The sequence below is a fragment of the Arachis hypogaea genome, chromosome 14 (assembly GCF_003086295.3).
Source record: "Arachis hypogaea cultivar Tifrunner chromosome 14, arahy.Tifrunner.gnm2.J5K5, whole genome shotgun sequence".
NCBI classification, from domain to species: domain Eukaryota; kingdom Viridiplantae; phylum Streptophyta; class Magnoliopsida; order Fabales; family Fabaceae; genus Arachis; species Arachis hypogaea.
The window spans coordinates 142,559,758-142,626,791 of NC_092049.1; the positions used below are offsets into that span (position 1 = coordinate 142,559,758).

The following is a 67,034-nucleotide window of genomic DNA, read 5'->3' on the forward strand; positions in this document are numbered from 1 at the left end:
CAATTACAGTTTGCCACTGCTTCACAAAGAAAGGTCTTATTCATCTCAGTAAAACAAAAACAATCTTTGATCTTTTATCTTTGATCTTTTATTTGATCAAAGAGATACTGCTTAAAGTAATTTAATACATTTATTTAAATTTATCTTTGATTATCTTTGCTATCTTGTTCTCTAAAATATTACATGTGTAAGATCAAAATTGTTATTAAACATTCAAATAATAGTAATTTATTTCTTTTACATTGTTCTGACTTATTGATCATAATTGGAATTTGTCCCTCCTTGTTACCTAACAAATCATGCCAACAAATGATGCTCTAACATTGAAAATGACTTCTTTAAAAAAAAGAAAAATTTGTAAAGATTGGAATAGATGAAAATACTTAAAACAAAAGAAACATTGACCTTGTTGTCATTGATCTTATCAATTGGTTAGTTATGAATCACACACAAAACAAGCATCTGTATCTTATATTTATTTGTCTACTAATAATCCATGGAGCCCCAAATGGCTTTTGTACAAAAATACATGTTGATTCCTAGCAATGACTATTAGTGATAGGGAGATAGATATTGCATGATGAACAATGCTGGTGTTTGCAACCTACTACAAGGTCTTGAACAATTTCATCCAACAAACTTTGAAATATGCACCTATCTATCATAACACCAGCCTCAAATGTTTCAATATCAAAATCTATCCATTTCCCCAAAGAGTAGCTCATTTCCCATTCTATTATTTCATCATGTTCCATCCCAGACATGCTCCCCCATTTTTCGATCTCTGTCTTTACCTCCTGAGCCAACACCTTGGACTTCAAGCATTGCTGCAATTTAGTCCACCATAGCTTGAATCCACACTCAAGATAACGGCAGCAATTTGATTCTAGATATTCTATAACACAATCAAAGAGGAACCCCTTGAGTTTGTTTTGATGCCTAGAATCGGTGCAGCCCAGGAAGAGATTAAAATTTCTCCACATAATATCACTTGCCATGGTGTCCAGTTCGTCGAGGAGGAACCGATGAACTACTAGTTCCGGGTCTTCGTCAGTGTCGATTCCGATAACCAATTCAGCATTCAAGATAACATCTTTCATATGAGTGAGCTTGCTTCTTGTCAAACTTGGCCCAAAAGAATATAAGCTTTGTAATGGTCCGGGAATTTGGTTGACAAGATCAATCAGTAGCTCACAAACTACTCTCCCTTTGTTTACAGATGTTGTTGCAGAATCTGTGAGTTCAGCATCATGTTCCAATTGTTCCAGCTGATCATAAGAGTTATTCATGGAGTAAGGGTGATAACCCTGCCCTGAAACTAAACAAAGGATCATAGGCATAAAAAAGAGTACTCAACCCTGTAAATGCAGTGGTTAAACAAATTGACAAGACCTTTTTTGAAAAAATATTCTTGTTACCTGAGCTTTCATCCAAACTACTAGAAGAAAAGGAAGCTTCAAGAACTGATCCAGGACTGTGGTGATTACCATTGCAAGAAGCTCCGAATATCGCTTCTTGTCTTGGCCCATTCTGATAAGAGTAGAAAAAAGAATGATAAAAGTCAAATAGAGATGCACTTTTCAGAAAGAATAGCACCAGGCTCAAATTGACAATAAACTAAGCTCAAATAATTCCAAGTGCATTGGTTAACATAAATTTAATGATGTTATATATGCATTTCATGCTAACAACAATAATCATACAAGGGACATGAAAGTCAGCATATGTGTATGCACTTAGCCGACTGCATTTTCCTACAAATGCAATAAGTTAATATCTAGAATGAGTCTTTGGAACCAAAGTAACTCTATTAAAGTAAGCTAAGAGGGTCATGAAATTTAAAATATGAAATTTTCTTTCCCCGAATGGCCGAATCACAAAATTCTGATATTGCGACCGATGCATGAACATAAGCAAAGAGCAAGCTATGCATATAATAAGAGAAGAAACTTATGGTAATCAAATGATCAGATGTCATGAGAAGCTAAATTAGAGTACAGTGAGAAAAAAAAAAACAAAAAGCAAAGACTTACATGAAACCGGAAGTTTTCATCAAACATATGACCATTGCAGCAAATCAGTCTCTCTGAACTTAGAGCAGATATCAGCTCCTGAAGAATCATTGCAGTTGATTTTTTTGATGGAGTACCTGTAGCCAAATCATAATCTTCTTGAGAAGTTAATTCTTTCAACTTTTGTTCTAGAAAGGCACTTAACCCATCAACTCGCAAGGGCGAAGGTCTTTGGAAGCATGTCTTCCTCTCAATATTGTTGCTTATCTCTTCCTTCTCAGAATCTATCCCTATCTTTTGCTTCAAATGAGAATTAAATGTAAAAGAAACCACCTCATTGGTTTTGTTGTCATTAACCTTCACTGTTTTCTCCTTGCTGCATTGTTTACTTTTGATGTTAGCACAATTCCAGGAGGATGCGACGAATCCCTTTTGTTTCCCGACAAGTGCATCGGATCGAAGATTTCTCTGACTCACTCCAGCTGAACAAGGAGCTGTACTTTTACCTTGCATGACATTTGAGGTTCTTCTTTTTCTCTCTAATGTCCTTACATCAGACAAGGATTTGTTCTGACTAAAACTTGGTTTTTTCTCAAGGTCGAATTTGGAACTATCTACTTTGGTGGGTGACCTGATCCTCACTTGACCACTTAGGCTTCTATTCAGAGCAACAAAGTCTTTAGTCTCATTCACACTGCTTGTAGATGATGACATTCTTTTTACTCCTGTATTACTCATTGTAGAAGCAGATGAACTTCTTTCGTTGCTCAACATTCGTTCTTGTGTTTGCGGTTTGTGCTTTAATGCAGAGGAAGATGCATCACCCTCTCCAGTACTAACTGATTGGCTCGATGGGTTCCAGATATCTGGACCGTCACGGGGCACTGTCATTCTCTTGGTGATGTGTTTGTTACAAAATTGATGCACATTATCCATTCCTTCTTTCTCAGTAGCAAGAGACATGAGCTTTTCCTGACTTCTTAGAAGAACAATTTCTCTTTCTTGTTCATGAGAGGGAGAGGGAGAGGGAGTGAAGAACCTACCATTCTTCTGTGATGATACCACAGAGGTTGTTGCAAACACATCTGACACAACAGGTAAAGGAACATCCAGCTTGCAGTCAACAACATCAACTAAATTACCACAATTTTTGCAAGAAGTCTGCCCCATCAAAGGCTTGGCTGTGCTTGCATCATAGTCAAGTTGATTTTGCACAACGGCCGAACTAGGTCCCTCACAATTTGTCACAATGCTGGTTTTAGGAGGAAATGCCGAACCATGATATGTGAGAAGAGAACCTTTAGCTCTGCTTCTAGCCTGTAATCCAGGTTCCAAAATTCTAGTAGCTGCTCCTATCAACCTAGAGCTTCGAGAGGCACTCTTCGTTGAAGGAATTCTTGGGCTCATCAACTGAGATGCAAGCTTTGGATGGTGATGATGATGATGATGATGATGATACTTTCTTGCTCTGGCCAAAACATGCTTAATTTGCAAGGCCTCGGCTCCAAACCTCGTCACTGCCCGTCTCTCATCCGTCCCGGTCTTCTGAAGCTTCTCAGGTCTTGAATCATGCTTCATAACCACTATTTCCGAATCCATGCCTTGTCTATCTAACTCACAATTACTCTTACACTCCTTCTCATTATCACCAAAATCATCCAAATGCAAACCTTTCTTGGACTTATCACGCTTTGAAGCCGGAATAGATTCTAGGCCCATCAATCTAGCTACCAGACCGGGAGCTCGCATTTCGCTCTTTTGTGGCACTATCACCTCAAAGCCATAATTCCCACCTTTCTTGGCACTTGGGAAACCTCCACTATTCTCATTAGCAATCTACAATTGAAACATAGCCACAACATTATTACCCAACAAAAGAATAAGATCCGAAAGTAAAAGCAACACAAATCACAAACACTAACACAAGCCATCAAGCATGAACTATATATAAAGCCTTACCAAGTGGATCTTGGAATTTGGCATTTTTTCATCTCCCTTAAACCTTTTAGCACGAGCTGATACACTCAACAAAACAATAACAAAGGTCAAAAAAAGAATCATCGGTTTCCACAAAACCAAGTTTGTTGGTGACAGAAGAACTGAAGTCAAAACAAATATATATAATAATATAGATTGAGGACACAAAGAAACTAACCAGGAGGCAGAAGCTTCTTAGAGAAGAGCTTCTTCTTTGCAAGCTTCCTCTTCCATTCAAAGAGCTGAAAGAAAATGCCAGAACAGCCACCTGGCTTCTGTGCCTTCTTCTCCGCAATGGCCAAACATGAAGAAGTAGAATCACTCATTCCACCAAATCAAACCAAAAAACCCAACTTTTATTTAGAACCAAAAAGAAAAGAGCAAACTTTCAGCTCTTATAAACACTCTCTCCACCAAGAGGAACTTCACATTCTCTCACCCCACAAACCCAGAGAAAAAAAAATCATATCTTTTCTCCATAACGATAGCACAAAAGTAACCCCATTTGAGAAAGCAACAAAAGAGTTGAAATAATGTCAGGAACCAGAAAAGACACGGGAACAAACCCCTGCAAAAACCACTGTGCTAGACTGAGCAAGAAAGCAACCATTGATGGGGATAAAACGACGACGGAGCTGGACCCACCACCACCACCACCGTAGTAAGCAACAAAAACAAACACATAAAGATTGAAGTTACCACCGAATCATGCAAGGATCAAGAGGAGACAGGGAAGAAGAACAACTGGTACTGCATAACACTAGTAAGTGAGTGAGTGTAGTTGATGATGGAGATGGTGGGGAGAGAGAGAGAGAGAGAGAGAGAGAGAGAGAGAGAGAGAGGTGCGTAGGATAAGAAGGAAAAGGAGACAAGAGAAGAAACAAAACACACCACGCGCATGCCGAAGCATTGGTCAACTCAAAACAATGGAAGCTGCTAAGTCTAAACAATATAGGGAGTAATAAAGAATAGTATTACGTATTTCGTAGTATTAAGGAGTATGAGACAAGAAACGAAAACACTGGTTTTGGTTCGATAACGTTGTGTCTACGTCTTCCTCTCTTATTGCGCGCGAGATTAAGGATCCTTTTCTTTTCTCTAAATTATTTATGGTGGAAATTCAGGTACCATCGACTTCACATGAAATTGATAGGTAAAAGTCGTTAGATAAAAATTGAGTTAAATCAGTCAAATCATCCAACGACCCTCAACTATCAACTTCACATGAATACGTCTTCATCTGAATTTTCACCATTATTTGTTCATGTTTGGATTACTAGTTTTTTTTTTCCTCTATTTAAATTCTTAATACTTGATTAAAACAAGAAAATGAATCTCTTTCAATACAAGTATACATGCTAAGACTTTACTTTTTTTTTTTTTACCAATGAATTTATTAAATCAATAATTCTTTCTTACTTTTTATTAATACGAAAATATCTGATAAAAAAAATAATTAGTTAAAAACAATCAAAATTTACATAACTCAAACTTATAGTGCTATTAGGCTGTGTTTGTTTACAGGACAAGATACTGACAACAAGATAAGACAAGATATTGATGAATAGAGACACAAAATTTTGTGTTCTTGTATTTTATTTGGTGATAAATTAGAATAAATTATAAAAATTTAATTTATTCTTATTTTTTTTCATTCAAAAAAATTGAGATGAAAAATATAATAATAAAAAATATAATTATAAAAAATTAACAAAAATAATAAAAAAAATAAAAAATAAGTTATGTTCTTTATTAGTCTTCGTGTCCTTCCCGTAAAAATAGACACAAAATAGATTAATTCAGTGTCTTTAGACACATTATCTTTGTCTATGTCTTCTCTACTAAACACGATTTTGTATCTCTGTATTCTTGTCTTAGTGTCCTATCTATATAAACAAACGCAGCCTTACTAAAATGAACAAATACTAAATTCTAGAGTTAATTGAACGAAATTATCAAAATATTTATATGGATTTTCAATTTCCCATGTTCTAGTAAGTAGTGTTTATGTTGAACTTTTTTGGAAGTCACGCGCTGTCGGTGAGGGTGTGAAGTAGCAATATTATTATTAGTAGAGTTTTGTTTTTGAAGTTGAAGGAGCAAAATCACTGGTGGATTCAATGTTAAACTTTGTATGACATAAAGCCCCCAAAAGGATATTAATCATACTACACTTTTCCTTCCTTTCCACCATTTTCCTCATTCCTTCTTTGCTTTCCATCACCAAAAATGTGTTCAACAATGTATCTTACAATCATCATCACATTTTCTCAACCTTTTCTAGGGTTAAAATCTAAAATAATCCGCCTTAGTTTCTCTGAGATAGACAATAATATTGCATTATAATATGTGATTAACAAAATTATATGATAATTTCACAAATTCGACTCCTCTAAAATTATACCGTCATTTAAAAAAAAATGCGTTAATTTATATCATAAATTATCCTTAAATTAAAATAGTAAAACTCATAGATAATAAATATTATAAATTTAAAAATAATTAAAATAGTATTTTACCATTTTATTCACATTATCATTTTAGAAAATCTTTTTTCATAAATATATAATCTCTTATATAACAAATTTTCCATTCATTACTCATGGAAATTTTTTTAGGTATTAGTCCCTCAATATTCATAACATAATACTTCTCTTACTCATTACACATTGTTAAGCAATATCTAATACTATTAAAAACATAACAAATGTTGCAAAATTTTTTGGTACACACATACTAATAGTAACACGTTAGCAAGAAGTTTATCAAAACATCAATTTAAAGCTTTTTTTATATAAAAGTAAAAGTGGTGATATACTTTAATATTGTAATTTTTTATGTTTTTTAAAAGTGTGGAAGATACATAAATTAGAGGGTCCGATTTCTATATTTCAAATTTTATAATTTTTTTTAACAAAAATCTTTCGGTCCGATTTCTGTTCTCTCACAAATCTATTAGTTCGATTACACAAATCTCTCTGTCCGATTTTTATATCCTCACAAATCGAACGGTTCGATTTCTGTACTTCTCACAAATCGACAATCCGATTTTTGTTTATCTAATTAAACAATTTTATATTTGAAAATAATACCCATCAACCGATATTTTAAAAAAACACCATGCTATTCCAATATCAAAAACAAAATCTGTCAATTTAACATATGCTAATATTTTTTAGCAGTAAAATTAAAACATTAAATTTTTCAGTACTTTCAGCTCAAATCATTAGCAATATAAAAAATATAAATATGAAATACACGTGAATTTCGGTGGACCCCTCTCTAGGGGAATTGGCAAAAAACAGTAACAAAGGTAAGATAATGTGAATATCAATGTAAAGAGAAAGAGAACTATTGTCACATGATGAGAGTGGTTCGTATAAAGTGACCTTTCACCAATTATAGTTCTTTAACTTCAATAACACCAAACGATTACTACCTTTTGCATGGTACTAGTAGTTAATTTACGAAATAAAGTGAAAGGATTTAATTAATTACTATCTACTTTTTCGATATTCCTAAGAGTAGGAGACTAGATTATATTAGATAAACTGGATTGTGTGTCTTTAACCATGAGAAAAATCTACAGGAAATAGACGTTGGATTTTGTTATTTTGGTCTTTAGAAAATGATATATCAGCTTTCATTGTCACAAAAAAAAAAAAAAAAAAAGTTATAGGGAATCGGCAAGCATCAACAGGAACCGCAGGATGACGTGGAAACTTTTATCAAAATTCAGGCTTAAAGACAAAAGTGAAAAAAAGATAGCTGCCGGTTGGGCTTGAATTTATATAAGATTATATTAATATATTATAAAATATGTAAATTAAACCAACTTAAATTAGTTGAGTAATCAGTTTATTTGTCTGTTTAAACAAATATTGGGTATTCGAATTATGTTTTGTGTATGTAGCAACTCATTGATTAGCGCTAAAGAGTTCAATTTGTGATAGATTAGTCATTGACTTGTCGAATTGAAGATATCGTGGAAAAAAAATGTAAATTGTGTTTATTAGTATCTATTATGAAATAATCATGCTAAATATACACTAAAATTAATTATATTAATATAAAATATATATTAAAATACAAAATATTGATTTTAATATAAAAATAATATTTTTTTTATAAAAATACGTGGCGATTAAACACCAAAACCATACAAATAGAGAATCATGAGAATGCAAGGGGGAAATTTTATATCAGGTAAGTGCAATGAGTATGCAAGTATTGGATTATTTCTCCAAAAATATGATTACATTACATCTTATTACGTTGGTCCTCTTTTAAAAACTTCTCATGTTTAGTACTTAGTAGGTTGTAATTACTAATTAGTATTAAACTATTAATAAAGTGTTTTTTTTTTTTTTTTGTCAAGAGTAAGTAATATAAATTGGGTGGTGGCAAAACTTCCTTCTTCAAGTTTTTTGGATTAGAAACTTTCCATCTTTCTTTTAAACTAAAAGAATACTTGTGTAGCTTTTTGGCCCAAAATTGATCATTGATGGAAACAGTGTTTTTGAGAAATGGGCTTCATGAATTAGAGTTTATTAGCCTTCATTATCCGGTGAAAGTTTTACTTAGTTTAATCCTGGCCCAATATTATCAATCAACAACTTTAGTGTAGTTAGTATTTAATTTACTTAGCCTTAAAAAGAAATTTTCGCAACTACAATTAATAAATACTAAATAAAATAAATTTTGACTATTTTGTTTATCTTCATAGCATTACAGTTATTCTTATTTTTTTTCCTTTCAGTTTATATTATAAATTATTTCTTTTAAAATAATTAAGAGTTTTACCAAAAAACTTAAGAAAATAATAAATAGGTCATTGACATTTTGATATGCAGACATTTAAGTTTTCAATAATTTGAAAATACATTTAAGTCTCTGGTATTTTCAAAATTTAGAAATATATCGATCCCTCATATTTACTTGGGTCTGTCAGACCCAACAAAAAATTAAACATGATTTCCGTTGTACTGACTTAGTTAATACAGATGCACAGCGTAAGAGAGTTTTTAAAATAGAACAAATTAGATCTAAAGTTCGATGTGTCCAAATTTTAAAGATATTAAAAATTTAAATGTCTACAGACCAAAAAATTAGGGATGAATTTGTCTTTTTCTCAGAATTAATTATGAGACTATTCCCGTATTAAAAGCAGGCAATAAAACCTTGTCAAACATAACATCAAGGGTCTCGAATAATGGAAAAAACAATTGTTAAAAAAATTAGAATCTTTTGGGTCGCGATTTTATTTTTATTTTTTATTTTTAAAATTTTATTAAAAAAATAAAAAGTAAATTCATCTTTTAAATTTAAATAGTTGTATGATATAATATTAAAATTTTAATTAAAATAAAATTCTTATTGTAAAAAAAAAAAAAGTTAACTTTTCAAATTCAAAGAAATTATTGCCTAATGCCTACAAATATTCCGAGCAAAACCGTATATATTAATAACAAAGAATATATTTGGATACGAGAGAGAATATTATGATGATATATATATATATATGTCTACTTTTACAACTCATCACCTGCATTTGTCATATGTGCGCACATGGCATATTGTACTACCAAAATAAAAACACTATATATGTTTTCTTTGTGAGAACGATATGCTTCCATAGATTAACCTTGCTTATATATATGATGCTTATTTTGTATCATCTTGAACTTTGGAAAACAAATTGGAAATTTTATGTTATGTATATTTTTTATTTTAACTTTAAAATTGTGTAAATTGACTATCTTGATAAAATTTAACATTCAATTTTTTTTTCTACTAACATTATATTGGAATACATTAAAAAGAAGAAAAAAAGAAGGATATGCATAATTTGTACACAATGTACTTGGGAAGATGAATAAAGAGCACATGGTGTTGGTCTTGAAGATGGGTAACAAAAACCTGTGGCCATATAGTGTTTGCGTCAAGGAATTGGATTTTTGATGGTCATCCATGCCCTACACCTTTATTTATGTTGCTTTCTACAAAATTAAATAATTTTTATAATTCAAATATTATTATTAGTGTGGTACCCTTCACTTGCGTTCTAAAAAGGGTTCTCCACTTCCACCACTAGAGTGTTAATTAGGACCAATATATGATGTATAGTTAGTACCCTTGAGAATTGAGATCATATGGTTGTAATTCTCAACTTAATTAATTATCTAACAAAAGTTTTACAAATATAATTTAAGTACAAAATCACATTTAAATTAATTAATACAGCTTAAGTTAGTCGACTAATTAGTTCGATAGTCTGTCTAATAAATGTAAAAAATTTGAATATTATTTTGTATATATATGCTGTAGTTCATTGATTAGCGATAAATTAAGGTAGAAATTTTCCGGTACAAAATTATATTCAAATTAACCAATATAGCTTAAGGTAGTCGAGTAATTAGTTCGATAGTCTGTTTAATAAATGTCGAAAATTTGAATATTGTTTTGTATATATATGCAGTAGTTTATTGATCAGCGATAAATTAAGGTAGAAATTCTCAATAGTTATCTTTATATGAAGTTGATATTTGAAACTTATTAGATGATTTGACAAGTTTAACTAAATTATTATTTAGTGATTTTTAACTATGAACTTCATATAAAAATAGGGGGATGCTCCCATAAAGACGCGTAAAACATCTTTTTGTAAAGACGTTTACGTGTCGCATTATTATTGGACGTATTAATGAACCGGTTATTTTTAAATTTCTTAACAAATTAGAATAAAACCGATTTTTTTTTTATAACAATAACAATAAATCCAAATTTTTTGAGGGATCTAATTATATTTTTAAATTTTTAGGGATTTAAATGTCCGTAAAACAAAAAGTCAGGGATATATTTGTCTTTTTATCAAAGAATTTAAAAATATTCGGTTTAGATTGTGTAATTCGATCGAATCAAAACAGATCTAATAATTATAATGTAAACAATTGAGTTTATTATTATTGCTATAATAAACCGATTTTGTTCTAATTTATTAAAAAATAAATTATTAACTGATTTAATAAAAATGTCCAATAATAACACAACATATATAAACGTCTTTAAAAAAAACTCTCCATAAAAATAATTATACGTGAATATTCACCTAAGGATAAATTGTGATGCAAGATGAAATTTCTATATTTGAATTAAAAACCTTAACAACTTTTTAGTTAGTTCTTTATTGGATTCACTTGAATTTAACACTATTGGATGCTAATAAGAGGTGGCTACTATGCTGAATGTAACTGCCATGCTTGACTACTTCAGTGTGTGTATGGGTTTGAATTTCAACAACTATTGCATCATATCATTAATGATCAGCTTTAGTGGTTGGAAACATGGCAAGAAAGTTTGTGCCATGCATGCATTTTGACATTTTTGGTCATACACAACTTTTTATCCTACAAAATGTGCATTCCATGCAATCATGTTCAGTTCTTCTTTACCGTCTCCGTGCGTAATTAAAATATCTCTTGACTTGGAAACTTTCCTCCTCATGCATCCAAAGGGTTTGATCAGAATCCAAGTTTGAAAAACAGGGAAAGGGTTATTATTACTTCTCTTTGAAACGGTTAACCATCCTTCACTACTACTTTATAAAGTCATCAATATTTATGAAAATGATGATACTATATATATATTATTAACATGAGATTAATAAAAAGAGAAGTCTTTAATCATTTGGAAAACTTTGAATTACATTATTATCCTCTCCATCGTAATATTTAGGAAAAGTAACAAGGTGTTCTGATGGAGTATATTAGAACCTATAAGGTAGTATCTATTAAAGAGTAAACTGAAAATTATATTTTTAAAGATTTCGACTTCGAATTAATTAATTTTTTTTTTAATATTAATTAAATCTTTTATGATAGTAAATGGTGAAAATGTATGTTCTTTTATCAATAGATAGTGCGAAACGAAATAAAATTACTCGTATATTTTGTTATTTACAGTGGTGTGTATCCCATTAATATTGCTGCTACATGAGCATGGAAACGATATAATTTTAGACAATAAAACATTATTATCTTTTGAGTTTTCAACTGCTATTTATTTACTATAAATATTATCAAAACAGATGAAATTTCACTCAAAAAATTGTTATTTACATGACAATTATTTATAAATAGATAAATACATCACAAGTTAACGATATATATAAACACCATCTTTAAATTTTATATAACGAATTAATAGAAGAACATAACGTGTCTATTACTTATTATCTTAAAAGATTAAATTAATATTTTTTTTTCAAAAACTACCTCATCTAAGATCGAAATCTTCAGAGACCTAATTATCACTTTACTCGTTGGATGGCTCATCAGCAAAGTGAATTAGAGAGTGACATTACACTATCTAACACCTTGAGACTAATAATTAATGAGTATGGGTGAAACTTAGCTTGACTCAACCACAAAGTTAATTAAAGAAACTTGTTATGTCTTCATAATGTGTTTTCATAACTATATACCCTAATGTCTTTTTTTTTATTAAAGATAAGAGACTCAAATCTGCAACCTATTAATTGAGTATGGAGAGACTATGTCAGTTGAGCTATTACTCATTGGTTATACCCTAATGCCCTTAGCATGATTGTCATGAACCATTTGTACTGTTTGATAATAATAATAATATAATTAATGTGACATTACATATATAATATCGTTTATGCAAGATTTCCTTGACGAGACATGAGATATATCAATAATAATTTCAAAATGAATCATTTTCATTTTATTTTTCACTTAATATAAAATTAATTGTGATAGATTTATACTAACGGAAGAGTTTCAGGTATACCGGAAATACCGGTGTTTCAGTTATTTTAACCATTAATCTTAATCATAAAAATTATATATAATATATTAATTAAAATCAACGGTTAAAATAATTAGAACACGGTATTTTCGATATACCTGGTAACTTTCCTATACTACATATATAAAACTAATGAATCTGCCGTTTCCTGAGACAGTTGGCAATGGTTGTTTATAGCTTCTAACTGAAGCTGAAGCTGACACAACGTGCATGCAACTACAAACGTAGGAACAAAAGTTAGCTATTTACGACGTTGTCTCCATTGAATTTCACCCAGAAATCTTTCTATGTATGCACTATATATAGCCATTTTATTTATTTATTTATTTATTTTTGGCCAAGGGGATGTTTGTATATTAGGACCTGCAGCATAATGCTTACTACCCACTAGGATTCTTCTTAGAAGATATATTCTTGTTAAAAAAAAAAAATTGTACCGTGACGAATACTCTTTTTTTTATTGGTGGAAACTCAAGTACAGTGAAGTTGATAGCTGAGAGCCGTTAGATGAAAATTTAGTCAAATCAGTCAAATCATCTAATGATTTTTAGCTATTAACTTCACGTGAAGTCGACTACACCTGAGTTTTCACCTTTTTTATTTTTATCTTCTATTTAAATTAATATTAGTCAATTTTTCAATTTTTTTATACTAAAAAATATTGACTACTAGCCTTCCCCTTCTATAAAATGATCATGGTAATATTTAGGTAAGAAGAATTAATGTTGAGAAAAACCCAAAACAATCCTTGACAATTACTTCGAAAGATAACGAGATCCTTGACAAAAAAAAAAATAATTCAACTCGGCCCCTGACAATTATCTTGAAAGGACAACAAGACCCCTGTGACAAAAAAAGTCAATGTTATATTTTTTTTTGCATAGGAGCTAATCAGTCCAAAAAAAAAGATCAAGAACTGGATTTGGTGTTTTTTTTTTTCTTAGATGCCTCGTTGTCTTTTCGGAGTAATTGTCATGGGTTATGGGTCGGATGGAGTATTCACTCATTAATGTTTCACCATATCTAAATTAATTTTTAATTAATATATGCGAGTGTTGTTAATTAGAAAGTTCAACTTTCAATAATGTTGTACATGTTAAAAATTAATTTCCACGTCTAAAGTAAAAGCTTGTATAAATTTTCTCTAACCGCTTTACCTAACACATTATTATTTCGGAGAATAACTTGTTACAGAGCTATTTTATCTAAATTAGGCATTTTTTTTTAGCCATCAAGAAATTAATCACATAATCTTAGAGTAACCGTTAAGAAAATGTCTCATGTAGTGATAATCTGGTAATCCATCACCAACAAGAAAACAAGCAGAATTAACATTAGAAAAAAAAATGTAATCAAAATCAATATATTTACAGAATCTCTAGAAGAACAAAAGCAGGGGAGCAAAACACAGACAAAGGACAAGAAGCCATGAAAACTACAATGATCTGTCATTTTTTGCCACAAAGCATCATACATTACTTAAAAAATGTTATTCGTATACTAAAATCAGCCACTAAAATTGCCACCAATATATTTGTGTATAAATACATGTATAGTTTAATTTAGTTTTAATATGTATTTATATTCTAACACGTATTTTATACTGATAACTGACTTTAGTAGCTGATTTTAGTGTACACATAACATAGTCGTACATTACTATCATCCTTCTAAATCACCTTCATCATCTTGTTTTCTTGATGCAAACCATTCACCTTTCAAAATATCTAACCTACTTATTCCTTTTTTTTTTCCAAATCACACACATGTTAGATAATACAAGAAAGTACATAGTAAAAGAGAGGAATTAATTTTTGCTTCACACTTCATTAGCTAATAAAATTGCAAATAAAAAATAAGAAAAGTCTAGGGGACCAGCAACTTTATCAAATTCTGGCCAGTATGTAACCAACAAAGAAGAGTGAGCCATTGGATGAAATCTCATACTATTCTCACACCATTAAAAGCCTCATTGATGGCTATTTGATGACTATAAATCCCAAAAGTTGCTGGCCCCTAGCATTCCTCTAAAAAATATATATATAAAACAGACAATCTGGTGTATAAGCATTTCGCGTTAACGTAGAATCCAGAAAGAGTCACACCAGGGTGTAATGTAATGTAGGCTACCTAACCTGATAATTATATTAGGTTGGAGTACACAGAGTTATTCTAATGCAAATTAACAATCACTTCTTCTTGCTCTTATCTCTATTGTTGGAGAAGATTGAGGCCAAACCAAATAGGTTAGCAGAATGAACATTAAGAGCAGGACTAACAACTCTAACACTGTTGTTACCATAAGATCCATGATGATGATGATGATGAGTCTTATTATTCAGTGGAGGCTTTTGATGATAAATGTTTGTTGGAGCAACAATAGATTGAGAAGAAGAAGAAGAATGTTTGTGTGAATTTTGCTTATTAGTACCTGCTTCCTTTGACAATGGATTCCTCTTGGTGGTGTTGGATGATGATCCAGTTGAATTGCTTCTTGATAGAAGTGGCAAAGCACACAAACTTCTTCTGTATCCATTCCCACAACTGCTACTTCTCTTGAAGTTCCAAAAGGACTTTGAATCATTGTTATTATTATTGTTCATGTATTTTCCTTCTTTTGATGAACCTTCTTTCTTCAAGTTCCTACTACTAGTAGAGCTAGAACAATGGTGATTATGATCATGATTATGATTATGATTATGATTAACAGTAACACATGATTGTGGAGGCAATGGAGGAGGGTGTTGTGGTGCTAATTGGTGATGACCCTTTTGATGAATGATGTTGTTGTTCTTCTTTGGTCCCTTGATTTCAGTGGGAATGATCCTTCCACCTGAGAAAAACTCATCCGCTGGAAAAGACTCAACAAGCTCAAAACTTTCAGTGACACAGAAATCAAAATCATTGCTTGATTCCAAATCAGAAGTTGTTGATCCAAAGGGGTGCTGCTCAACAGGTATCACATCAGATTGTGAGAAGTCATGTGAGAATGAGATTCTTGGACTCATTGATGAGTTTGAAGAAACCCCACAATTCTCTGAGCAAAGTTCAATTGCCATGTATGTTTAATCCAATTTTTTTTTTGTGGGAAACAAACTCTTGTATGGGAATTGAAGCCTATAATGGCAAAATCTAAGACAAGAAAATGAGGAACTTTCAGCAGTAAAAAAAAAAAAAAAGAAGAAGGATTTAAATGGGGCCAAAAAAAAGTTACATATTAGAGGACTAGTCAATTTTGGTTTGTAGAAATAAACCTAAGCAAGTAATGAAAGCATATGAAAGAAGGATACTACATATTATGAAAGGTCTCAAAAAAGAGAGAATACCATAAAGGAGATGTGAATTATTATGAAAGGTAACAAATCAAGTATGCAGCTGCAACTTTATTTATTCTCAGTGGTCCAAAGTGGACAAAATTGGATCAGAGAGAAGGTGTGAGAAATTATATGCCTTCATTCTACCGTCTTGTTTCAAGGGATAGCTAACCAAACGGTAAAGACTTTTTATTTGTTAATTTGAATCTGCATCGTTGTAAATTATGTGGAAGAATAATAACAAAAAAGAGGTTAATTAGTTGTGGAATAAGGGACGTGTGGAGAGTGTTGTTGTTTGTTGAGAGTTTGATAAATGATAAGGATTAAGCACCTAATTAAATGTATCTAAATGCCGGCTTAGGTGTAGGGTTGGTAACTAGTTTTAAACAAATCGAAATTAAGCACCATTAGATACTATTAAGATTAATTAATTAATAGATTTATGCACCTTTAATAGATTCGTGGCAGTAGCAACCGTACTATCATTTGGTATTCAAAGACACAAAAAGATTATTGTTATTTTAGGATATTTTTTAATTTAGTAGTTATTATTATTGTTATTATTATTAACGAAGAAAGAGAGAGAAAGAGAAAGAGAGAGAGAGAGAGCATTTGTGTTACTAATGGCGTGTGCGTACTGTTATATATCAGTGTCATGTAAACATCTAGGACCATATATATAATCAGGCACGGACCTAAGTGTTAGAGTAGGGGGGCACTTGCCCCCACTCCCATTTCAATTTAAAATATATATATATATATATATATATATATATATATATATATATATATATATATATATATAATATTTTTATTTTAAATTTTAAATGATTTCATTATAAATAAATTAAACCTAATTATTTAAAATTTCAAATCCATTTTATCTTTTTATCATTTTGACTATTAGTTAATCTAATTAAATTTAGTATTTTTTTATTCTCAAATTTCAGCCGTCACTACTCTTTTATTCTCTTAAACCGTCTTCTTAATTTGATATTTTTAACCTTCTTTTTTTATTTCTTTTTTAGTGGTCATCTTCTCTTTATCAAAAGATAAATTTTAAATATTTTTTATATAATTCTCTATGACTCTATGTATCTTTTAATTTTATTATTTTTCTTTTTGATATTTTCAATTATAAATTTTAATTCAAACAATTATAGTTTAGGTATTAATCTAATTTTTTTTCTTTTTATAAATTTATATATTTTATTTTATTCTCAATTTAGTGATCCTTATTATTTATTTGTTTATCTTTCGTTCTGTTTTATTATATGTAATTATGTTGCATATAAATTTCTAAAGTCAATTGATCAATTTACTCATTTAGAATATATATTCTTTTATTTTTAGAAATAGCAATGAAAAAATATTTTTCGTCTTATTTTATTATATGTAATTTTATTTTTTTGTATTCGAATAATTAATGTGCACTTTAATTTTATGTTTTTAAATTTAGATTAATATATCTTTTGATAGTAATATATATTATTTTGCCCCCTTAACATAAATTTTCTGGGTCCGTCAATGTATATAATGTGTTTAATTTTTTATTTTTAATATATTTAGTAGTTTCAATAGATCAAATCAAATAAAAAAAAAAGGTAAAATATTTTTTTTATGAAATTTGTTAAAAATTTTAAAAAATCTCTAAATTTTATTTTTGTTTCAATAATTTTTTATTTATATCATGACAGCTAAATTTTAAAAAAGTTTAAGACTAATCCAGTAATAATGTATGACAATTATCTCTGATGGAAAAGTATAAGGTACCAATATATTATCTGTCAACTTATTACCAATAATAATTAATTATTATATTTTAAATACATGTATAAAAAGACACATCCAAAAAATATATCTATAAAGATACTTAGCTTCTATTAGACACAGTCATAAAAAAAAATATTTTTATTAGACACATCCACAAAGACACTTCCATTAAACATAGTTATAAACAAGAGTTAGAAGAAGTTGATAGAAATATTGTTGGTAACGTAGCGAAATTGATCTCTGATTTATTTGTATTAATAGTTATTCTTATAAAATAGTTATTAAATTTGTCCTAAGTTTCTTAAAAAATTAGTCGTCAAGAGTATATTTGATACAAATCGAAAATTTTTAAGATAAAATTAAAATAAAATAAAATTTAAAAATATTTAAAATTTTTTTAACAAAATTTAAAAATGAAAAATATACTTTACTCAAAAAAAAAAAATGTCATGATATACTTCATTTTGTGCCTAAGTGGTGGAAGTAAAGAGATTTTTGTATAGGAAGAATAATACTAACATTTTAATTAAAATTAAAATTTATTTGTGTTATATTCCTCTACACAAAAGTATCACTAACATTTTATGTGTGTTTAAAGTTTAAACGTGAAAGATTGGAATAATTCTATATATGGAAGCTAAGGGTGATTAATTTACCTAATTGGTTGATGCATGATAAGGGTGTGTCCACATAAAAGATCCTTGTTATCTTTACTGTGTTGGTGAATGGGTCCATTGTGTCCAGAGCCTGCAGTGTCTGTTTCTTGGTGTCTACTACGTTGTATGTGTCCAATCTAAGTGGTTTTTTTTTTTTCACTCATAATGGTACCTTCTCCACCACCACTCACTCATACACTCACAATCATATCCATCAAAATCAAACCTATTACTACTTGTGATCCCAATAGGCATTATATATAGGTAGTTCAACATTAGGGTGTCGTTTTTTAAATGTATTCTAGTCTTAATTTTAAATAGATTAAAAAAAATCACATTTAATGAAATTTTGATTTATCTAAAGTAAATCATTGATACTTATTTCAAACACTGCAGTTCTTTAAAATCTTAAATTCAATGCTCTATAAAAGTACGGGCATTTTGCGGATTTATCGTATTTATGTGTTGGACAGATTTTAAATATAATATTTATTGATATTTGTCGGATATCTATTTTTATTGTGTCTTAATAAAAAATTTTTATCAGGCACAATTAAACATACTTAATTAAATATCATTATATATCAGCGTGTTTAATTTTATTCTTAATATATATTTTTAAAATAAATTTAAAAATAATATATATTATTTTGGGTGTCTAAATAATATATATTATTTATTAAAATAATAAATATTTTAAATATTTTATATAATTAAAAAATATTAAAAATAATTAAAAATTAATTTATATTTTAAAATTATATATATGTGTGTATCTCTAAATTTTATAAAATTTTAAAATTATTATATCTACATATTTTATATCTTATTGTATCTGATGTTCGTATCAATATTCGTGCATTATAGATAGCACTGCTACTCATGACTTAGATTAGTTCCCTCCTAGTTTTCTTACTGTGGCATTTTCCCATTGTCTCTTTCTATATATATTGTCATATATATCCACTAATCCAAGTTTTGAAAGAGGAATCTAAAAGAAATTTCCGTATCGACAGGATTTTAATGTTTTATATTTACTGAAAAAAATAGATAAATGTTAAGGGTGTCCTTTGTATGTTTGTATGTTCAGATATAATAAAAGCTATTCTCTTCACATTCTCACTAAAAAAATTTTAGTAGTTTTTGGATAAGTGATTACAAAATACTGAATAAGAGATTTGATAATAAAAAAAATTTAAAATTTTATTCTTATTATCCTAAAAAATAACTATACATGAATAAGAGATTTGATAATAATACAAAAATTAAAATTTATTCTTATTATCCTAAAAAATAACTATACATAATTATATTTTAAATCCGAAAAAACTCTTATAAAAATAGGTCAAAGAGATAATTATTTATATACCATCTTTTAAAATATAATCATACTAAGTACATAAAAATTAGCTATTAGAATAGAATACACAATAAAATATAAAATATACATTAAAAATAAATTAAATTATATATATATTTATATATAAATATATGGTGACTGATTTTAATAGTCGATTTGTATAAAATAGTTTCATGATTGCACCCCCATAAACTTTATACAAATTTTTATAATAATATTTTGTTATATTTATTTCCAAAGTATATATGTATTAATGTATATGATAGCTTGTTGTTACATAGGGTGTAAGTTACCGAATCGAACCAAAAATTACCGCAAAATCAAACTGAAAATTACAACGACCGACTTAAAAACCGAAAAAATCGATTTTTTTTAATTTTTTCTGACAAAACCGATCGATTTGGTTCGGTTTTCGGTTGGTTTGATAAAAACCAAACCGAACCGAATATATGCATACATTTCAATGTTTTAACCATTTTAATCTTTAACTTAACAACAAAAATCCTTAACCCCTAACCATTTCAATGTTTTACTCTTATTATTTCAATTTATTGACTATTTTAAACCTCTAATTATTGTGATTCATATTCTTTTCATTAGGAATTAAAAATCGAAAAAACTAACCAAACCAAACCGTTATTGGTTCGGTTCGATTCGGTTCGATTGTTATAAAAACAACAAACCAAACAATTGTGTGTCTGTAAAAACCGAACATATCGATTCGGTTAATTTTTGATCCAAAACTGAACCAAACCGAACCGATAACACCGCTATTGTTACATATATATTATATAAAATAGAAGTGCATGGGGGTAACTAAACTAAAAATGTTGTAACATAATAACCTGAATTATATTATTGTCTATGAGCATGCATGTTTGAAACTGGAGACAAGTTCTATATTACAGGGATCTATTGTTGGCGTTTTCTTTTCAATTGGTTGTGTCATGTGTGCACACTGTACAGCACAGCATTGCAAATTTGCAATTAGTAAATAAAATAATTAAATATAGACTACAAGCCTACTATAAATCTATAATAAAAGAATTAATAATTATTAGTACATATATCAATCATAATATGTACATTATTGATGTTATGTGCCAAAATAGAAACTAAGATGCCATTATTAGAATCTTCCAAATCAATGGATACAAATGCGTACCTATTGGTTGTGATGATGATTATTATTAATGTAATAATGTTATATAGTTCTGTATGTTACTCAAACAATGATTCTCGGGTTAATATCATCATTTATTTGTTAATAATTGCTTAACAATCTATCATTCACTTGAATCCATTTTGACGCGTTTTGCAGTAAGTTATTATTATTATTATTATTTTTTATCAAACTTTGTTTAATTATGTAATTTTACTCTAAGAACATATATAGTTGAAATTGTTAAAGAATATTTCTTCTATTAGTTTAAATTTTTTTAAAAAATAATATTATGATATATGTTCAAAAATTTAGAGTTTGATTATTGATAAATTCTAAAAAAATAGTGTAAAACAAATAAAAAAAATTATAAATTTTTTTTAGAAAAAACTCTTATTTAAAAAGACGTGTTAGAGAATATAACATTTTATGTATCTTTTTCTATCAACTTAAATTTTTTAGAAAAATGATATTATAACAAAAATGTCATGTGTATTATTTCTATATTATTTCATATGATCAATATCTTCTAAAATAATTAATAAAATAATAAAATAAAAAATTAATCACTCTTAAATAATTAAAATAGTAGGACATATATATTATTTTTAAAAGTTATAATTTTAATAGTGATTAATCTTTTATTTAATCATTTTATTAGCTTTTTCATCTTACAAAATCTAAATTTCTAAAATATTTAATTGAGCGGGCATATGATTTATACACAAGACATGACATTGCTAATCACATCTTATGTTAAAATCAAGTAATTAATTAATTAATTATTGTTGCTTCCTCTCTTACACTTCAATGTCAATGACTCAAAAGAAGGGACCATCATACATAAATGGCACCTTCTTTAATTTGCCCCACCTTTTGAAATTTAAATAATTTTCATTTTCATCTCTGGCCACTTGGCATGTGTGATTAAAAAAAAAAGTCCCTTGGAATAGTCTAAGCTCAGTAAAGAAAAAAAAAAAAAAAAAAACTCACACAATATTTGAAATTTTATTACCATCAATATATTATATAAATTCAATAATAGTAGTGCCAATAATTTAGATGGACCAATATTAGTAAAAAATCATTACAGAATATCAATCAATTATATATTATTGTACTATATATTCTCACTAATAATAATAACCCATTTGCTAATGAATTATAACTGAAATGACATAGTCTCCACATACTCAATTAAGAGGTTGCGAATTCGAGTCTCTTATATTTAGTTAAAAAAAAAAACGTGTTACTCCAAAGTGAAATCTAAAGTATATGCAAAACAACCACCAATTCCATGATAATAAACCTCATTAAATGGTAGATGTTAATCATTCCGAATGCAAATAAAGTGCAAAACAAAATGTTTATTATTTATTTATTAATATCTTTTGTGATTGTGAGACAAAATTGAGAACATTACATCTTTCATCTAATCAAGTTGTCACAATCTGAAAGCTTTGATTGTCTTGGCATAGCTCATAGGAGGAAGAGCACAATTGGATTCATATAAATTTGGGGTCCCTAAATTGGCAATAAGCTCCAATCTTATTGAATTAAAAATTTTTGGAAAATAGTTAATGTCCTTCAAGCATGCACCAAATGGGGCATATAACAACAATTGGTGTCTGCTAGAATGTTTCAGTTACGTAAGCCCTAATATAATTCCCTATGATATGAGAGGCAATCCAATCAAGTAATAAACAAACAAGCTTTATTTGCTATAATTCATATAAAGGTCTTTAATTTTTATGACATTTACATGCACATAATTAAGGAAAATAACAAGCTTTACATACTTGTTAGCCTGTTTGGACACCTGATGAAATTAGAATTCAATTCCATTAAAAAATAAATTTTTAAAGAAATGGAATTCAATTCGATAGTTTGGAATAACTAACTCATTTAATGAGATAGAATTGAATTTCATTATTTAAAATAACTTGTTGATGAATTACATTATTTTTCTAAGACATTTTTACCCCTCAATAAATATTAAGAAAGTGAAGGGATTATGAAATATTATAATTTGGACAGGAGTATTTTTGATATTACACAGTTTAAGTGAGATTTAGGTGAGAATTGATTTTGAAATCAGACCAAAGTAGGTCTGATTTGTAAATGGGAGTAAAATGAGAATTGGAATTCTCACCGGAATTCAACTTCATGTTTTTTTTCTATTCCAAAATAAGGAATAGAATTCAATTCATCTATGATTTCAAATCAAATGCATTCCAAACAGACTATAAAAATTCAAGTAAATGAAATAATACATACATTCCAATAAAAAATATTACTTATACACCAAATCAACTACTAAATTAATTATTATATTATGTATAAATATGTGTATAGTTTAACTCATTTTTAACATACATTTCATATTGATAATTGATTTGGTGTATATTAATACAATTGTATTCCAATATAATAAAACTGTTGGTTTAGAATTTGATTCTTGCCATATATATATAGTGCATAGCTATTTTAATGATCTTAAATTCCTGAAAGGAAATTAACCATTGTTCTTGATGCTAAGCAACCAAATAAAGAAATCAAACTTGTTACCATAGACGATTAAAAGTTAAAAACAAAAATAATCTTTGAAATTTAAACAAAAGTAATCATAATTTTTTTTTTTTTTGGGTCTGTAGAGTAATCATAAATTCATTACGTCTTTTTCTCTTTTTGTTTTTTGGATGTTTAAGAAAAGAATTTTTTTTAATATGGATATATGGGCCTATAGCCCAAGAAGCAAAAACTAATACTTTTTAGAAATGGGCCCAACAATAAAGCCCAATTATCGGTTTGGTCTATTGTTCGGCATTGAGGAATGAAGAACAAGCACAAGAAGCGAAAAGAATCAATGATACCTCAAATTCAATTCCTCAGAGACAGAGAGAATGAAGTACGAGGTAATGAAGCTGTGATGTCTTCGTAGAATACTAGAAATTATGTTGTGTGTTCTTAGGAACAGAAATGGAGGTGCTTGTTTTTCCATTACATGTCACCTTTTCAATAATCTCTCTGCAACTGTTTCAGTTCATTCTTCTCCTCCACAATCCATTCTATCTACTAATTCCATTGTTCCCACACGCAAAACACCACCAACCACATCTTCTTCTTCTTCTTCTCTTGCTGTTTCCATTTGTTCTTTGCTCTGCCACCGTGTCTCTTCCAACAGTGATAACATTGATAATGTTTTGGGTCCCTACAAGGGAGTTTTGAATTCCAAGATTGTCCTTAGGGTGTTGATGAGTTACAAGCAACTGGGTAGGGCCAAGACCTTGAATTTCTTCTCTTGGGCTGGGACCCACATGGGGTTTCAGCTTGATCACTTTGTTGTCGAGTACATGCTTGATTTTTTGTGTAGGAGAAAGCTCTTTGATGACATGAAGTGTTTGTTGATGACTGTCTCACTGCATAATCAAGGTAGTGTTTCTTGCAAGGCTTTGTCTATTTGCATCAGGTTTTTAGGTAGGAATGGAAGGATTAGGGAAGCATTGTCACTGTTTGATGAAATGGGAACTGTTTTTAGGTGTAAGCCTGATAATCTTGTCTACAATAACATGCTTTATGTGCTGTGCAAGAGGCAATCATCTGAGGAGATGGTTGACCTTGCGCTTTCGATTTTTCGCAGGATTGAATCTCCTGACACCTATTCCTGTAGTAACATGCTTGTTGGTTTGTGTAAAGTTGGTAGATTAGAGGCTGCTCTTGAAATTTTCGGCCGAATGGACGAGATTGGTGTGATTCCATCTCGATCTGCAGTGAACATACTCATTGGTGAATTGTGCTCAATGAGTGCTAAAGAAGGTTCTGTTGAGAAGCTTAGGGTGAAAAATACTCGTAGACCTTATACTATATTGGTTCCTAATGTTGGATGTAGTAGTAATACTAATAGTGGTTCAATTCAGCCTGCAATTGCTGTATTTAGGGCAGTTCATAGATCTGGCTTGTGGCCTAGTTCTTTTGTTGTAGTTAAGTTTATCTCCGAGCTTTGTCGCTTAGGTAAGACAGAAGAAGCTGTTGAAATTTTGATGATTGCTGAGGAAAAGAAGTTAACTTGCGTGGGAGAGGGATACTCGATTGTCATAAGGGCGTTGTGCGAACAACGCCGAGTGGAGGAAGCTAGTAAATTGTTTGGGAGAATGCTGCAACATGGTTTAAAGCCGAAATTGGTTGTTTACAATTCTATCATATCCATGCTGTGTAAGTTGGGTAATTTGAATGATGCTACAAGGGTCTATGAAATCATGAACAAGAAAAGATGCCTTCCTGATAATTCGACCTATGCAGCTTTAATCCATGCTAATGGTGAGAGGAAGAACTGGAAAGTTGCTTATGACTTGTTAACCGAAATGCTGGGATTTGGATGGATTCCACATTTTCACACTTACAATTTAGTAGACAGTCTTTTGAGAGAACATGATCAGTTGGATCTGTGTTGTAAATTGGAAAGAAAATTAGAGAACAAAAAGCTGCAGAAGCTGTGTAAGATTGGTCAACTTGATGCAGCTTATGAGAAAGCAAAATCAATGCTTGAACAGGGTATTTGTTTATCACCATCTGCCAGAGATACATTTAAGGATGTGTTTCAGAAGTGTGGAAAGTTAAATGTAGTGCGGCAATTACTGGAGACAATAGAGCCTGATTAGTTTTTGATTGAACAAAATGTACAGTCCTTTGTTGTTGGAACAATTTTTGAAACCTATATTTCTCTTCAAAATTTCACTTACCCTGTGATGTTCACTGAACTGCTAATAAATGCTTAGTTGTTGGAACTTGGATCAGTTTTGATGATTCAGATATGAAGTTGATGTTTCAAAAATGATTGGTAGACAATAAAAACCAATTCAAATTAACCCAAAGTTGTATTATCTTACTTTCCTTAATTACGTCTGAAATAAATGCATAATATTAAATGTAATAAGTATGTAATTTTAGATGTTATATACATAAAATTATATATATTAAGTTAAATAAAATAATTTTATATTATTATCTCTATAGCATTACTGTTTTCTTAATATTTTTGACAAACTTTTTAAGTAGTCTAACTTCTCCAAAGTCTAACTTCTCCAATGCTACATTCTCTGGCCATTACACCACCTATTAACTTCAAATGCCAAATTTTGTTGTATTTGGTTCTTTATCATGGCTAAATTAAAACTTTGAAAAATAATAAAATATTTTTATTACCTTTTTGGCTCATTTTTTTTTTTGTTATAGAAACTTCATTTGTGTTGTGCATGATTATTGGGTTTTTGGTGGGGACAGCTTTTGCTCAGTTTTTAGTGTGAAGAGTTCGGACCATGCGAGTTCTTTGTATAGAAAAGGTGATGATCAAATGAGAGGGTCCGATTTGTATTTTTAATTTTTTTTTTTAGTTTTGAAAATAAAAATCGAAGGGTCCGATTTCAACATTAAAAAATTTTTTATTTTTTAAACCACAAATCGGATTGTGATTGTTTGTTTAAAAAAACAAAATAATACAAAGAAATCGGAGACATTGATTTGTATAACCCATAGCAACGTAAAACACTTCTCTTCTCACACCATCCTGTGATACAGGTCTTTCTCGAAAAAGAATTTGAGTAAAATTTTAGTGGGAGGAGTGATAAATTATTTATAAAAAAAGTTCAAATATATTTATGCAAAATATTAATTACTAAATTAGTTAATTAAATTAAAAAATATAAAATATACATAATAAATATATGTAATTTACGGCTAATTTTTTTTGTTATGGAAGTAAAAGTGGTGATATACTTTAACATGGTAATTTTTGGTGTTTTTCAAAACTGTGGAAGTACACAAATTCCTGGGACCGATTTGTGTACCTCTCAAAAATCCCTGGAATTGATTTGTGTACTTCTCACAAATCGGTCAGTCCGATTTCTGCTTCTCTAGTTAAATGATCCCACATTTAAGTATAACACCCCAACAATCCACATTTAAGAAAAATACTACTACCATTCCAATATTAAAAATAAAAAATTCGTATTTTACACGCATTTAGCAATTCTTTTAAGAAAAGGAAAATATATAAATTAAGGGCTTAAGGCAATAATAAAACAAATTAGAAGTTAGAAGTGGCAAACGAGAGAGAAATAGAGAAAGATCCAGCTACACCATTTTGGCGGTTGTTCACTCATTCACTTCTGATTCTCTGAACTCTTCCAGAGTTCTACTTCAGTTTTAGGGTAGATTAGGTTCCACTTCTTCTTCTTCTTCTTCTTCAATCTCTAATCTCCAATTTTGAAGAATATGGAGAAAATGAGAGCGAGAAACTTGAACTCAGTTTTCTACGCTGATTCCTATCATCCCATTCAAGCTGGCAGCATCGACGGCACCGACGTTCTTCCTCACGACAATGCCATTTATCGCGCTCACCTCTGTTCCTCTATCGGCCTCTGTTTGTATCTCCATTCTTTTCTTTTTCTCCTTTTTGTTTTTTTTCCCCCGCGATGAAATTAGAATAAAAATTTGATTTTGTTCATTTTTATGTTGAAAAATTGGATTTTGCAGATGACCCTTTCGGTGATCCTAAGATTATTGGAGACCCTTATTGCACTCTTTTCGTGGGTCGTCTCTCTCGTCTCACCTCTGAAGATACTCTCCGCAAGGTTCACCTTTCTCACCTCTTTTCTAAATTGTTATTTTTTTATTGGGTACAAAATGATGTTTTCATCTTCCATGTTAGATTTTGTTAGTAGTTAGCAAGGCCTACGAAATAGGCGTAGATGTTACTTTGATCTTGTGGAAACTGGAAACTACACATAAGAATATTTTAGAATTGTCTTAACTATGTTTTAAATTTTAACTTAGGTAATGTTGATTTGGTTTTTGCCTTGAGAATAGAGAAGTAGGAAGTAAGATATTGGATTAGAAGGACGTATTCAATTCTGATTTTTGATTGTGCTTCTGAGCAAAGAATCCATTGGTGAAAGTATGAAAGTAACTCATTTTTACTACTTGTTGTTTGAAGATATAAATTTCTTCATAGATTAGATTGATGCAATTCAGTTTTAAAGACTAAAGTTTGTTCGATTTAAGAACTCAGAATTGATGGACAAATGAAAGAGAGAGGGAAAAGACTATAATCCTAATGCACATTTAGATCATATTGCCACTTCTTTTGCTGCCTCATTTTGTAGAACTTTTGTCTGATGTATTATGTGGTTTTGGTCTTTCAGGTTATGAGTAAGTATGGTCGGGTGAAGAACTTACGCTTGGTCAGGGACATTGGTATAGTTCTTTAGTCTATCCTAATATTCAATCCCTCTACCATTGTGATTTCATCATGCATCTTTTAACAGCCAAGTTTTTATGGTTCATGACTGAATGCCATATATTGATAATTACTCTTTTAACCATATATCTGTCAAGCTGTGGGGTTCAAGTTTATAATTTGGATTTACTTTGATTTTGGTTGCAGTAACAGGAGCTTCTCGTGGTTATGCTTTTGTTGAATTCGAAACTGAAAGAGAGATGCGACGTGCATATATGGTGCTGTAACGTGTTAAAAAATTGCTCATGTTTTTTAATTGTTTGAAATGTTAATTGTGCTGATATATGTTTTTCTCATTTGCAGGATGCTCATCATTCCTATATCGATGATTGTGAAATCATAGTTGATTATAACAGGCAACAATTGATGCCAGGATGGATTCCTAGAAGATTAGGTCAGTTAAAGTGTCTCATTCCTTAAATTGTATTTGTAGTATCTGCTCACTGAGCCAGAGCCATCTCATATCTCTGTTTTCTCTCACAGGTGGTGGCCTTAGCAGCAAGAAGGAATCAGGACAACTTCGTTTTGGAGGAAGAGAGAAACCATTTCGTGCACCCTTGTATATATTCAGTCCTCTCAATTATATCTGCTATTTTCTTTGGAAATATCTTAGAAACTAGTTCTCAAACCATGATCTGCTTTTAACCAGGAAGCCGATCCCATACGAGGAATTGAAGAAGCTTGGCATCCCACCACCACCTGAGGGTAGATACATGTCACGCTTTCAGGTGTTGTTATTAACTTTACAGCATATATTCCCTTGAGATGGTTTCTTATATTCTCATTTTGTAAGAATATATCTGTACTTACTTTCATTTGCTAATGTGTATATACAGGTCCCATCCCCTCCTAGAAGAGAAAGGGACCTTTCGGACAGGGAAGAAGGCTCTCATAGAAGGAGTTCCAAGGACAAGAACAGGACTGAAGATGCTCTCAAAAGTTCGGCAGACACTGAGGAAGAGCATTATAGAAGGAGTTCGAGTCACCGAGAAGATGAGGAAAGGCATTCTAGAAGGAGTTCGAGTTATCGAGAAGATGAGGAAGGACATTATAGGAGGAGTTCGAGTCACCAAGAAGATCACTCACGCAGAAGGGGCTCTTCAGAGAGAAAAGAAGAGAAGGGTAGCCATTACCATCATAGGAGGTCGTCTGAGAAAGAACATCGGTACAGGAGTTCTGAATCCGAGAAGCATTCTCGTAAACGGAAAGAAAGAGCTGAACACTCTCATAGGAGGGAAAAATATAGCCGGCGTTCACCGAATGAAGACTAAGGCGTACGACGATCCGTCGATGTCAATCAAGCCCTTTCGGATTTGTATGTATATACTGTGTACATGGTAACATGGAAGATATAGGAACTCTCAGTGGTTAGCACTCTGTAGTTACTGATTTCTTATTAAGAAGGGTCATGTCCCAATCCTTACTGATAGAGCCAACTCATTTTTCACCAATGTATGTTAATTCAAGTCATACAACATTTTTAAGGTACCAGCCTCAAAAAGTGATTATGATAAAGTCAATAGTTTGAGTAGAATCAGTGCTGAAGCTGAAGGAAGTTTGGATCAAGTCACTTTATTAAGATAGTGTCACACAGACAAAGATATCGAAAGGTGACTAGGTCTTTACATAATTACACAGGATATTTGTTCGAGAAAAATTAAACGAAAAGTTCAAAGGATCAAAAGTACTGTTTGGTAAACAAAATACAAATTTATTTAAAAAGTAAGATAATACTAGTAATACCCTTCAAAATCAAAAGAAAATAAAAACCAAAACAACTGCAAAAGTAATAAATTACTGCTTAGTAAGTAATCTTGAAAAGATCAAACAAGTCATTGTAAATACCAAAATCATACAATGACAAACGAACGATAATAGTTGGAAGAGACCACCTCAGAATTGTCATTGAAAAAAAGGGTTTGTTTCATTAACGTGGTTGACTTTTCACGAGTTGGGGCAGGCAACGCAAACCTTCCCGTTGTAGCAGTCGTTTAGGCCAATGAATCCTTTAGTTTTCTTTTTAATTATCATTACTTTTTCAAAAACAATTCCGATTTGATTGCTACTTTTTTTCTTCCTTCCTTTCTGTACTTTGCCTCAACTTTCGCACCCACCAAACGCTGTTCCTTCTTCTTCAATCAGACACAACAAAGTTGGATCCTTTCCTTCATTTGAACTGAGAAAGAGCATCCACAATGCCCAACTGGGAACTCAAGAACTGTTGTGACAAAGATCAGAAGATCTTCATTGCTTGTGTTGCTGCCTTCACCGTTGTTATCTTCGTGGTTCGTACCTTCTCTCTCTCTCTTGAACCACTTATCTTTCTTCTTTGCAGAAAGGGATAACACACCCCACTTTAGCAATTTGCGCGATCACTTGCTTTTCAGCTCAAAGTCAGAGACTTTAGTTTAAATTATCAGTACTTTATGATTAAAAATCACTCCTTTTTTATTTGCCATGTCAAAATTTTCAAGCTTTTAGTTGAGAGAATCATGCATCCCAAGAGGAAGAGTATTGGGAATCGTTTATCATTTTCAAATTTCTTGTTTCTCAAATCTGTTTAGACTGGGTCAAATTTGGGTAGCTCTACTATGAGTTGATTTGACATTTGAAAATGGAACATTTATAAAAGAGGTCCTTAGTTTGGTTAGTCTCATATAGTATACACTTGAATGTTATATTATGTTTATTTTTTCTTTTCCATATATGTGGAACTAATAACCATAGTTATTGCCATATCTATTGCAATATTTTTGTTTGTAGCTGTATAATTGATCTTCTTATGCTAATACTTTGATGTGGTGGTTTTAGCTATGGAGGACCTTTCTACTTACACCTTTCAAGCTCATCACTGTGTTTTTGCACGAAGCAAGTCATGCAATTGCTTGCATTCTCACTTGTGGCAAGGTATAACTAACAATACCGAAGCTTACTGCATTTTGTTGTACAAGTTGCCAACTCTGGTCTCTGTCTCAACATAGGAAGGAACACACACACACACACACACACACAATGATGTTATGGCTTTTATTTTATAATGCAAGAAATCAAGGAATGTCTTGAATCAATGATGGTTCCAGTTAATTTGAGTGGAGATATTTAACTTTAGAAGTTCATGTAATGATGTATTTAATTTTGTTGCATTTTAAACAGAGAATACCCTTTTTTAAAGATATTAGTAGGGCATGATCTGGTTTAAGTAAATTTTAGTTCTCTAGGGACAGAAACACAGAAGGGCGTGCTTCTAATTTTCTTAAAGAAACATCATAATGAACCTTATGTGTATGAACTATGAAGGGGAAAAGGGTAATAAAATGAAAATAACTGTACTATGTGGCAAAAGTTAATGCTGCTAAGATTGTTTTACTTTCTCTTCTGCACACTAACCTATCATTAGTTTGATGCCAACAGGTTGAGGGAATCCAGGTTCATGCAAATGAGGGTGGAGTAACACAGACTAGAGGTGGCGCATACTGGATCATCTTGCCTGCTGGATGTAATGCACTTTTCTCCCTCCTTTTTCAGTTAATACATTAATCTTTAACTTTGTTCCACATGAATACATGATATATGCAACAGGGTAAATCTTTTGAAATTAACTAGACCATAGTCTTGTGTATTGTGTCTGATGAAAGTGGCAGCACCACATGCCCTATGACTTTGATCCAAAATTGCATACGTGAAAAGTGAGAGCAAATAATGTGATTATGTGATGTACAAATATGTAGATAATCTCTAAGCTGAATATTTATTAGTGTAATTAGGCAATTTTGGGATGCATTAATTATTTTTCTGATTGGTTTTGTATTTAGATCTTGGTTCATCATTTTGGGGGATGGCTCTGATACTTGCTTCCACAAATCTTCTCACTGCGAGAATTGCTGCTGGTTGCTTTATTGCTGCTCTTGTTATTGTGCTCTTTGTTGCTAAAAATGTAAGATGTGTTATAAATGCCATGTCATGGGGGTTCGGCTATATTTTTATGTTGGTTGCCGAAGACCTAACACAACCCTCCTCCTTTATCCGGGCTTGGGACCGGCTATGTACCGCAAGTGTAACATAGGCGGAGTTAAGATGTGTTATAAATGCAAAAAAGCAAAAATGCAAATGTTTTTACATAATTGATTTGAATAATTTAGGTCCTGACTTTTATCCTTTTTTCTTTGCCTGCCTACACCCTTTGTCAAAAAAGTGGACACTACGAGGACTCTGCATTGGTGAGTGCCTTCATGATATTCTCCAAATAAAAGAATTCGAAAAATCTTGACACAATTTCTGACATTGTTCTTCTTGATCAATGAACATCAGGATTCATTATCTTTATTGCTGTAATTTGGGTACTGCAAGAGAAAACTACTGTTCATATCCTTCGTTATGTCATTCTCTTTATCGGTATGCTCTTGTCCTCTTTACTGGATCATTTCCTGTAAAAAAAGAAAAGAATTTGTTTCTGGTAGTTAGTTGTGCCATTTCCTGTGAAATATATCATCAATTAATTATGATTTTGTTTTCAGGTGTGATGAACAGTTTGTTTTCAGTTTACGGTACACTTTCTAGCACCTTCTATATGGTCTATTCTTGTATTTTTGCTTCATATGATAACAAATATCTTGAAATGGCTGCTATAATGTGACTGTGCGCAATTCTTGTCTAGATATTTATGACGATTTAATATCTCGAAGAGTTCATTCGAGTGATGCTGAGAAGTTTGCAGAAGTTTGCCCATGCCCCTGTAATGGATTTGGATGGGGAGTTATTTGGTGAGTCTTGTTATATAAATAATAAATAAAATCCGGACTTAGTATCTGATTTTATGGGATTCAAGTATCATGAGTTTGAATTCATAAAACTTTTCATTTTGATTATTCATCAATATTCCTTTATGTAATGCATTCCACTTTCAGGGGGATGATATCATTTGCATTTCTATGTGCATCTTTGTACCTTGGACTTGTCATATTATCATGAGGTAAATATTTATTTATTCATATGCTATTGCATAAGGAGCATTTATGGAATTAATGTTATAACTATTATGTTTTGCGTATATTTCAAGTAATCAATTTAATAATTTAGTAATTTGAATATGTTGCATTTGTACATGAAAAAAAAAATTAAAGCATAAAAAACTGTTAATCCTACTGATGGGGAAATTTTGTTTTTGCAGGTTGAGAAATATGTAACCAAGCTTGGTATACTGAATTTATCTGTGGATATTTCCCCATGCATGTGGATTCATTCTTTGCAGCCTGAATATTTCAGGTTGCTTCTTTAACCATAGCTTTGTATATCTTTTTCATTAATCTATTATTAATTGACTCTCATTTGTACTTACTTGTTGGAAATACAGTTGAAGTATTTCAAGCTGTCTGTTGTCTTCATTGGTACTTTAGAAGCTCTTGGTATTATTATTCTACTTTTTTTTTATCGTATAATTTGGCTCTTCAACTAAACATAACTGAAAGAGATAGAGGATTTTCCAACACTACTTTATAATTGAAAGGATATAATCATTCCCATAAAAGGTGTAGAAAATTGGAAATATTTAGTAAGTAAAACAAATATATAATATAACCACTAATGAACCATTTTTCTAAAAAAGCTTAGCCTTCGATTGCATGCCTTTTGCCGTAATTTGCGAAGCAAGATAAAGTTTCTAACCTTTCTCCAGATCTGATGTGCAAACTCGCAACGAACCATTCTTGTTGCAAAAGGCATTGTAGCAACCAATTGCAATTCGAAATTCAGGATAGTCTTCTTCTTGGTGACATAAATTTCTTTGAATTCTTTTTCTTATGATATGATTCAGCAAATCATGACCTTCAATTGTTGACGCAACTTGATTAATTTGAGTGTGTCTTATGCTTTATGTAGCTTGTGAATAATGTAAGGAAGCCATGGTAGCATAGCACAAGCTCTGATACCATATTAGTTCTTGAATTTAGGGTTTTGATTTATTTGTGGTGAGAAATAATGTGTGAATGAATGATTTGCATCATTACTTAATAGGGTTCCTCAACCCTCACTCAAAGCACAACACTAATCCAAAAAAGATCATCACTTTAACAAAGTGAATGTCTTTGAAATTGATCTTATTATAACAAGAAGTTAATCTTCAAGTCTCCTTCAAAGGCCTCCAGCATTCAAGTAGTTATAAAAGAATACTACCGAATACTGGAAGCCTTTGAGGGAACATGAAGAGTTCTTTCACATTGTCAATCTCTCTATAATGTGAGAAGATTGCTTAGCTTGTGAATTATAATTAGCTATAGGTTCTTATTTATAGGCATGGTATGGTAGGCCTTGCTCTTTAAAAGGGAAAAAAAAGTGAGATAATAATCGAATCTTGGCCTTATGCTATTGATTTTCTTCATTATTCGTTTTTCCATGAATTTGCTTTTAATTATGGTGAAAACTCGGGTACAGTTAACTTCGTATAAAGTTGATAGCCAAGAACTCTTAGATGACAATTTAGTCAAACATGTCAAATCATTTAACGACTCTCAACTATCAATTTCACATGAAGTTAACTGCATATGAGTTTATTGTCCATATCACGAGGAATTTGGTTGCTGAAAAACTAAAGGACAAGTTAAGGTTACCTCTATACTCCACAATATAACACTTGTATGTAGGGGTGTCCATCGATCGGATCGTATCCGCAGATCTGCGGTAAATATCCGCATCCGATCCGAAAATTGCGGATACGATCCGATCCACAAATTGATCGGATCGCAGATATCTGCCCTACATCCCCGTATCCGATCCGCAGATCTGCACTATAATAATTAAAAAATAAATAAATATATATATGTTTGGTATTATATTTACTTGTTTGTATATTTTAGTTAGTAATTATTATTCATATATTGTATTATTTTATTTTTGTTATTTAGAGAGAGTTTGATTAAAAATATTTTAGGAATAAATAAGTTTAAAAGTATGAAAGAAATATTTTTATCGAATTCTTTTACATAGAAATATGATTAAAAAGAGAAGGTTTAATTATACAGATATATCCGATATTCGATCCGATCCAATCCGCAAATGTGCGGATCGGATCGGATCGGATTCGACACTAAAAAGTGCGGATATCATATCCGATCCGATCCGATGGAAATTGTGCGGATCGGATCGAATTTTCGGCTATATCCGATCCGATCCGGGACACCCCTACTTGTATGAAGTGATACTGCTAATTATTCTTTTACTATCTAAAACACATGATGAATGTTTTTGATAGAAAGATTCCATAGAAATGAATACATGGGATAGAAGAAAATGACACGTTCATAGAATCTGATTTATTGGTAGAGGTGCTAACCATGGATAACTTATTCCGTGTATACAGAGAATGTTGCAGTTTCAAAGCGATGTTTGAATTATATATATGATACTGTTTATTGGATACCAATTACACTGTATATTAGAATGTCAATGCAACTTTGTGGCATTCTCTTTAATTTGTTGAAGAAATATAATCCATGGTAAAATGGAAGAGACATTCTTGCACATGATGAATAGCCTACTCATATATACATATACTTCATGCAGCGTATGATATATTTATCATGAAACACCGGAACATTCAAGTTCATGAAGAATAAATTCTACGTGACCTTATTATGCTACAACATATATTCAAAAATTAGGTTATTAAATCAATTATTCGTGTATATATATATATATTATAAAAGGAGATATTGTCCAACAGTTTAAACGGCCTCAAGAGAATAATATAGGCATACACAAGCTCAAATAACAAAGCATGATATTCTCAGCCATTTTGACAACTCATGATATATGAACCAACTTGGGATGGTCGAGTGGTCAGCTCACTCGTCCGCTTAAGCAAGTGTTGGGAGTTCGAACCTCGCTTTGTGCATGCAGCAACTCATTGGCCAGTGGTAGACCATTAAATGGAGCCCAGATCCGCGACAGATTAGTCCTTAACCTATCGGACAGACACCGACACGGGACACGCTGACACGCGAATTTTAAAATTTTATAAGACACGGGGACACGCATACATATAAAATATGAAGTATTTTTTTAAATAAATCATAATGGTATTTTGATATTTTATTGATACTAAAATATTCATTAATTTTTTAATTATTTTTAATCTCTTATTTTAATTATATCAAATATTTAAAATATTTTTTATTTTAATAAATAATAATATATACTATATCTAAATTTATTTCAAAAATATATGTTAAGAATAAGATTGGAAACGCTGACACGTGATGGTATTTAGGTGTGTCCAAGCGTGTCCGGCGAAGAATTTTTTTATTTTTTATTAAGACACGGTTTGGACACAGCAGACACGCGTGTCGGACGAGTGTCGTGTCCAAAATGTGCCCGACATGCGGACACCGCAACTCAGCGAAGTGTCCGTGCTTCATAGTGATATATGAATTTCTATGTTCATAAAGCTATATATTAAAAAATCTTCCCCCGAACAAAGTAACCAACTTATATAATTAGATTCCTTGATGCCATTAATGAATGGCTTCTAAGGTTGTTCATCACTTGCACCAGCATATGGTTGGTCCAAAAACACTTCCCACCGGCAACGGCAACGTCACCGCTATCTGACTCGGTGGACAGTCACTCACCGGAATACTGCCCTCCAATCTCAAACTCCTCTACTTCCTCAGCCTCCGCAACAACTTCAACCTTGCACCATGGACCTTCCCCACCATTCTCACTAACATGTACTCCACCTTACCAGATATATTCACTTCCTTCCCCAGATTGCGAGAAATCCCCAACTCTTTAGCACAAACTGGAATGGAGATTTTAGCCCTTGGCAACCAGAAATCAGGCTTCTCAGGCTCCATAACAATTTCACAGGTCACCTTCCTCATCCTCACCTAACTAATTTCCAGTATTTGACTGAATTGAGGCTTGAGAACGATTTCTTAACTGGTACGGTTCCATCTTCTTTCGCGGCTCTACCCAGATTGAACCAACTTTCTTTGGAGAACAACTTGCTGTTTGGAAAGAATGTGAACTTCACTTTCCAACCAACCAACAGGTTGTGTCCACGATCTGATGGTGGAGATGGTGTTGCTAGACATTACACAAGCATTTGGGAGTCCAATTCAGTTGGCCAGTTCATGGAGATGGAACAACACTGATTGCCAACAAGGGAACGTTGTTGTTGCTGTGAATTTGTCAAGGCAAAGTTTAACGGGGTTGATCCCTCTTTCATTTTCTAATTTAAGAGATTTGAAGAACTTGAATTTAAGTGGAAATAATTTGAGGGATTCAATACCTAAGAGCTTGAAAACATTGCTTCGTCTTGAGTCTTTGGATTTGTCTTATAACAACCTATCTGGAGAGGTTTCTATATTTCCACCAAAACTGAAGCTGAATATCACCATTTCCTTGGAGGATAGCAGGTATTTTCATAAGAATTTCATTGCACTAGCCCTAATTTCACCATGTTTATGTATAATTTTTCTACATATGTGCAGGTGCATTAGCAATGGCGACATGTATTAGATTTGTAATAATTATTGTGATTATTTATAATCGAAAAAGGTTTCTTAATTTAATAAGAAAAGTTTACTCCAAGAAAGTAAGAACCTTTTTCAATCACAATGGCCAGGAGGATTTCATGAAAAAATTTAGTTTTTTTGGCACTAAAGCACTTCAGCTATTCAAAAATTAAAAAAATTGACTAAGTCATTCCAACATAAATTAGGGCAAGGAGGATTTGGAACCGTGTACAAAGGAACCTTATATGATGGTCGTCTTGTTGAATCAAAGGGTACTGAAGAAGAATTCATGAATCAAGTTGTTATTAGCATCAGTAGAACATCACATGTAACAATATACTTTTACTTTTGGAATTTTGTTACCAAAAAAAATAAAAGGCACTTGTGTTTGAATTTATGTCAGCTGGTTCACTAGATAAGTTTATTAATAGAAATGGATTTCCAAATACCAATTATTGTTTGAATATCTATTGCTCAAGGATTAGAATTCTTGCATTGAGGATGTAGTATAAAAATTTTTCATCTCGATATCAAATCTCAAAATATTCCTTTGGACGAAGAGTTCTATTAAAAAATGTCTGATTTTAGGCTAGCTAGATTACGTCAAAAAAGAGAGTATAATATCTTTATTGGGTGTCAGACGAACTATTGGATACATTGCTCTAAAAATTTTAAGTAAAAAATACGGTGGAATTTCTCACAAATAAGATATTTATAATTATAGTATGTTGATTCTCGAAATAATTGGAGAAAAAAATTATGAGAGTAGAAAATCACGTACTAGCAAAATCTTTCTTGAAATGATTTATGAAAATTTTGTGCAAGATAACATTCATTCAAGTTATTCTTCAATCATGGAAGAAGAAGGTGAGATATTAAAGAAGATAATCATGGTGAGTCTGGTGCGTTCAAACAATCCCAACAAATAGGCCATGTATTATAAGTAAAGTAATAGAAATGTTAGAAGGACCACTATTGCAGTGCCGTTTCCTCCAAAGCCTACCTCCTATTCTCCTAACATTCTTGTACCCTTACAATTTTCAGAAACATCTTCCAGTAACGGTATATATATATATATGTAACACATTCAAGAAAGTTAATTCCGATGCATCTTATCCCTTATGTTTGTGTGACTTTCAAGTACATCAAAAAGAAAATGAGCATTTGGCTCTACTAATAGTTGATAACAATTTCTTAAAGGGTGCGGTTCATCAGAGTTTGAGAACTATATAAGTCTCCTCTCTTCAGTGTTCAACCAATCAATAGGTTTTGCTTCACATACATTTCACACGATTTTGGGATCCAATTTAGTTGATCAATTAATGGAAATGGAGCAACCCTAATTGTCAAGGAGTAGAAGAATTTATAAAAGAAATTGTTAATATTAGTAGATCATCACATGCTAATATAGAGTTGTATGTTAATATTAATTGGTAGAACATCACATGTCAATATAGTTGCATGTATGTTTGGAATTTTATTACAAAGAGAATATAAAGACACCTAATAATTTTGTGACTACAGCATTAATTTGTTGTTTAAGCGAATCATTTCCTTAATTAATTCAATTAAATGGAAGAAAAATGGTACAATTAACAACACAAAAAAAAAAAAAAAAAACAACGCAAGTTGGTATAGATGGATGAGGGTCTATGTCCCTAACCATTTCTCCCGGATTCCAGAGCAGTGCTGCAAACTCTGCAGAAGAAGGAAAAAATCCAAAATCATCCGGAGGCTCTGGTCAAAAGCATTGGTCAGATCGTGAAAAGAGATTGCCAGTTGAATATAAAACATGTCTATAGAGAAGCCAATAGAAGTGCAGATTGGCTTGCTAAGAACAACCTAGAAGCTTTTCCAAAATTTCACTTCATTGACTTTCCCCCACCTGAGTTAAGGCACATTATTGATGATGATAGTAGAGGGGTTTTATTACCCCGTATAGTCTCTAGTTTAAAGTTTTAGTTTTTGTTTTCTTGGGCTCTAAACCCCCTTGTAAACAAATAAAAAAAATCATTTCTCTCGAATTCGATACTCACTGAAAAATGAAAATAAAGCTTACTTGCAGATAAAATATTTACAAAATAAATTAAAACACATACATAAACCTTATGAAGCTTCGCTGCATGCTTGGCATAGTCACCAACAATATAGGTAAAGTATTGAATAACATCCAAGAACAAAGAATAAAGTCTTGTGTACCCCTCTTGGCCCAGTCCGCTACTCCATATTTCTTCATATCGATTATTTGATTTGAAACAAGGTGTAGCGGAAGCCTTCGAGGGGTGCAGAAGCCAATTTCTTGTTGAATCTTCGAAGCCTCTAGTGCAACCATTTATATATAGTAATTTTCTTAATTATCATGCTATGCCCTAGTGAAACCTATGGTTCTTCAATGACCTTATATAGAGGAAGGGGGATAATACAGACAAAAGAATAGTGGGTATGTTCCCTGCACTCTAAAACGGATCCAATTCCACATCAAGCACCACAAAAGTTTTTCATATGTCAAAGATACGGTTCTCCATTAATCCAAGAGAGTTAAGGGGGAAACATGAAGAAACAAGAATGAATATTATTAACTATACAAAAATGTTTGATAGCAAAACAAAAAATGAGCTAAAACCCACTAAAATTTGTCTTATTTAACGTTTATTAATTATTGCTATAATTAATAAATACTAAATAAAGTAGATTTAATTTTTTTTTTGTTTTTCTAGTATTATCATTGAGCACAATATTGTATGTATAAACCTACCCGATTATATTGATAGTGTGTGAGTCACGAGCCATTTGTGAACAACAAAAATGGTAAGTTGAGAAGAATAATCAGCATCCTTGACCTTTGCCTTAGCTTAATTTTTTAATGGAAAAGAGTTTAAAGTTCTGGAGAACGTAGTATTTGTAAGGTCCCACATCGGTTGGGGAGGGGAACAAAGCATGCTTTATAAGAATGTGGATATCTCTTCCTAGCATGACGCATTTTGACGAGTGAGTGTGGGGGATTTCGGCTATCATCCCTATCGTCAAAAGCAAAACCGTGAGGCCTGGTGTGCCAAAGCGGACAATATCGTGCTAGCGGGTGGCCCCCCACACTCACTCGTCAAAACGCGTCATGCTAGGCATCAGTCCTACACATAAATTTTGTACGTAAAAATCATGACAATTTATCTCGTTTCTTAAACTATGTGAATAATAAACATATTATATATAGAATGATTAGTGATAGTAAATATATAATTAGCAAACCTCCTAAATACAGTTGTTTTCCTACAAAATTAATATTTAAAATTGTTAGATAACAGTTTAATTAAATATGTTAAATTATTTGATAATTTTTAATTATTAATTTCACATAAAAATAATAATGTTTGAGTGTCTACCAAAATAAAAACTAAAAACACATATATCAACTTTCAAATATGGAGAGACTATATACCAAGAGTGCCTTCAACTGTATAAGGATGCATGGTAGGTGGAGCATTTAAAAATTTAATTTGTTGGTCCCAGCAAGCAAATGGCAATAAAATTTGATAGAGTATTTTTTTTGTAAGATTAATACGATGTTTCAAGAAAAAATTGATCTTCACATACACAATATTCCTAGATGATGCAATGAACTTCTTGTTACTCTTTAGTTTTAAGACTTTGATCTATTATTTGTGATATTTTGATGGTTAAAATAGTAGTATTGGAAATTTGGCTATGGTAAAAATGTTTAGGTAGTGAGGTTAACTAGGATGCAATTTAGATAAATTTTCAATTTTTGTTTTCTTGAATATTGTTTTATTCATATAAATTTATTTTAGACGTTTACATACTTTTTTTTTTAATTTATGTCTAGATGTAATATTAAAAGATCTTATACTAGAAGATAATTTTTTATTTATTTTAGCATAGAAAGATGTATTCTTATTTTTACAAGTGAATGAGAGGAAATTTAAACGGCAATTTTGAGCACATGATTAAAAAAATAAGCTGAAATATTATTTTAAAGTATGTTATTTTAGAGTTTTACAAAAGAAATTTTCGTAGCATCTTTTATTTTGTGACATTGTACTATAAATTTAAAAAAGGATTTTTATTCAATTTTTTATGTTAAATAATTGCTGAAAAGTAATTTAAAAAATATATTACTTTTAATACATAATTCCTTTTTGAAAACACTATATACATATTTAAATGCATAAAAAGTGACTTTGTTTCAAATTAAACAAATACAAAAATAATGTCACGAGATAAATAGGAGTGATTCAAACAAACTTGAAGAATAAATTTTTATTAGTGGATACATAGTTTGAAAAAATGAGAACAAATTAAATGAGTGGCTTCTTGATTTCGCAACGGTTTTAGTGAAACCGCCACTAGATAACAAAATGTTTTATATGTTCTTCTTGGACTAACCTGTAAATTAGCGGCGGTTACAGCAACTAAATATTATTGATTTGGTAGCTGATATGCAACCCTAGGTTAACTGTCGCTAATAAGTATTTTTGCGACGACTTGAGTCAAACTGCCACTAAATATAGTTGTTTTGAGCAATTGTCTTATTCATTGTATCAACCGTCACTTAAATCTCATTTAGCAGCAATTTTTTTAAAATCGCCGCTATTTTACGCTTTTGATGTAGTGAATCAACAAGGGTGATTTTTTTTTTTCTAAATAAATTCATGAACATTTATCTTTAATGGACCCTCAAGTACTTCCACTCCCCCATATAATGATCATATCTTTTAATATTAGACAATAATCAATTGCAACATGGAGTAGTGGAAGCCTTTGAGGGTCACTAAAAACATGCTCCGATCCATATATTATTACATTATTCAAGATGGCATGCATAATTCCAACCTATGCACACCCCTTAATTGTTATTCCTAGTCTACATCGTATGTTGTCTATATATAGAGAAGAGTGATTAGGAACATGCTCATAAGATGTCCACCACAACTTGTCCTACGAAATTCTCTTATTTTGCCTGCTTAGATTATTCGCCAAATTATTATTTTCTTTTTAGTTAAAAGAAAAAATTTAAATGCACTAGTTATTTTCACGTAAAGTTGATAGTTGAGTAGAGTCGTTCAGTGATTTAACAGATTTGACTAGGGGTGTTCAAATTTAAACCGATCCAAATTAAACCGCTCATCCAATCCAATCTAAACCGAAAATCGATTAAAACCGCACTAATTCGAATTTGATTGGATTATATTTTTTACAAACCGCTGGATCGGATCGGATTTCAGATCTATTTTTCATAACCGATCCAATCCAATCCAAACCGCACAATGTACTATAATATTATTATTTTTACAATTATACTTATAACATGTTCAATTTGTTATACATTTTTATATTATTCAGTATTATTATTTAATAAATATTTTATGTTCAAAATGTTATTTATTTATTTATTTTAACTAACCTATAATTTTATTTCTATTATTATGTTATCGTTGGCTTTTAAAAATATTGTTGAGACTTGTTATGTTATTGTTGATTATTTAAAATTTGATGTTAAGATTTGTTATATGTATTTAATTTTTTTAATTTACCGCAAATCCAATTCAATCCAAACCGCTTGAAATTGGATCGGATCGGATCAAATTTTTTTTTTAAAGTCATCCAATCCAAACCGCACCGCAAGCAAAATTAGTATTCGGATCAAATGAGTTTTTGACTCAAAACCGATCCAAACTGCACCGCAAATACCCCTAAATTTGACAAATTTGACAAAATTATTATCTAAAAACTCTTAACTATCAATTTTATATAAAAATAATTGCATGTAAATTTTTTCTCCTTAGTTAAAATGACAATTGGTGGTGATGGTGCTTTTTTTTTTAAAAAAATTATATACTCTTTTGCTCTTCAAAATAAATAAAAATACATTCAACTACTCTATGTACATTTTTTCTTAAAAAAAAATACTTCTTTACTTAACAATTAATACTTTAAACCATGTTAATTTTATTATATTTTGTTTGCAGTATGCAGTTGAGATCATCATCATCTTTAAATTGAATAAATTCTTGCTTGTTTTAACATAGCATGCATCTTAGTTTTTCACTTGACAGTGTGTTACCAAAAATGGAAATTTGGCAGTTGACATTAATTAATTAATTAATTAATTAATGGATGCATGGATGGATGGATGCATATATAGATGGTGGGAATATTTATAGAAGTGGATGCAATCAAAAATTAATAATTTGCGCTTTAATTTGTTGATTCGATTAGGTTCTCTAGATAGAGTCTGCTAATAAGACTAGCTAGCTATGTTGCTTATCCAGGTGTCTGAATAAAATTAGTGACAAATAGATTTAAACGTGACATTTAAAGATAAGATAAAAGGAATATGAAATAGTATAAATTAAACTGATGAAATTCAATAAGGATTATTTTGATGAACGTAACTACTACAAGATATATGATACTATCAATATGATACCAACTTTATAATTTTGTCCACTATATTATATATTGGTAGATATTCTAACGATAATTTTATAATTATTTTCATATAAAAATTATTTTTTTTAATTTTTAAATGATAAATTATAAGATTAAATTTTAATATATTATAAAAATATTATTTTTATTTAAAATATAACCAAATAAATAAATTATATTTTTATACAAAATATCTTTATAAACAAATATTTTTGACATTTTTATTTAAGTTTGGTGTATCCATGCATGATTAATGAATCATTTGTATATCAATGCATTTACAGGCCACGTGCCGATATTGAAGAATAAAATCCGATGAATGAACATAAATTTAATGCGCACATTGATACAAAAATTTTAATTTAAAAAAAAAAAACTATAACCCTAATCAGATATTAATAATTCCACCATTTACAAAATGGCTTAAATATAATAATAATATTAAGAGGAAAAAAAAACCTTATCTTAATTATTAATTAGGAAATGTTATAATAATGTCAAGTAGCTAGCAGAGATGTTGGATCAATTAAGTTAAAAATTATAATTATTAATTAAGTGAAAAGTAACCCTTATTATTTAAATTATTTAGACATTATTAAGTGCTATAATAATTCAATTTAAGTTTGATTCGATTCTATGATGAAGACAAAGTGCTGACGAAGCAAAGGGGCAACATCAAAAGCAGGAGTAGATAGAGTTCTTGTCGACAAATAACTTTTTTATACATTAACTCGAATAATAATTAATTAATTTGACACCTAAAAAAGGGTGCCAAAAATAAATCCAACAAAAAGAAAAAATACGAATCAAACTCAAATGAATGAGCAAGAGGTGGCTGAGAAAGGTTCATAATAAGGGGTATCGAATTTGACTTATTTTAGGTAAGAATCTTTGAGATGTTGTATGTGCGTTCCTTTAATTCCAATCAATCCCACAATTATTCACAACACCTTCCAATGAAGCCAAAGGCCAAGATACTGTGCATGTAACCCATGCGTTTTCAATCCCAACACATCTTCCTTTCTTTCTTGCATAGTCCACGTTTCAATTCTCACATAAACGAGGAATCCATTATAACTTTCACCCTAGCTAGCTAATACTTTATAATTAAAGTAAATTCTACGTGTCCTCTCTATCTAAAATAAGGAGTAAATTATTTTCTATAATATGTACAGTAATTATTGATAAGTTATCTTTTAACCAAAATTTTAAGGTTTGAATGAGACCGTCAAATTTGATCGATATCTCTAATATGATCGAAAAAAATTCTTAAAAAGAAAGAGCTGAAAAACTTATAAGAATTTGTGATATATTAGTTAAAAATAATGGTAATTCGTGCGTGAAAGAGCACACCAAGATATTTTATTTTTTTAACGTTAATTGCTCTTAAATTATCTTTCCATCATTATTCAGATAATAAAAATCCTAAGATGATAATTATTGACTCATTATTTTTATGACTAACTAATATTTTACTTTGTTTTCATTATATAGTTATACAAGACTATGAGATTGGTTATTTAAAGAGGAATACCATTGTTGATCCGGCTGAAATTTAAGAAAAATATTAAAAAGAAAATTTTAGGAAGGAGAGAGCTACAAAATTGATAGATGTGCTCGTTAAAATTGGAGATTGGAAGTGTAAGAACAAATTCAAAATCCTAACTTAATTGATTGAAAATGGTGATTGAATTTGAGAGCAATTACAGTTTTAAAATTAGAGAAGAAGAAGTATCTTTAGTAGGGACGATAAAAATGACATTGTTATCAAGTTTTAAGTTTCAATTAAAAAAAAAAAAATAACGTGAATTTTAGAATTCTGATAAAAAGATAATTTATCAATAATAACTGTATATGTTATAATGAGTAATTTATCTTTTATTTTAAAAAAGATAAAGTAAAATTATTCACCTTATATTTATATTATTGTTAAGAAATTTTATTTTCTCAGTCTATTTTGTGATTAATATATATATATATATATATTAATTAGTTATTTTAATAAGGTACAAATTATTTTTTCTCCACGGATAGAGAAACAAAACCACAACTTTCTTGAGGGTTGTCGGCTTGCCACTGCCGCCTTAGCTTGGCCGTGTGGCCCTCTCCCCTCCCCCTCCTCCCACCTCTATCCTCTCCCTTTTAATCTTCTTCTCTTTAACCTTCTCTTTTTCTTTTTTTTTTTTTCTTTACCATCTATTATCTTTTTTGTGTTGTATTGTTCTCTTTATAAGTGTTTTGGATATATTTTTATAGATTTGAAATGAAGATATAACAAAAAAAAAATTTTGTCCATGCAGATATTTTAAATTCGAAAAACTTTTAAATTCATTCAAAGAGAAAGAAAGTATTTTTCTATGTTGCAGAGCATTTTCTATATAAATTTAAAAATAAAAAAAATTGTAATTTGTCTCTGTTTATGTTTTATAAGATTCTCTGTAATTGAATATTGTGCCTTCTTTTAGACAATATCACAATAGTTCAACAAAAAAATTATCTATTTTCTTTCTTAGTTTCTGATCTAATATTTTTTCTGTAATTTGTAAGTGTCATTAGTTTATTTTCTTGAATGAAAATTTTTTTTCTATAAAAAAAAATGATTATGTTACCGTGACTACAATAACTATAATATTTTAAAAAAGTATTGATAAAATTAAAATAATATTTTTTATTATTAAATAACGATTTTTAAAAAGTATTACTTAAAAAAGTGTTATAAAAAAATATAACTTTAATTTTAACAATATTTATATAATTACTGTAACTACTATAACATAGTCATTTTAAAATTCTTCATTTATATTTTGATTTATATAAGATAATTTTATTATTAATTTAAATAATAAAAAGAATAAATTAAAAATATTTACTAATTTAAATTTTAACTAAAATAAAATAAATATAATTTTATTTTACTTAAGTCTTCGGTATTTAATAGAAATTAATGAACAAGTATAAATAGAATTCTAAAATTATAACACTAATATATCAAAATTATCTTATAACTTTTATCTATCACAAAATTAATATTCGATTATTCGGTCTCAAATATTAAATTAAAAATAATAAATTAAGATGATAAAAAAAATTAAAATTTTTCAATCATACTCATAAATGAATTCGATCGGATATGATTTTACTCTCACTAATTATTTTTTTAATAATGTAATATGGTGTTAAGATTAAGGACTCTAATAATTTCAATAATTATATGTAACAAATACTCCATATATATGTAAAGAATTTTGTTTTATAACATAATAGACTATCTCATTGACTAATTCGAGCTAATAAATTATTTATATTCAAGTGTTATATATACAGAATAATACTATATGTTCAATAAAATCAGTTATTAAAGTCAGTTATCAGTATAAAATATATATTAAAATATAAATATATATTAAAAATAAATTAAATTACACATGTATTTATACATAAATATATTGGTGGCTAATTTTAGTGACTAATTTTAGGTTTAATTTGGTAAAACTTTTACTTTTTAAAAGTAACTTATAAAAACTAATTTTTAAAAGATGACTTTTTAAAAGTTGTAGTTTTTATGTTTGGTGAATCAAATTAAAAATAGCTTTCAATAAACACAAGCAACAATAATTATGTTTGGTAAAATAGTTTTTAAAATTTAAAAATATGATAATAGACATAAATACAAACATTAAATTTAAAAATTAGTTAATATATGAGATTATATTAAATTTTTAAATTTTAAAAAGTTAAACTAATTTTTGAAAGATTTATTTTAAGTACTTTTAAAAGTATTCTGATCTTTTAAAAACTGTAAGTACAAATATATGGTTTTTTTTATTTACCAAATACAAAATAAAAAATTTAAACTTTTAAAAAATATAAATACTTTTTCAAAAAATTTCACTAAACTAAACTTTAATATATAAATAACATTTTTGATATATACACGAGTACAGAAACTGAAGCGAAATTTATTTTGATATACAAAAAATTTTGGTACCAATTCCAATCATAAGGATGGCACTAAATATTAATTGAAGCAGCATAATAACACTTACTAGAGAGATATTAGTTACGTGTATAAGTAACTATAATATACGTGTTTCTGTATTTTGATATAAATTTGTCACGCTCTTTTTATTTTGTTTTTCTATGTGAAAAATGCATGTGAGATTGAAGAAAAATATATCATCAGAGAAGAAAAGAAAAAATTAGGCAATAAAACTTGTATTAATAAAAAGTCTCAAAAAATACAAGTTTTATAATTATTTATTTATAGCTATATTACAACTATATAAAATTGCTGTCACGTCAACTAACTTTATACACCTTAATTCACTAACGATCTACAACTATCTGATATTAAATAACAACAACTATCTGATATTAAATAACAACAGTGGTAATAATAATATTAAGCAACACCCTCTCGTAAGTTTATATTATTAAAAAAAAAATAATTCAACAATCCAAGCTTAGAATATACAGCATGAACTATGTGAATCAGTTTTTTTTGTAACTTATCATGAATTATGTGACAATCAGCTTCAATATACTTGGTCCGCCAGTAAAATATAGAATTAGTAGTAATATAAATTGTTGAATTGCTATCGTAGTATATGTTGATTGGTTTTTGGATTGGAACACCAAGATCATGAAGAACATAGCTTAACCACTAATTTCTCAGATTACCAATGCCAATATTTGATATTTTGCTTCAGAAGAGAATGTTGCAACGGTGAATTGTTTCTTGCTTTTCCAAGTTACCAAGGAGAGTCCTAGATAAAAATAATATGCATAAGTGAAAAATAAGTAAGGTGCAAATCTGACTCTGTTAAGAAAAAGAGACTTACAGTTAGAGATCCCTTCATATAGCACAGTACTCGATGGACTGTCTTTAGATGTTCATTGATAGCACAATCCAAAAACTGACTTAGCTTACCAATTTTTTAGCTAATGTCAGGTTTAGTATTAAATAAATACAAAAATTTACCAATAATTCTTTTACAATGAGTAGAATCATAAAGAATATACTTTTTTTTTAAGATTTTTAATTATAAAATAATTATTTGAAAATATAATTTCAGCAATGACTTATATTATTACAATGTAGTCACTATTTATATATCTTAAACTTGTATAATAAATAATTTATAATATAATATCAGAATTTTTATATAAATCATCCAAAAACATATTATTAAGTCACTCACTTACAAATGTATTTATTTTAGTCATCATAAAAATTTAACTCTCAACTAATTATTTCTCTCAAAATTTTTATTTTTGAACTATTTAGGATAGGGAGAGATGAATATATGTAATTTTATACTTTAACATAAAGTCACTATTAATTCTTAATTATAAAATTAACCTCTATGAACAGTTAAATTGAATATATTATTGCACCATCATGCATGCACTTATTTTAACTATTGGAAGACAAAGAGCAAAGCCTTCAACGACCCAAAAAGGCTCCCATTCTTTATGTTCATTTTTTCTTTTCAAATTGAATAATGGAATTGAACATACAAAGAATGGAAGCCTTTGAGGGTTGCAGAAGATAATTTCTCCATTCAATAATATGGTGCTTATTATTAACACCCGCTATATATGTTATGTTAATGAAATCTAAAGAGCTTAGTAACCCTATATATATAGAGCAGGCTTCAACGATATCATAAAAGAATATAAGTGCTAGCTTTTCATGAAAGATAGTGGCTATTATTAATGCACACAACGGATCCAATTCGGTGTCAAGTGTCTACTATCCACTATCAATTGTTAAGAAAAATGAAGATCCCCAATTAAATTAGGTTAATCTAGTGATTAATTCACTAGTATGTTTAAGTAAGTGTTAAAAATTTAAATTTCACTTTGTATATGTAGCAAATTTATTAACCAGCAATAAACTCTTAAATAAAACTCCTATTCACAATAGATTAACTTTTGACGATCTGCCAAATTAAAAAATATCGTCAAAAAAATGAAGTTCTACTGTTCCATCATCAGATACTTCTACTTTAGTCCCAAACATCCAAAACACATGAATATAAAAAATATAGATTAATAGTATCATTTGGATACAAAGTTGATGATGTAATATTTTTTTCATATGAAAAAAATTGAATTAAATATCTTCCTTAATTAATACTTGAGAAAGAATTACATAACAGATTAAAATTGTATTGCAGTCAGTACTAATAAGTACAGTCAAAATTATATTTATATGTTACATTATTATTATTAGTTTGTTTTGAATGAGGCTTTTTTTTTTTTTTTGCGCATTTGGTTAAAGAGTTAGAAAAAATACATTTCAAAAGTAGAATCACAAGCCAAAGCAAAAGGTTTTTTTTTTTTTTTTTTTTTGTGATTATGTATGTTTGGATATAGTAGTATAAGTTCTTTATTTATTTGTTTGTTTGGGGTAAAGTTTTAAATTTGGAAGTAATAAAGTAAAGATAATTTCTTTTAACATGAAATTATTCAATATATGGAGAATGATATAATTTTTTCAAATGTAGCTACTGATTTCCAAATTCTTCTTCTCTTCAAAAATTTTTCAAGTTCTTTTATATTTGTTGTCTTATTATATATAATTCCATAAAATTATAATATATGTGCCTCTCATATAAACCTTAATTTACAATAATGTCTATACTCTATACGTACAACATGCATGAGTTGAGTTAAAAATCTCAATTTGTCTCTTGAAATTTAGTTCAATACTTAGAATAATTCCCACAATTTCGTTGGCCCCAATTAGAACCCCAAATTTATAATTGTGGCTCTAACTTGCCCCTGCGATCATCGTCGTCCGCAGAATGCTGATCTGAAGTAATTACATGACATGATGGACACTACTTAAACGACGGCGCATTGGTTTCGCGCCCAAACCCTTTGGAAACCACGTTGTTTTAGTTTTTTGTAGGTTAAAACTCTCTTTCTTTCCACTAGGACGATCATAAGTTGCAAACACGTGGTTTCCAAAGGATTTGGGCGCGAAACCAATGCGCCGTTGTTTAAGTAGTGTCCACCATGTCATACAATTGCGTAGATCAGCATTCCGATGACGGAGATGATCACAGAGGTAAGTTGGAGCCACAATTACAAATTTGAGGATTCTAACTGGGGCCAACAAAATTCTGAGAATCATTTTGAGTATCAGACTAAATTTTAGGGGCCAAATTAAAATTTAACTCGGATGAGCTCAAATAAAATTTTCCTTATGTGTTGTGTCCATCTATCACCTTTTTTGTTTCTGTTTCACAACCCTTTTCACTCTCTACCCACCACCACCACTACTCTCCCACCAATCACACCTCCATTGCTCCTTTCAGTCGTCCTTTTTTTCTCCTCCTTAATTTATTCAGTTTCTCTAGTTTCAGTTCTTTTTTTTTTTTTTAAGAAATTTAAATCTAAAATCTAAATCTAAAAAAAAAATTAATCTTTTTGTGGTTTTTTTTTTTGTGATGTTTTACTCCTCTTTATTGGTGTTTTGCATATATTTTTACAGGTTTAGAATAAAGATACAATAAGAAATTTTTTTTTTGTCCATGCAGATATATTTTTAAATTCAGAAAGCTTTCGGATCTATTTGAAAAAGAAGAGAGAGTATTTTTCTATATTGCACAACATTTTTTTGTGTAAATTTAAAAAATAAAAGAGATAGATTGTTATTTGTTTTTATTTCTGTTTTATAAAATTCTCTACAATGAAATATTATATCTCTTTTCAAACAATAGTCCAACATAGAGATTGTCTATTTTCTTTTTTAGTTTCAGATTTAATATTTTTTATGTAATTTATAAGTGTCGTCAGGTTATTTTCTTAAATGAAAGTTTTTTTCAATAAAAAAATGATTATGTTACCATGACTACTGTAACTATAGTATTTTAAAAAATATTATTAAAATTAAAATAATATTTTTTTATTGTTAAATAATACTTTACAAAAAGTGTTACTTAAAAAAATTACTAAAAAAAGTATAGCTTTAATTTTAACACATTTGTATAATCATCGTAATTACTCTAACATAATCATTTTAAAATTCTCTTTTTATATTTTGATTTATATATGATAATTTTATTATTAATTTAAATAATAAAAAGAATAATAAATTAAAAATATCTACTAATTTAAATTTTAATCAAAATAAAATTAAATAATATTTTATTTTACTTAAGTCTTTGGTGTTTAATAAAAATTAATAGTCAGATATAAATAAAATTTTAAAATTATAGCACCAATATATCAAAATCGTCTTACAATTTTTATTTATTACAAAATTAATATTTAGTCTCAAATATTAAATTAGGAATAACAAATTAAGATGATAATAAAAAAAATTAAAATTTTTCATCATATTCATAAATGAATTCGATCAGATATGTTTTTATTCTCACTAATTAATTTTTAATAATTTAATATGGTGTCAAGATTAAAGAATCTAATAATTTCAATAATTATTATATGTAAAGAATTTTGTTTTATAACATAATGGATTATCTCATTGACTAATTCGAGCTAATAAATTATTTAAATTCAAGTGTTATATATGACTATATTAGTGCGAAACTGAAGCGAAATTTATTTTGATAGATATACAACAGATTTTGGTACGAATCCCAATCATAAGGATGGCACTAAATATATTAATTGAAGCAGCATAATAATAACACTTACTAGAGAGATATTAGTTACGTGTATAAGTAACTATTATATACGTGTTTCTCTATAGTTATCCACTTATCTCTTTTACATTTGTCACACTCTCTTTTTATTTTTTTAAATTAAGATTTTTAATTATAAAATAATCATGTGAAAAATATACTTTCAGCATGCAATGACTTGTATTGTTACAATGTAGTCACTATTTATATATCTTCTTTAGGGATGGCAAAATTCCCCGAGACGCGGGGATCCTTGCGGGAACTGCTCCGAATGGAATTTGATTGTGGAAATTTTTTCTGCGAAGATGGGAATGAGAGACAAAATTCTCTCGAAGCAGGCGCAGGGACCCGAACGGGAATCCCCGCCCCGTCCCCACTATTCCCTAAAATTTATGAATTCCTTGAATTATTCTTAATAGTGTATTTCTCATATATGTTTTTTTAGTCATTTCTCACACACATATATAGAGAAACCCAAAACTCCTAATCTTTATTTGCATAATGCTTCTTCAATTCAGAGATTCCTAAGGCTATCCATATTTCATCCAACCTCTCTGCAGTCACCCCCTTGTCACCCTTCTCACCGCATCGTCACACCTCACCGTGTCATCACCCTTACCGCGTCGTAATTTCTATTTGCGGCGTTCCTTTTCGTAACTCTGCCGTCGTGTCCATTCTCCTCTCTGTTGTCGCGTCTCCCACCTCGTCCACTGCTTTGTCCTTTGGCTCGTCGTTACGTCCCCCCATTGCGTTATTTCGAAAGAAGTCACCATCGTGTCATTTAGACTTTTTGTATAAAATCTTGCAGTTTTTGTATAAGATAGATACTTGTAGCTCTATTCATGTGGAAATTAATAATTAGTTAGAACTATTATGTAGATGGGAATGGGGTCCCCGCAGAAAATGGGGCCCCGTGAAAAATGGGAATGGGGAGCAATATTCCCTCACGGCGGGGAATGGGGGCGGGGATGGGGAGCAAATCTGAGAGTGGGGATGGGGAGCAGGGAGGCATCCCCCGCCCCCGCCCTGCCCCATTGACATCCCTAATCTTCTTCTATATCTTAAACTTGTATAATAAGTAATTTATAACATGATATCAGAATTTTTATATAAATCTAAAATTTCATTTTTAATAATTCAAAAATATATTATTAAGTCACTCATCTACAAATATATTTATTTGAAAAATTCTATCATACATTTTCTGAAATAACATGTAAATTATTTTCTGTGATGTATCACTTTATGATTAAATATTATCTTAACTATAGTTAGGCTATTTTGTAATTAACAAATTATTTAAAAGGGATAAATGTATAATTTGATAAAATATTAAAAATTGAATTCTAATTTTTTTTTTAAAATCAATTCGCCAGAAAACGTTCCCTAACTCTTTCTAATAGCTATCATTTCTCCCCATTCCTTATTCGTCATCATTCACCCCAATTCTCCACCAAAAAGGAAGCCCAAAACCACTGCTTTCCACAAGTACATTAGTTAGTTTAATTTTAGAATTGAAATTCTCAATTATCTTAATTCCAAATGATAAATTCATTAGTTTTTTGCACCATTTTTGCCATTTCCTGCACTGCGTCGGCACAATGTTGGTGCAAGAACTGGAACGAGATGTCCTTGTCCAAGATGCTCTAAAGTAGAGGGATGCTGTTCATGCCTCCTTTCAAAGAAGGTAGCATGGCGTTAAGGCATGTAAGTGTCTCTTCTGCAAGGTTTGTTTATTAAGGGGGTGGGCAATGAGAATATCTTGCAAATGACGTTGCGGAACCCAATCCTCTCAAGCCAGAGTCACATCTCCATTTTAACAAATCATTTAATTACAAAATGGTCATATTTTAGTTAAGATGTTAACTCTCATTAGATTAAATTAACTCAAGTTAAAAATAAACATTCAATTAAAATTTGTCACGTCCATAGAAGATAATTTACATATTATTTAAAAAGAGGTTGTGTAGAATTCACCTATTTATTTTAGTCATCATAAAAATTTAACTCTCAACTAATTATTTCTCTCAAAATTTTTATTTTTGAACTATTTAAGATAGGGACATATGAATATATATAATTTTATAATTTAACATACAATCACTATTAATTCTTGGTTATAACCTATATGAACAGTTAAATTAATTAAATATATTATTAAACCATCATGCATGCACTTGTTTTTACTATTGAAATTCAAAGAGCAAAGCCTTCAACGACCCAAAAAGGCTCCCCTTTTTTATGTTCATTTTTTCTGTCCAAATTGAATAATGGAATTGAACATACAAAGAATGGAAGCCTTTGAGGATTGCAGAAGATAATTTCTCCATTCAATAATATGGTGCTTATTATTAACACATGCTATATATATATGTTGTGTTAATGAAATCTAAAGAGCTTAGTAACCCTATATATAGAGCAGGTCATAAAAGAATATAAGTGCTTTTCATGAAAGATAGTGGCTATTATTAATGCACACAAACGTATCCAATTCGGTGTCAAGTGTCTACTATCCACTATTAAGAAAAAAATAATGAAGTTTCACTGTTTCATCATCATATTATTCATATATATACTTCTACCTTAGTCCCAAACATCCAAAACAAATGGATATAAAAAAATATATATTAAGAAAAAGTTTTTTTTTTTTTGTGGTTATGTATGTTTGGAATTTTGGATATAGTAATATAAGTTCTTTATTTATTTATTTGTTTCGGGTAAAGTTTTAAATTTGGATGCAATAAAGTAAAAATAATTTCTTTTAACGTGAAAATTATTCAATATATGGAGAATGATATAATTTTTTCAAATGTAGCTATAAGCTACTGATCTCCAAATTCTTCTTCTCTTTAAAAAATTTTCAAGTTCTTTTATATTTGTTGTCTTGATTATATATAATTCCATAAAATTATAATATATATATATATGCGCGCGCGCCTCATATATATATATATATAAATCTTAAGGCTGCGTTTGTTTGTGTGTGCGCGCGCGCCCCCCTCTCATATAAATCTTAAGGCTGCGTTTGTTTGTGTGCGCGCGTGCGTGCGTGCGTGTACATCTGCGCGCGCGCCTCTCATATAAATCTTAAGGCTGCGTTTGTTTTTGAGAGCAGGTCAGGACAAGATACTGAGAACAGGATAGGATAAGACACTAATGGATAGAGATACAAAATTTTGTGTTCTTGTATACTGTTTGGTGATAAACTAGAACAAATTATGAAAATCCAATTTATTCTCATTTTTTATTCAAAAAATTTGAGTTAAAAAATATAATAATAAAAAATATAATTATGAAGAATTAACAAAAATAATGAAAGAAAAAATGAGAAATAAGTTGTGTCCTTTATTAGTGTCTCCGTGTCCTTTCTGTTAGGATTGACATAAAATACACTAATTCAGTGTCTTTGGACACATTATCTCTGTCCATGTCTTCTCTGTCAAACACGATTTTGTGTCTCGGTGTCCCAACCCTAGTGTCCTGTCTATACTCTATAAGTACAACATGCATGAATTCAAATAAAATTTCCCTTATATGTCTCCATCTTAAATTTCCTTAATTTGTTTCTCTGTGCATTGTTTTGATTCCAAAATTAAGATTTGATTGCTTTTTCCTTTTTCTTTTTATCAAAATTAATGGATCTGTATGCTTGAAGAACCTTTTAATAATTCAGAATCACATCATAACCAATGTGAAGATAATGTTCTGGTTACTTCTAAGAGAATGCTTTACAAAACATTAGAAATAATATGGCATCTTTTAATTTGCATGAATCTGCAGTTGACAACGAATGGCTGAGAGAATATATATTTGACTGTGATAATCACTATTAATTTTGCACTTGGTGAAGTGAAGGCTAATTATCCACTATTTTATGAAGAATAAATAAAAATAAAAAGTGACTTTAAAGAGAAAAAGAAAAAGAAGAATATTATAAGAAATTGTAACCCCACAAAAATAAAGTCAAAACTGATTAAAGATAATCACAATATGCCACTAACTTAGCAGTTCCATTTTGTGTAGGACTTTTAGACTTATCACCAATTTGCAAAAGATATCATATCCCTTTTGCCATGATCATGATTCTAGTTTAATGGAGTATTCCATATATATCTATTCTCTTTTATATATTTACAACTTTCACCATGATGGTTTATCTTTCAATTCTTACCAACTTTGCTAGAGTTCTGAGTTCATAAGTACTGTTGCTTCTGATATGTTCCTGCTTTTTAACAATAAAACTATGTTTGTATTTCACCTATTTTTTTATTCAGAAAAGCCCAAATTAAAGTGTTTTGTTTTAAATTCCAACTATTAATTCCAACTATTAATTTGTCTTTGTTAAATGCTAATATGTATGGCAAACAAGATATGATATCAACATTTAAAACTAGGGTCAAAATTAAGCATTTTCAATTTTTCTAGACAACTAAAACAAAAAAAACACAAGTTTTATAAGAATCCTTAACCCTAGTTCATAATTTCATTTTACTCTTTTGTATTTTCATTCTTGCCAGAGTTCAAAATCCATTTATGTCAATTGACAAAATAAATAAACAAATATCTTAGCTGGAACACTAATTCTCATTTTCAAATAAGATGAACTTTGACTTGGCACAAGCACCTTTGTTTTGGTTATCATTCATTTATATAATTAAATCCTGACCAAATCATTGTTTATGGGAAACATTTTGGCATCATCCAATGGCATTACATGGGGATATTTAGAAACTAGAACACATCAATTAACAGACAATATATTACATTTTTTTCCAAGAAAGTGGAAATATTCATGAGCTCTGGAAGGACAGAGAAAAATACATTTGTAACATATTATACAGAATGCATAACTTCCTACCCAATTAAAATTCTTGTTGAACCAAACCAACCATGTTTCACACCTACAATTATCCTTGCTACCCTGTACCCTCCTAATGATTTTATCAAATATCAACTGAATTCCTATCTGGCAGCACATTAAATCAAATTTAGCTACAATAGTGTGACAAACACAGCTTTAATTACATGTTGAATGAAGGTCTTGGTTTTGGTGGCATATAATAAGAATTTCCACAGTCAATTGGGGTCTGCATAAGTGGATTCCATCTGTCAAATATTATACGGCCTCCTCTGCCAATTCTTCCATGGAATTTATATGCTCTTGTTGGTACACCATTATTATCTCTTAAAGTATCTGATGGTGGCACAATGCCTGCCATAGCCAACTTGTCTGGAAGTAAAGGTTTTGTGAACAACAAAACTGGCTCAAGAGGATCCTGCATATACCCATGAAATAACTCACAAAGATTGAACCATGCAGTTCATTGAGCTTTAAAGGTAATGAAAATACAGACCAACAGCTATTTTTCACAGAAAATAATTTCCTTGACTGCAAAAAAGTACTTCCATTGCAGGGGATAGCACAATGCTCAAGCATTTGGTGTTATGCAAGGTCCAAGAGAGGGCCAGATCCAAAGGGTTTAAAAAATTACTTCTATTGTAATGAACTTTTAAAAATAATTGGATTATAATTCTTCCAGAGTAACTACTTCAACTTTTTCAGCTATCTAGAGCATTCAAGTCTCAATCAAATTTTCCAAAATCTAAAGAAAATCACCCCTTTTTTCCCAATGGGTAAAAGGATTATGCTAATTGCTAAAAACAAGAGGAGAGAAGTACAAAACAGAAACCTAAGAATACAACAGTCTAACTCTAGATACCAATATACCACACAAAAAAGAAAAGCACCTTAACTTCAATGCTTTGTTAATATAAGAGTTTTACACTATTATTATCAATCACATACTACTTCTATAATGTGGCAGCGCATAATTAAATATTTGTTTAGAAACTTTTATACAATGATGTACACCAAATTAAATTCATAAAAAAGTGTGAAATTTTCATGGATAATCTCACACAAAAGATAAATACCAAAACAAGGAAGGAGAAGAGGACACTGCAGAAAATAGGGCAAAGAAACCAGTATATTACCAACTTTTGAGGCCAGCCTTGTGGAACATGTTGCCTCCTAAACTCTTGCTTTGAAAAAGCTGCAGGAAGCATGGCTGGGTTGGCATCATATGAAGGATGAATCTGTACTACTGAAGGCCTTGAATGAGGATGGCTAGTCATCATATCTGACTCAAAGAACTCCTCCTCACTTGAAACAAACTTAGAAGAGTAGGGAGCGAGTCTCGAGAGTGCTAAGCTGTCTTCCAAAAATTCGGTTTCATGCTGAGATAGGGAATCACTCGTTAGTTCATAAGTTGCCTGAAACTACTTCAGGAATTGGTGCAACAATACATTGAGATTAAATGCAAGAGTTTTAAAACTAGAACTTTATACAGCCTCCATATTCCATTTATTGTTGCCCCATAAACAGAATGAGAAAGGAAATGGCATAGTTTTGCTACAATGAATGGCAACCACCATACTACACCATCTTCTAGTAAGGACAGATGTAAGAAAGCACGTGGGAAGAATAATGCAAGTACCTTATACTTCATTTGTATCCTCTGCAGCATAACTTCATTATCCATTACTTCTCTCTTTTTCTCCTCCCTCTGGTGATGATCACATACCAAGAAAACATGTATGATGGCTAAAGGATATACATATTGTAGAATAGGCAAACTCTCAGAGACTACTTGAACATCATACCTTGATCACAGCCTGCACCAAGCTCTTAGCTTGTTCAAGGTTCCGTCTAACCTGTTTAGTAAGAAAGAATTAACGTAAGTTTTTCAGGTAATATATACTGCAAAGGAATACATGTATATACTGAAAGCTAAAAACAAAACAACTTTCGAACAGCTACAACTTCTGGTAAACCGCAACAACTCTGAACATTTTTAGAAGCTAAATGATCATATGAACCATATAATTTAATCCATAGCTTCCACAAGTTATGATGAGAATCAAAATCATAAAACATAAACATGTATGACTGTTGAAAAATTGTTAGGTAAAAAACACATAAATGCGACATAGTGCCTTCAACAGAGAAAACACTTCAAGCTCATCTAACTGACTTCCAGATACCTAAGAACCAAAACCAGCAAAAGGAGCTAACCTGGCGAAGCTTCTCAAATGACTGGACATTGTTTTCTCTTCGTTGCATCTGAATAGAGAATAAGCACCAAAATTCAACCAAAAATATATGCCAATTTCCAAAATGCCTTTGACGAAAAAGCATTTAACCAAAATTGTATAAATGAAAGCTAAATTTTCAACATACCCTTCTTGTGTGAAGCCTGTGGGCTTTTTCCCTAGGACGGAAGACATTATATGGGTTGGTGTCATTAGAAGGTGGAGGGGGCTGCACAGAAATGCAGTCAATCTTGTCAAACTTCCACAACATGCTTGTCTAGTAACTTTACACCAACAAGTAAATGGAGCAAGAACAGAGAAATATTTTGAAGACAATACATCCAGGAAAAAAGCTTATGAGAAGGGAGCGTAAGCCCCTATTTACAAGGGAGAAAAAATAGACATTGTATTTAAAGAACTTGAAATCTTGTTATTGGGAAATCGCTTACATGTTTCAAACAAGGGATCACATATTAAATTCACACATAAAAATGTTGATGACATGGCTAGTTATAGGGAGGGAGAAAGGCTGAAAAAAAAATGCATTCTAAAACAAATTAGCCAAGAGATTGCCTGCTGAATAAAGCAGCACAATTGAGAAATCACAAATCCAACAAATTTATCATAAGTTTAGCTCGAAATGCATCTATATTAAAACAGATCAGCAATAGAATAAATTGATTGTAACGTGCTGAAAACCAACCTGCAAACGTCGCAAAATTGGCTTTTGCCACCTTTCTCGCTGCATCCAAAAGAATACAGCAAATAAGAAAAGAAAGATAACAAGACATCAATATTTCGTAATTCTGAATAACAATTGGAAGGAACCAGTGTATGGTTGATAGTATAGTTAGAGTAAACACCAACAAGAATGAATGAAAGAGACCCTATATAACAGTCTCCAACTCCTTAATGAAACTATAACAAGCATAAGCCCATATATTAGTCAAGTTGCCTTGATATACCCCCTCCTTCCATCAATGCTCCACATGCAGTCATGTGAAAGTTAATAAACACCACACCATGGATGGTACAATATCCAGAATCCTCGATGAAGAGAAATTGGAAGTCATCCAGAAAATAAAGTTGACATATAAGAGGAGACATTTCACTCATTATTGATGGTCTATGGATATTAGCATACCTTCTCTTTCCAGTAATCATATACTGATTCAATAACTGTATATTTTGACTGAGCTTGTAGGGCCTAAAATGTACGAAAAGAATTCTCAATGAGCCACAAATCTAAATTGTAAAAACGAAATATCTTTTCCATACTATAATTATAAGAAATACATTTAAGAAAAATTAAGATGCAATGTCAACCATTCCAATCAAAGGTAACGTAAATAAGGAAATCCTTATAAACAACAAACATTAATTGAACAAGAAAAATCAATAAAATGTTTAAATTATTAAACAATAAAAATGTACGATCACTTCTGTTTGTTTGATATTTCTACAGGAAAGGCAAATCTATTAAGAAGAAGAGAGATAAGATGTAAAATAAAGTAAAATAAAAGGGACAGAAACATAAAACCGTTGTTAGCATAGATTGTAATAATAACAATAATAATAAACAATGGAATCATGATATAATTTGACCTCAATAGCACCATCAAGCCGTAGTAGCACTGGAATTGGTGAACCAAGAGTAGGTGTTATAACTCCAGCCCTTTCACGAGCCTTATGATCCAATACCTCCAGCTTGAAAAGAAGAACCTCAAACCTATTTACCAGGCATTAAATGAAGACCAGAACTTGCACCCGGAAAAAAAAAAAAAAAAAGGAGCACTAAAGAAAAAGTGGAAACATCATATATTATTTACACCTAATACTAATATTACAAGATTTATGAAAAGATTAGTCACAAGTATGTGTGTTCCAAGAAACGTATATTGTCACAGGAGTGATAGTTAAGCGATTCGATCAAGCCATGATCAATAGTGTCAACTTGATTTCAAGCAACCAGGACAAACTGCTGACAAGGCAAAATAAATAGAAAGAATACAATGATAAAACCTATTAAAAGGATTAACCCTCTACCAACCAAAAAAATTGACAAATTAATTGGCACCAATCAATCCAGAAGACAGTCTAAAAGTTTACATTTCAGGCATCAGAATCTTCTTTTCCTTGTTAAACTCAAAAAGCCAGTCCTCATCTTCATTGTCCAAGTCATACTCAACAAACTCTCCAATCTCAGCCCGAGCTGCAAAAGGACAAGGAATTTCAGTACAACAGTGGAGTTTTCAAATTCTGAAATACTTTGGCAGAAAATTCTATCTAGTGGTACTGGCCAAACCTCCTCTTGCCCGCAAGTAAGAATTTGGTTGAGCAAAAGTGCAAGAATAGTCCCTTTCATATGTATCCACAACAACAAACTGAGGAGTAGGGATTTCAGAGGCCACTCTCCTGCTGGGAACAGGATGTACCTAAGAGAAAATCAGTAGAGGTTACTGATATACCCGATCTCGCCATCTTTGCAATTTGACCAAACATTATCATCAAATTTTAACTAAGTACATTCATATTAGAAGGTTGCTAATATGACACTATTCTATTGTTCCATAACAAGCACATATTAGCTTGTTGCTTTATTGATTTTCCTTTTAAAAGGGGAGCAGAGTAATCCATGATTAATTGTTGAATATTTGAAATTCCAGCTATCTACACAATAGTTGTTACTAATTTCATTGATGCTATTGAAATATTCAAACGCAGTAATGGATTAAACAGGTAAATGTAATACAGTAACAAACCACTATAAATCAAGAAAGAACCCCCCTCCCCCCCCCCCTCCTTCTCTTTCTTTTTGTTCAAGGTAAAGCGCCCATACCTCATGCTCAACCTCAGTAGCAATTCGCAGCAACTGCGAATTACGAGTAGAAGTAGGTGCCTCGTCATCTTCGAAGTCCTTAACAGACTTAACAATGGGGAGCTTCTTGTGGATGTCAAGTGGCCGGGGCCTGAAAGACAACCTAGTCATTTTTCTGATTATTAATTATTCCTCCAATCCTATACAGTGTTTCATGCCAACACCTTCATATAGGTATCCCTGTGTTACAAAACAAAAGTAACATAAGTCTTAAACCCAGTGGCAACTAAAAGACCATAGCATGCCCAGTGACGGATCCAGAAAATTTTGCCAGTGAGCGCAAAATATATATAATATAATAATAATAATTTTTATAATTGTACTATGGTATTATAAAATATGATTATTCCTCAAATTATTTAACGAACAAATTAAAACAATAAAATAATAACAAATAATTTAAAATTCCATTCTTCTAGGTTTCATATTTTGAAAAGATAATCTTTTCATTGTCAATACAATCAAATATTTCTCTTTCTATATATGTCACTAAATAATCATTTAAAAGTACATTATAAAATTACAAATACAAAATTGACAAACATATGTCATTCAAATTAATTTCCAACAACAACAACTAATAATATCCTAAATTCCTAATTAAAAATAAGTCAATACACAAAAATAATTAACAAACAGATTAATGGAACCAAACTAGCAATTACATAGATAGAACAAATTCAATCACAATTAACAAACCAATGAATGCAATTATCAAACAATGAAGCAAATAAGCAATGAAGCAAGCAGATCAGTGATTCAGTATTTCAGACTTTCAGTGAATCATGAATGTACCAAGAGTCCAAGAAGGCAGACTTTCAGTTTCAGTATTGCTTTATTGCTTCACTGGGCTGAACTGCTGAACTCCAGGAGGCAGAACACGGCAGCGGCGCCTAGGCCCAGCAGCAGCAGGACTGCAGGACAAAGGCTGAACTGCTGAAGACTGAAGAGCAGGGACGGATCGCAGAAAAAGAAGGCAGAACCAGAAGAGCTGAAGAGGAACGCAGAAGAAGAAGGCAGAAACAGAGTACCAGATAACCAGTGAGGCAGTGACAAACGCTGAAGAAGAAGGTAGAACCAGACACCGAAGGAACGCAGCGGCAGAACCACACAGTCAGTGATGCGGAAGAAGAAGGCAGATTCAGACGCGGCAATGCAAGGAGAATTAACAGCGACGAAGCCACGCGGGAGAAACGCTGAATGGGGGGCAGTGCCGGCGGCGACAGTGAGCCAGTGCCACCGGCGGAGTAGCGGCACTGGCGGCAGTAACTCTGGAGGGCGGAGGCTGGAGCAGAGGCAGAAAATTGGAAAAGGTGAAGAAAGAGAAGGGTTTGGGGGGTGGGGTCAAAATTAATTAGGTAGTGGGGTAAATAAAGTATATCACTAAGCACTACTCACTACTTTTTAAAATTTCACTGGGGGCTGAAGAGTACATCCGTCCCTGCTGTTGAGTGTTGATCAACCCAAGCATAATTGCATAAGAACATAACCTTCTAAAAGGAAAGGGTTTTTTTACATTTGCAAAAGAAAAATAATCTCAATTAATTCAAAATAATTAACATTTATGTTAGCTCCTCCTCAATAAATCAAAGAGATCTTATTAAATGTTGGTGGGGATGTGGTTCTGTAATCTAAAGGTATTTGCACTTAATCTTCTAAAAGCAACAGCAAATAACTGGGAAATAGAAACACACAGGAAGCTCCTAAACCAAACACATTAAATAATTAAAAGATACACAATCCAAATTCAAATGTCAAAGTACTCAATTAGATGATGTATCCTCTGTCAGAAAAAAACAATCAAATAATACACATAAGCATAGCATTCATGGCCTTAAATTAATAATGCAAGTGTCAAACACCAAACATCATTCTAAAAAAAAAAAATAAAATAAAATAAAATTGCACTGCCTCATCAAAATCAGCACTTGCATATTCAAACAATAATTCAAAACAACAAGGAATAGATAAAAATTGACTTTTAAAAAAAAAACATAAAATTGGGGCAGGAAAAAGCAACGACAAACACGGAGAAGAAGAAAACACCAAAGGTTCGATTTGACTCACCGGAAGAAATAGATTGGCGGGAACTTTATCCGATTCCGTCAATCTCAGATGTTTTATCACTCAGTGAGTTTTTCGGTAAACCCTAATTTGATCCCCTATCAGAACATCTGCACAAAAAGCTCCATTTTTGTTTTTCATTTTCTTCAGCTCTTTTTCTTTTTTTTTTTTTTTTTGGGTTCCTGTCGGGTGGATCTCTTTGAATTATCATACGATTATGGGCCTCTAATGCTTCAACTTACTTTTATTTGGGCTCACATATTTTTTGTGTGGATCAATCAGCTCTATAAAGCATCCACTCAAATCACCAAAAAGAAAAGCATCCACTCAAATCCAACTACCAACCCTGAATATTTATTATAAGTGCAAGCATCTGAATTTGAGGCTATTTTTTCTTTATATTGATTAAATATATGTGTAATACATTGTTATTAGAAAATTAGGTATTTTTTTTATATGGTGTTTTATTCAAATCGAACGGTCCGATTTGTTTGAAGAAAAAAATAAACTACAAATTGGAGGGTCCGATTTGTTTAAAGAAAAAAATAAACTACAAATCGAACCCTCCGATTTGTATTTTTTATTTTTTAAAATAAAAATCGGACGGTCCGATTTCAACATTAAATTTTTTTTTTGAAATCACAAATCGGACCGTCCAATTTGTGATTGTTTGTTTAAAAAAGAAAATAATACAAACAAATCGATACCTCCGATTTGTATATCCCATACCAGTGTGAAACACACCTCTCCTCATAGCTTTTGTTATACACCTCTCTCTCTCTCACACATGAAAAATAATAAGTGTGAATTTGATAAACTGTAATGCACGATTTACATATATACAAAGGAAAGAGGGGGAGAATCTCAATACTCAAATCGAGTAATAAAGCATGGATATATGTCAAAATTTAGTCTTTGAAGAACAGAATCAGTAAGTAAAAGGTGAGAGAAGTGGGGGAAATCACCAGCGAGTGGCGAAAAACACCTTTGTTAAAGAGCTGATTAAGAAGTGACATTGTTGATGATGATGATGAAGATCAGATAATCATTCAACAACTCAGCAATTACAACACAGCAACAAACATTACAAGAACATTTGAACAAAAATTTCAGAAATTAAAAAGAAGAAGAACCTAGCATTCAGTAAACACTAAACAGAGCCATCAATAACCAGAGCAAAATTAAAAGGAAGAAGCGGAGGCGAAGAAGTGAAAGCAGAGCCACTAACTTTCGACGGAGACACGGACGGCAGCCGGCGAGACGACGGCAAGCGGCAACTCGACGGCGAGCTGCTCCAAGTCACGAACAGAGAAGCTAGCGAGGATAGGGACGACGTGCCGAGCTACCTGGGTTCCGGACGGGACAGGGGGAAGAGGAAGAAGCGGAGGCGCCGGGAACCTGTGGACGGCGGCGACAAGGAACCTAGGGTTAGGATTTTGTGTTTAGTACTCTGCTTTGTTTCAGAGGGAGGGGTGTTGGGGAAAGGGGGTGCTGACTACTGAGTTGCAAACGTTTTTTTTTTTAACACAAAACGATGTCGTTTTTTTAGAATAGGCCAGTTACCAACTCTGTTTTCAGCCGGTTCAGCAATTTCTAAGCGGTTTGTCATCCAACGGTTATAAGCAGTGAATTGGACCATTTTTATGGTGGGTTTTCGGTTGAACTAGTTCGACCGTCAATCTGATCCAATTTTCTGAACCATGACTATTACAATTAAAAAAAGAATTTAACAAAATTTTTGACTTGTGCATATAGGAACTTAATTGTTGGAGGCAAATCTTTAAAAAGAATTCAAATTTTTAGTATTTGAGCTGTTGGGGCTGAGAGATATTGTGAAAAAAAAAATTATGAATATCTCAATAATTATATTACGTAAATATCAAATATCAGTCATTCGTATAAAATATATATTAAAATATAAAATATATATAAAAAAATAAATTACACATGTATTTATATATAAATTTATGATATATAAATGACTAATTTTTTTATGTTCATGTAGGA

The 67,034-nt window shown here is 30.7% G+C and overlaps 7 protein-coding genes and 1 long non-coding RNA gene across 16 annotated transcripts; 4 read left to right on the forward strand and 4 right to left on the reverse strand.

Annotated features, from left to right (window-relative positions):
* Window positions 1-383: 383 nt before the first annotated feature.
* LOC112798240 (uncharacterized) lies at window positions 384-5,068 on the reverse strand. The gene is made up of 5 exons (XM_025841472.3): window positions 4,168-5,068; window positions 3,972-4,027; window positions 2,034-3,848; window positions 1,419-1,530; window positions 384-1,318 (listed from the first exon to the last, which is right to left on the reverse strand). The coding sequence occupies exons 1-5, from the start codon at window positions 4,313-4,315 to the stop codon at window positions 540-542; spliced, it is 2,910 nt and encodes a 969-aa protein (XP_025697257.1). The 5' UTR covers window positions 4,316-5,068; the 3' UTR covers window positions 384-539.
* A 9,099-nt stretch (window positions 5,069-14,167) lies between these two features.
* On the reverse strand, window positions 14,168-16,393 carry LOC112798241 (uncharacterized). Its single transcript, XM_025841474.3, has one exon. The coding sequence runs from the start codon at window positions 15,875-15,877 to the stop codon at window positions 15,008-15,010; it is 870 nt and encodes a 289-aa protein (XP_025697259.1). The 5' UTR covers window positions 15,878-16,393; the 3' UTR covers window positions 14,168-15,007.
* A 7,529-nt stretch (window positions 16,394-23,922) lies between these two features.
* Window positions 23,923-25,867, forward strand: LOC112798242 (small ribosomal subunit protein mL104 (rPPR9)-like). Its single transcript, XM_025841475.3, has one exon. The coding sequence runs from the start codon at window positions 24,038-24,040 to the stop codon at window positions 25,739-25,741; it is 1,704 nt and encodes a 567-aa protein (XP_025697260.1). The 5' UTR covers window positions 23,923-24,037; the 3' UTR covers window positions 25,742-25,867.
* A 1,273-nt stretch (window positions 25,868-27,140) lies between these two features.
* Window positions 27,141-29,911, forward strand: LOC112798243 (U11/U12 small nuclear ribonucleoprotein 35 kDa protein-like). Of its 2 annotated transcripts, none has more exons than XM_025841476.3 (8): window positions 27,141-27,501; window positions 27,615-27,712; window positions 28,283-28,334; window positions 28,525-28,595; window positions 28,681-28,771; window positions 28,861-28,936; window positions 29,027-29,105; window positions 29,214-29,911. In XM_025841476.3, the coding sequence occupies exons 1-8, from the start codon at window positions 27,354-27,356 to the stop codon at window positions 29,646-29,648; spliced, it is 1,050 nt and encodes a 349-aa protein (XP_025697261.1). In that variant the 5' UTR covers window positions 27,141-27,353; the 3' UTR covers window positions 29,649-29,911. The 2 variants fall into 2 exon arrangements, with proteins under 2 accessions (XP_025697261.1, XP_025697262.1); XM_025841477.3 differs by having other exon boundaries at window positions 27,163-27,505.
* A 332-nt stretch (window positions 29,912-30,243) lies between these two features.
* On the forward strand, window positions 30,244-33,758 carry LOC140172867 (uncharacterized). 2 transcript variants are annotated; one of them, XR_011871676.1, is made up of 11 exons: window positions 30,244-30,662; window positions 31,189-31,284; window positions 31,789-31,873; window positions 32,190-32,311; window positions 32,570-32,594; window positions 32,686-32,769; window positions 32,892-32,921; window positions 33,032-33,137; window positions 33,282-33,346; window positions 33,545-33,639; window positions 33,728-33,758. XR_011871676.1 is itself a non-coding variant. In XM_072215660.1 (10 exons), exons 1-9 carry the CDS (start codon window positions 30,573-30,575, stop codon window positions 33,343-33,345), a joined length of 702 nt encoding a protein of 233 aa, XP_072071761.1. In that variant the 5' UTR covers window positions 30,244-30,572; the 3' UTR covers window position 33,346; window positions 33,545-33,743. The 2 variants fall into 2 exon arrangements, 1 of the variants encoding a protein (XP_072071761.1); XM_072215660.1 differs by having other exon boundaries at window positions 33,545-33,743.
* Window positions 33,759-36,890: 3,132 nt separating this feature from the next.
* On the forward strand, window positions 36,891-38,338 carry LOC112798245 (uncharacterized). The gene is made up of 2 exons (XM_025841480.3): window positions 36,891-37,787; window positions 37,863-38,338. Exons 1-2 carry the CDS (start codon window positions 37,438-37,440, stop codon window positions 37,888-37,890), a joined length of 378 nt encoding a protein of 125 aa, XP_025697265.1. The 5' UTR covers window positions 36,891-37,437; the 3' UTR covers window positions 37,891-38,338.
* Window positions 38,339-39,286: 948 nt separating this feature from the next.
* Window positions 39,287-40,407, reverse strand: LOC112794517 (uncharacterized). Its single transcript, XR_003198890.3, has 2 exons — window positions 39,986-40,407; window positions 39,287-39,584 (listed from the first exon to the last, which is right to left on the reverse strand). It is a non-coding gene; the product is annotated as an uncharacterized lncRNA (long non-coding RNA).
* A 17,309-nt stretch (window positions 40,408-57,716) lies between these two features.
* LOC112798247 (uncharacterized) lies at window positions 57,717-65,657 on the reverse strand. 7 transcript variants are annotated; one of them, XM_025841484.3, is made up of 16 exons: window positions 65,031-65,138; window positions 64,362-64,456; window positions 63,995-64,248; window positions 63,759-63,877; window positions 62,925-63,143; window positions 62,391-62,520; window positions 62,195-62,297; window positions 61,691-61,814; window positions 61,230-61,292; window positions 60,789-60,827; window positions 60,234-60,314; window positions 60,069-60,116; window positions 59,657-59,707; window positions 59,491-59,559; window positions 58,988-59,230; window positions 57,717-58,269 (listed from the first exon to the last, which is right to left on the reverse strand). In XM_025841484.3, exons 5-16 carry the CDS (start codon window positions 63,072-63,074, stop codon window positions 58,015-58,017), a joined length of 1,356 nt encoding a protein of 451 aa, XP_025697269.1. In that variant the 5' UTR covers window positions 63,075-63,143; window positions 63,759-63,877; window positions 63,995-64,248; window positions 64,362-64,456; window positions 65,031-65,138; the 3' UTR covers window positions 57,717-58,014. The 7 variants fall into 7 exon arrangements, with proteins under 7 accessions (XP_025697269.1, XP_025697267.1, XP_025697266.1 ...); XM_025841482.3 differs by having other exon boundaries at window positions 63,759-64,248; window positions 64,362-64,407; window positions 65,031-65,148; XM_025841481.3 differs by having other exon boundaries at window positions 63,759-64,248; window positions 65,031-65,137.
* Window positions 65,658-67,034: the final 1,377 nt, after the last annotated feature.

What these genes read in the sequence shown, in the direction of transcription:
- LOC140172867 (XM_072215660.1), top strand. Translation starts at nt 30,573, where the DNA reads ATGCCCAACTGGGAACTCAAGAACTGTTGTGACAAAGATCAGAAGATC. An exon ending in TGCTCTTTGTTGCTAAAAAT is followed by an intron (nt 32,312 to 32,569) that starts GTAAGATGTGTT and finishes TTGTCAAAAAAG; the next exon opens with TGGACACTACGAGGACTCTG. An exon ending in TTATGTCATTCTCTTTATCG is followed by an intron (nt 32,770 to 32,891) that starts GTATGCTCTTGT and finishes TTTTGTTTTCAG; the next exon opens with GTGTGATGAACAGTTTGTTT.
- LOC112798242 (XM_025841475.3), top strand. Translation starts at nt 24,038, where the DNA reads ATGTTGTGTGTTCTTAGGAACAGAAATGGAGGTGCTTGTTTTTCCATT.
- LOC112798243 (XM_025841476.3), top strand. Translation starts at nt 27,354, where the DNA reads ATGGAGAAAATGAGAGCGAGAAACTTGAACTCAGTTTTCTACGCTGAT. An exon ending in ACGCTTGGTCAGGGACATTG is followed by an intron (nt 28,335 to 28,524) that starts GTATAGTTCTTT and finishes TTTTGGTTGCAG; the next exon opens with TAACAGGAGCTTCTCGTGGT. An exon ending in GATACATGTCACGCTTTCAG is followed by an intron (nt 29,106 to 29,213) that starts GTGTTGTTATTA and finishes GTGTATATACAG; the next exon opens with GTCCCATCCCCTCCTAGAAG.
- LOC112798241 (XM_025841474.3), bottom strand. Translation starts at nt 15,877, where the DNA reads ATGGCAATTGAACTTTGCTCAGAGAATTGTGGGGTTTCTTCAAACTCA.
- LOC112798247 (XM_025841485.3), bottom strand. Translation starts at nt 63,074, where the DNA reads ATGACTAGGTTGTCTTTCAGGCCCCGGCCACTTGACATCCACAAGAAG. An exon ending in ATGATTACTGGAAAGAGAAG is followed by an intron (nt 60,828 to 61,229) that starts GTATGCTAATAT and finishes TTTTGGATGCAG; the next exon opens with CGAGAAAGGTGGCAAAAGCC. An exon ending in CATTTGAGAAGCTTCGCCAG is followed by an intron (nt 59,708 to 60,068) that starts GTTAGCTCCTTT and finishes CTTACTAAACAG; the next exon opens with GTTAGACGGAACCTTGAACA.
- LOC112798245 (XM_025841480.3), top strand. Translation starts at nt 37,438, where the DNA reads ATGGTGGAGATGGTGTTGCTAGACATTACACAAGCATTTGGGAGTCCA. An exon ending in ATTTCCTTGGAGGATAGCAG is followed by an intron (nt 37,788 to 37,862) that starts GTATTTTCATAA and finishes ACATATGTGCAG; the next exon opens with GTGCATTAGCAATGGCGACA.
- LOC112798240 (XM_025841472.3), bottom strand. Translation starts at nt 4,315, where the DNA reads ATGAGTGATTCTACTTCTTCATGTTTGGCCATTGCGGAGAAGAAGGCA. An exon ending in TAAGAAGCTTCTGCCTCCTG is followed by an intron (nt 4,028 to 4,167) that starts GTTAGTTTCTTT and finishes TGAGTGTATCAG; the next exon opens with CTCGTGCTAAAAGGTTTAAG. An exon ending in TAGTTTGGATGAAAGCTCAG is followed by an intron (nt 1,319 to 1,418) that starts GTAACAAGAATA and finishes TCCTTTGTTTAG; the next exon opens with TTTCAGGGCAGGGTTATCAC.